General features: G+C 40.8%; 4 protein-coding genes, 1 long non-coding RNA gene and 1 pseudogene across 8 annotated transcripts; 4 read left to right on the plus strand and 2 right to left on the minus strand.

The window, feature by feature from the left end:
- The first annotated feature begins 2515 nt into the window (after positions 1-2515).
- Positions 2516-12032, plus strand: LOC115593821 (uncharacterized). The gene is made up of 5 exons (XM_030437508.1): positions 2516-2538; positions 2637-2777; positions 2940-2981; positions 3090-3170; positions 3894-12032. Exons 2-5 carry the CDS (start codon positions 2712-2714, stop codon positions 12030-12032), a joined length of 8328 nt encoding a protein of 2775 aa, XP_030293368.1. The 5' UTR covers positions 2516-2538; positions 2637-2711.
- Positions 12033-12793: 761 nt separating this feature from the next.
- Positions 12794-13418, plus strand: LOC115594298 (uncharacterized). Its single transcript, XR_003986457.1, has 2 exons — positions 12794-13141; positions 13244-13418. It is a non-coding gene; the product is annotated as an uncharacterized LOC115594298 (long non-coding RNA).
- Positions 13419-27957: 14539 nt separating this feature from the next.
- On the plus strand, positions 27958-34262 carry LOC115594272 (GTPase IMAP family member 8-like). 4 transcript variants are annotated; one of them, XM_030438241.1, is made up of 4 exons: positions 27958-28019; positions 29993-30647; positions 31447-32106; positions 32751-34262. In XM_030438241.1, the coding sequence occupies exons 2-4, from the start codon at positions 30011-30013 to the stop codon at positions 33443-33445; spliced, it is 1992 nt and encodes a 663-aa protein (XP_030294101.1). In that variant the 5' UTR covers positions 27958-28019; positions 29993-30010; the 3' UTR covers positions 33446-34262. The 4 variants fall into 4 exon arrangements, with proteins under 4 accessions (XP_030294101.1, XP_030294100.1, XP_030294103.1 ...); XM_030438240.1 differs by having other exon boundaries at positions 27971-28019; positions 29990-30647; XM_030438243.1 differs by having other exon boundaries at positions 27971-28019; positions 29990-30647; positions 31447-32094.
- Positions 34263-35816: 1554 nt separating this feature from the next.
- On the minus strand, positions 35817-42310 carry LOC115594284 (GTPase IMAP family member 7-like). The gene is made up of 4 exons (XM_030438262.1): positions 42195-42310; positions 40459-40497; positions 39585-39689; positions 35817-37901 (listed from the first exon to the last, which is right to left on the minus strand). The coding sequence occupies exons 1-4, from the start codon at positions 42217-42219 to the stop codon at positions 37129-37131; spliced, it is 942 nt and encodes a 313-aa protein (XP_030294122.1). The 5' UTR covers positions 42220-42310; the 3' UTR covers positions 35817-37128.
- A 6447-nt stretch (positions 42311-48757) lies between these two features.
- On the plus strand, positions 48758-55415 carry LOC115594279 (GTPase IMAP family member 8-like). Its single transcript, XM_030438252.1, has 3 exons — positions 48758-48879; positions 52538-53123; positions 54196-55415. The coding sequence occupies exons 1-3, from the start codon at positions 48763-48765 to the stop codon at positions 54990-54992; spliced, it is 1500 nt and encodes a 499-aa protein (XP_030294112.1). The 5' UTR covers positions 48758-48762; the 3' UTR covers positions 54993-55415.
- Positions 55416-56685: 1270 nt separating this feature from the next.
- The window catches only part of LOC115593822 (arf-GAP with Rho-GAP domain, ANK repeat and PH domain-containing protein 1-like), a 16175-nt pseudogene continuing 970 nt past the window's right edge, over positions 56686-71890 (minus strand).

Here is a 71890-nt window from a genome sequence, read left to right on the forward strand (position 1 = left end):
CTATGACAGTATTAGCATTGCTCTGTAGCAGAAACCTTCGGGCTTTTGTTTTAACCGAGTTAAAAGTGAATGAGTCTTCTCCTGCTGTTATGGTATGTGTCGTCGGTGCTGGCTTATCTGTAACGGTAGTTTTAGGAGAGCTGGTTGGCTGTTAGCATAGGTTATGTTTGGTAGCACATGCCTTTGTTGGCTAAATCAGCTATAAGCTACTAACAGCGGCAGTCTGTAGACAGTGTTCATTTTATTTAACATCAAAATAAATTTCAAGTATCATAACGGCACACTGGTAAAGAATTCCGTTACTACGCTGTGATTTGCGCGAGTATATTTTGAATTTCGCGGTCGCGCTATGCTTGTCGGGATGAACTTTCAAGTGAGAGGCGTCCTGCGCTGTGATTGGTTTGAGGAGGTTTTTGAACTTCGCGGGCGATGTTGCGCTTCACTGACAGAGAAAGAGAAATGTATAGAGTAAAAAGAAAGAAGCAAGTTATTGAGTTCACCATGTACTCTACTCCTAATTTAGCAATATGATGAAAGTGTAAAACCAGCTGTAAACATGTCTTCAGTAAAATCTGTATTCATACAGCTATGTAGTCAAAGCTATGTGTATTCTATGACTAGGAGATTTCATTTCAACCAAAAAGTCAAAATATCAGTAATTATTTTCGATAAATCAACTACATCTTTCCATAATATACAATGTTAATTAGCTAAATGTATGAATTGGAAAGGTTAAGCTCAAATAACTTTTATAATATGTTAATGAAAATAAACATTTGATTCATTATTTTGTCAAGTGTGTTATGGACAAATGTTGTGTAATAAAACATGAAATTCATTGTTTAAATGTTATTAGATGCCACGGGGCAAGTCTTTTCGTCGTTCGGAGGCAGCCAAAAAACGTCTGGCAGAATGGCGAAAGGTTGACGTGGAACCGCAGCAGCCTCCCAATGCCTCTGTCTCACGTATGTAAATCTTTTCCATAGATGTGTACACTATACATATTTTCCTAGTGGCAAGGTGTGTTGTGTTTACATGATTTGCAATGATGATTTGAAAGGCTTCATTAAGTATATGTATCTTGTTGTTGTTTTTTTCTGTTTATCAATAGAGTCTGGCACCGGTAAGCGCCATGCTGTGAAACGATGGTCAAAGTCGCTGACAGGCCGTCAGCACAAGCTGGTCTTGCCGTGCGAATCACCTGACAAGAAGGTAACGTAATAATAAAAGATAACAATAAAAGTATAAAAGGGTTTATTAGTGATTTTCATTCTACAACAAACTAATCTTTTTTTTCCAGTTTGTTCTTGTTGTCGGTGATTCCCATCTACGCGCTATCGTAGATGGCTTCATCCCGATGCCAGAGGGCTCACTCTCCTTTGGCCTTCATGTGCCACAGCCCGGGGCCTGTGCGATGGAGCTGAGGACCGAGTTGCTACATGCTGCTGTTCCTCGGACTCCTGACGCAGTCCTGGTCATTGCACCTAGCAATAACCTGACATCCAGCAGGACCATCGACGAGGCTGGGGCAGACTTTGCTAAGCTCCTGCTCAGTACCTGCTCGCGATGGCCTAACGTAGGTTTATTTTCTTTTGTGTGTGTGTATATATACTGATATATTATCTGTTGCAGAATAATGTATATTTATATCATTAGTTATGGCATTATCAGAACATTTTTATTCTGTTATTAACAACCACTTTACTCTACAGGTGTGTGTCACGGACTTTGCACCCCGTTTGACTGTTGAAGTCGAACAGCAAGAGTTGCTGCGTCAACAGTTCCGCCGTGTGGCAGCACGTATGGGTAAGTTTTAAGAATACCATAGTTTAAATATAGTTCATGTATAATGGATGATATGTTTTTAGGCAGACTGTTTGAATGAATAATATAATTTCCATAATCATTATGGTTGTTATCTAAAACTTTAAATGAAATGCATAGAAATGTTAGTATAATGGATGATATTGTCTTTTTAGGTGTCAGGTTACTTCTCCTTTGCTGAGCATTTCCCCATGGACCGGCTTGAAGCTGTGGAGCAAGAGATGGTGTAAGTAGAAATATAGTCCTCGTCTACACTTTCTCTGTAGTTGAATGATACGTTTATTGCAGATATCGTTTAATCTGTTTCATTTTCATTATTTTTGCAGGTTCACCTCAGTGATAGTGACGGCATGCCCATTTTTGCCGGGCTGCTGTGGAGTGTTGCATACGAATTCCTGCATCCTCCGACACCAAAGCCTCAGCCTGCTCCCAGAGCGTCGCCGCCTCGTAGGCAGGTTCTTCCAAAGGTGGTTGTGAAGGGAGAGGTCACCGTACCTCGTCCATCAAACCCCTTTGAGTGGACCGTCGTTGGCAAGGCCAGGAAGGTAATTGTTTACACACCGTCATCGTGTGGTTGATGTTTATTTTTAACAGCCGACCTCTGTAATGGTTGATTGGTTGTTTAATACAAAGGATCTCATTTTGTCATTACAGAGGAGAGCACCTGAGGAACTTGAGCAGTCCTCTGGTGCAGAGAGGGTGGTTCAGCAGCAGGTATGTTATGATTGATTTTAGCCTAGACTGTTTTGGATATGATTATTGATTTGATGATGGCATTTTGACAATCGTCTTTCTGTATATGTATTTGACAGGTTGACGCGACTTCACTTCTGGAGTCTTTCATCCAGCCCAACCCCGTTTGGTTCAGCAGTTCGGTGTTGGCTGCGATGGATGCTGCTGTTCCATCCCATCTTCCTAGCCCTGATCCTACTGCTGTTCCACGAAGCTCAAAGGTAAACTGCATGCAAGTGGTGTATGTTGGTTGGTTCAACTGTTTTTAGTATCTCCTTCTTTCCGACACACTCACAACAACATGCAAAACTGCACAATATTGTCCACAAGGGCTTTTGCCCAAATATGGCTTGAGAAAGTTTATTTTGTTTTTCTTTCATCAGCGTCCAAAAGTGGAACATCGTCGGACTTCTGCACGCCAGAAGGTTTGTAGCAATTGTATTCAATATTTGACTTATTTGGATTAAAAAATATGTATTTTTTGCATGTCTGCCGTATAACCGCAATAATCGGAACAACAAAATGTTTTCTAGGTCTCGGCGAGAGCTTTGCCCGTGGTGAAACCTGTGCCACCGCCTGCAACTGCTCATCTGAAAGTGGATGCCAGGGGGGAGGTTAGTACAGTTTTGTGCAAACTGTGTGTGTCAGGGTTCGTACGCTGCTTTAAATCATTGAAAGTGCTTGAATTTCAATGTTGTGTTTTCAAGGTCTGAAAAGTGCTTGGATTTTAGTTTAAGTGCTTGAAAGTGCTTGACATTATAACTCTGTCTTGGCAACATTGGGATCAGACTGGATACTTTGCTTATTACAAGGAGAAATAAAATCTCTGTGTATCATCACACATGCAGCCTGTCAGCAATAGAAAATGATGGCTGAGGAGAAGGTGACTTTGATGCAATTTGGACTGATGACACGTTCAATATTAAACTTTGATGAATAAGCGAACAGCTTATAAAAGTTTTTGTCAAAAACGAAAATAACAGGGTGCGCTCAGGTCTCTCTTGGTGCAGATATACCTGAAGAACGCCAAGTGGCTTCTCTTTTTTGGGATAAAACATTAGAACTTAAAGGAGAACACAAAGTTTTTGCTAGTATGAAACATAATTTTAGATGTTGACATCGTAATACAATGTACATAATTGTGATAAAAAGTGAAAAAAATAATCATGAGTATATTCCTGTAGACATGTATTTTACCCCAGCGATAAGGTGCTGGAAAGTTTGGAAAATTTGACCTTGAAAAATGTGTACGAACCCTGGTGTGTAATCCATTTTTATAATAATAGTAGCATAGTTAAATTATTCAAATCATTTAATGTTTTTTTTCTTTCATCTAGGTTGCCACCACCGCCGTCGCAGCGCCGGGGGGGGACCTTCCGCCTGTCGTCGATCTTGGTGTCCGGCCGACACCAAGATCCAACACAGGTAAGTGTGACGCTAACCCGCTTTCTTGCAGGTGTGCGGAGGCCCCGCTGAGGGCTTTTGTTCCTGGTCTTTGTGTCAGAGCTGCACCACTCAGTTCTGACACACTGACATCCATAGCATGTGGTGTTGCAGCAGTTATGAAACATGTCATCTCACCAGTGTGTACATGGAAAGGGAAAGATATCGACAGCATAGGCATAGAAGGTGGCAAACTGGCCAGTGACATAGTTGAAGCTAGGCAGAACGGTAGCGCTAAATGGTTGTGTGAGTTGATTGAGGAGCAGAAGGTGTTTGGCAGGCAGTGGCAGGTAGCTATTCCTCCTCCAGCACGTAGTGACTTTAAGTTACTGGAGGGGGACACCATGATGTTTGAGAAGCTGCAAGAGCATTTGTTGACGCATGGCGCGTGTCTGTTGGACCTCGGTGGTGCAGTAAGTGCCATTATTGATCATAATGAGCATCTTGTGGTTGTTGATTGCGGCGTGCGCGATGCATCTGGGATGGCATCTAGCATTGGCACATCTGTGGTTGTGTTCAACACATCCCTTGCTGACTTGATGCTTCACATCCGTCAGCTGAAGGAGACTTTAGATGCGAAGTGGTATGCCGTCCATGGCATTTCCGTCATGCCATATCCACTAGATGATGACAGTGAGAGTGCTACGTTGTTTGCAGGCGGGAGTGTTGACGTCGGTGTTGCAGCTACGCTCAAGGATAGCGTGTCAGTCAGGCCAGAGATCGAGGTAAGTTCCATCAGGGGAACTTTTCACCAAGGGAACGATCGGTTCCTACACGGAGGGCGTCAGTGTATGGCTGTAAGTTTGGTTGCTTTGGCCAAACACAGCATTGATAGTGTGTTTTCTTGGCAGTCCGACGATCTGGATAAGGTTGTAGAGTTGGGGGACAAGCTCTACACATCATTGTGGGAAAGTAAGTCCATCAGTGGGAGGTCTGAACTGCTGTGTGTTCCAGATTTGCCCAAAGAGTCCATCATTGATGGACAGGAATTTGAGTTTGAGTATGGTGACTATGTTTCTGGTGATGTTGATGTGGTTGAGGGACAGTTTGTTGATGAAGGTGTGTACACCACTCTCAGGAATGGTTTGGGAGAGATGTGTAGCAAATATGACACATGCTTTCTGACTGTGAGTGGCAGCACATGTGCTATCATTGGTCGAGATGGGCAGTATGCAGTTGTTGACTCCCACGCACGCGGTGCAGATGGCATGGTAGATGAGCTCGGGTTTAGTGTTGTTGTGTATTTTAGTTGCCTTGACCGTGTGTTTGATCACATATGCAAATTTGCCACCGCAATGAACTCTCCAAAGCCGTTTGAGATTGCCGGTGTTTGTGTCACTCACAAAAGTCAAAGTGCAACTGTTGAAAGCAGAGAGGTTGAGTTTGGTTGTAGCTTACCTCTTCAGCCAGCACTTGAAGTGTCGGCTGAACAGGTAACACTTGACAGCAGCAACAGTCAGACAGGTGTGAAACGCAAGATTTCGGTGGGTGATCGTGCATCCAAAAAGTTGAAAAGCAGGGATGTTAATCTGGTTAATTCAGACGTTGTATTTGTCAGTGATGTGAGAAGGAAAAGACTTGAGTTTAATCCGCTGCGCAGCGACGTTGCACAAGCTTTGTGCAAACAGTTGAACGTGGAGTCGGAGAAACTTGATCTGGTGTCGACAGAGGTTGGTGCGTTAGGGGCTCCTTGTAGGAACGAGCAAATAGTTGGTGATGGTAATTGTTTCTTTAGAGCGGTTAGTCAAGCTGTGTGTGGCACACAGAAGAATCATAGAAAAATGAGATTAGCTGTGTTTAAGCAGTTACGGGCCAATCCTCTAGCATATACTTTGCGTCGCGAGTATTCGTCAATGGCAGATTATGTGAGTAGATCGGGAATGCAACGTGTTGGTACTTGGGCCACTGAGGTAGAGATTCAAGCAGCAGCAGATTGTTTAGGAGTGAATATTTTCACGTATTGTGGTGATCGCTGGCTTGAATACAGTTGCAAGAATAGGCAGTTGTGCAATCAGGCAGTGTATTTAGAGAATTGTAACGGTAACCATTATGAAAATGTTGTTTGTGTTATGCAGCCTGAGATGCAGAGCTGTTATGGGTACTGCAAAGTGAATGCGTCTTGTTCCGGAGGGTACAATCTTAGACGGCAAAGTAGACAGAGTAGTGTTTGTGCTGAGAGTTTAAGTCCGGTTGTTGCTTCAGGTTGTGTAGCTGAAGAAGTTATCGATATTGAAGTTATAGAACAGCAGGATAGTACTGTGTCTATGCAAGAGCAGTCTTCATTTACATTTAAGCCAACTAATGTTAATACTTCTAAGTATTTGATAAGGAAAAGGAGCTCAAAAATAAAAAGGAAATACCAGCTAAATGATTTGTATAGGGAGAAAAAGAAGGACAATGCTAAACAGAAATATAACACAAATGGTATGCATAAGACGAAAGTTATTGAAAGAAATAAAAGACAATATAGGAAAAATGAAGTGTATAAGGATAAAGTTAAGGAAATGAGTGTAAAGAAATATAGCGAAAATGAAGTATTTAAGGATAAAGTTAAGAAAAGGAGTCAAGAGAAATATAGCGAAAATGAAGTATTTAAGGATAAAGTTAAGAAAAGGAGTCAAGAGAAATATAGGGACAATGACGTATACAGAGAGTATGTAATAGCCGAGATTAAACGCAAATATCATGACAGTATTGAATATAAGGAGCGTGTTATAGCAGGAGCCATATTAAAGAGGGAAAAGCATAAACAAAAGTCAGAGGAGTTTGATTATGTTAGAGAACAGTTTTGGGACAAAGTTAAAGATGGGCCAGATTTTGTGTGCTGTGTATGCTACAGAGGGTTGTTTAAAAATCAGGTTTTGAAGTGTAAAAGAGAAAATTATACTAAAACCAAAGAAAGCATGTTAATAGCTGATAAATGTATTAGTGACAAATATTTACATAAATGTAATGAAGACTGCATATTGCCGTGTAAATGGTTGGGTACAGCTAGAAGTGTGCTGTGGATTTGTAGCAAGTGTCATTCTTGCATTATAGATGGTGTAATGCCACCTGAATGTGCACTGAACAATTTGGCGCTTTGTCCCATTCCACCGGTACTGGCGTGTTTGAAAAGGTTAGAGGAACATTTGATAGCGTTGCATATTCCGTTCATGAAGATGTTGGCGTTGCCTAAAGGTGGGCAAAATGGAGTACATGGACCTGTAACATGTGTTCCTGCAAATATTGTGCAGACGAGCAATTTGCTGCCACATACAGACATGGAAGGATCTTTGTTGCCAGTAAAGTTGAAGCGGAAGCTTACTTATAAAGGACATTATGACTATGAGTTTGTTGACAGTATGCGCATAAGGCAGGCTTTGCAGTATTTAAAAGAGATAAATGTCCATTATAAAGATGTTGAGTTTAACGAAGCTTGGATAAATACGTTTTGTAGCGAATCGGATAGTAATTGTGATGCGGGTGGTGAAGTATCTGCAGATGTTGGCGAAGATGAGCTTCTGCATGATAGACAAAACCATTGTATGTTTCAGGACACTTGTCTTATGCCTGTGGATATTGGTCAGGAAACACTGGATCAATATTTTGATAATATATTGAATTTGGCTCCAGCAGAAGGGAACTCTCCTGTTAGGTTGTTGTCTGATCATACAAATGAAGCTAAATGCTTCCCAGTGTTGTTTCCGACTGGACATGGTACATATCATGACAGTAGACCGCATCGTTTGACCTTGTCGCGTTATTTTAATAACAGGATTCTGCATGCTGATGGTAGATTTGCACAAAATGTTGAATACATCTTTTTTGCTCAGTACTTATCTGAGGTAGAACAGGTTGTGTCAAATGTATCAATAGCACTGCGAAAGGGTAAAGGAGGTGCCATATCAAAGGTCAGTAGAAATGTATTAAATGATGAGGAATCTTTGAAAAAGTTGTTGCAGTTTGATGATGGGTTTCGTTTTCTTAAACCTATCAGAGGTACCCCATCTTTTTGGCAAGGAGCCCAGCGTGATTTGTTGGCTTGTGTTCGTCAGCTGGGTGTCCCGACGTGGTTTTGTTCGTTTTCTTCAGCTGATATGCGGTGGAAAAGTCTCCTCAATAGTATTTTGAAGCAGGCAGGTAGAACAGAGACAGCTGAGCAGTTGGATTATGCAGAGAGGTGTCAACTTTTGCGTGGCAGTCCGGCCACTGCGGCCAGAATGTTTGATTTTCGCTGGCATTGTTTTTTGAGAGAGGTGCTTATGTCTCCATCTAATCCTATTGGCAAAATAAAGGATTATTTTTATAGGGTGGAATTCCAGCAGCGTGGATCACCACATGTTCACTGCCTCTTTTGGATAGAGAATGCCCCAATAATTGATAAAAACACAGATGAAGAGGTAGTTGACTTTATTGATCATTATGTGACATGTGAATTACCAGCACCGGATGAAACATTATTGGAGATTGTTACATCTGTGCAACAGCATTCAAAACGACATTCAAAATCTTGTAAAAAGAATAAAACTGTTTGTCGTTTCAATTTTCCCAAGCCACCATCCGCAAAAACTTTCATTTCACGTCCAGTGAGTGAAGAGGATGACAAAAAGTCTTGTAAATGTAAGGTAGGCCTAGATGAAGCACATAAATTGGACTGTTGTGCATGCAAGAATGAGGGGCAGAAAAAACCAGCAATCATGAAAAAAGAGATTGCAGTTAACATTATGACAAAGATTAAGGAGGCTCTTTCAGATGACAATGCCAGTTTTGATAGTGTGGAAGAGTTGTTTGGACATTTAGGATTAAACCAAAGTCGTTTTGAGGCTGCTTACAACCGAGTAGCCAGGAAGATGCACGTTGTTTTGAAGAGGCAGGCGAACGAAGTTTGGATCAATCAATATAGCAAACCGCTTTTAAAATGCTGGAATGCTAATATTGACATCCAATATGTCGTTGATGCCTATGCTTGTGTGGTGTACATTATTTCTTACATCTCCAAGGCAGAAAAGGAGATGGGGTTGTTGTTAGGAAATGCTCGGAGAGAAGCGGCTAAAGAGGGTAATAGTAGTGCTAAAGATGCATTGAAAAATTTAGGAAGTGTGTATTTACACAATAGGGATGTTTGTGCACAAGAAGCGGTGTATAGATTGACAAACATGCATCTTAAGGAGTGCTCTAGGAAAGTTGTGTTTGTGCCGGTAGGGGAGAATACAGTTAGAATGAGTTTGCCTTTAAGTGTGTTAAAACAAAAGGCATCATCACATGATCTTACCGATGAAGATATGTGGATGAGGAGTTCTGTAGACAGGTACAAGAATAGGCCGAAAAATGGTACTTTTAATGATATGTGTTTGGCAACATTTGCGTCAGAGTATCGTGTTTTGAGTAAAAACGAAACGGCTGGCCATCGGGTTAAATTGGATGATGATTGTGGTTTCATTGTGAAAAGAACACGTTCGCAACCTGCTGTTGTTCGCTACGTGCGCTTTTCCGAGACTAAGAATCCGGAATTGTTCTATCAGAGCATTTTGCAGTTGTTCCTGCCGTATCGTATAGATGGGCAGCTCAAACCGGCAGGGTTTGAGATGTTTGAGCAGTTTTATAGACACGGTCGTGTGAAATTAGGTGATAAATTGATGCATTCGGTTAAAGCGGTTGTTGATTCGAACAGATGCAAATTTGAAAGAGATGCAGACGAGTTGGATGATATCCAAAATTCAATTGATACGGACGGTGTGTTTGAAGATGCCTGGTGCGAGCTGTGCCCAGAGCAGGAGTTGGAGCGTTTAGAGTGTATCGAGGAACGTAGAGGGACAGAGCAGATAGTGGAGGAACATGTAGATGGCATTCCAGATTTGGCTGTGAACAGTAAAGATGTTGCACATTTGGAAAAGAGGAACAATCTCCTCAACAGAGAAGACGGTTTGGCTTTAGTTAGGTCTCTGAATGAGACACAGATGTGTATTTTTTATCAGATTAGGCAGTGGTGCTTAGATAGGGTAAATGGAGCAAAGCCAGATCCGATACATGTATTTATAACAGGTGGGGCAGGGACAGGTAAGAGTCATTTGATCAGGGCCATACAATACGAGGCAAATAGGTTGTTGCAGAGAGGGTGTCACGATCCGGACGACATTTGCGTTCTACTAACGGCTCCTACGGGGATAGCTGCACACAATTTAAATGCAGCTACAATTCACAATGCTTTTAGCATAGGTAAAGACGTACGCTTGCCTTACACTCCATTGGGTGAGGAGAAGCTGAATTCTTTACGTGCTAAATATAGTAGCTTGCAACTTTTGATAATAGATGAAATCTCCATGGTTGATCACAAACTATTGGCTTATATCCATGGAAGATTAAGACAAATTAAGCAATCTGGTGACTATTCCCCGTTTGGAAACGTTAGTGTAATTGCAGTTGGAGATTTTTATCAGTTGCCTCCAGTGAAAGGGAGACCTCTGTATTTAGATGACCTGGAAGGTGGTGATTTGTGGTCTCGGTTGTTTAAGGTTGCAGAATTGAAAACCGTTGTGCGTCAGAAAGATCCCGTATTTGCAGAGTTGTTGAACAGAGTTCGAACTCGTTCAAAAGGTACCCCGATGTTGGATAGCGACATTGAAATATTGAAACATTGTGAAACCGGCGAAGTCAGCTCAGCTTTGCACATATTTCCAACAAATCGACAAGTAAATGAGCATAATGTAAAGCAGTTGTTTAAGAGTTGTCCTGATCATGTTGAGATAGAGGCACAGGATTATGTCAATAGTAAGAAAACAGGCAAGCTCGAGTTGATAAGCGGACATCATTCCAGAGCATATGACACATGTCTGGATGAGACACTGCTTTTAGGGAAAGATGCCCGTGTAATGCTGTTTAAAAACTTAGATGTGGCGGATGGTCTAGTAAATGGGGCGTGTGGTACTGTGACACACATAGTTTATCCGGAGAATGATGGAACACGGTTTCCTCAGACGGTGTACGTGAAATTTGATGATGATAGGGTAGGCATACAGAAGAGGAAACGCTGTGCATTTGCCTCTGCAGTAGAAATGGGTTCCACGGGCATTCAACCCGAAGAGGATAGGGTGACTAAAAAGGGTGGAATGCGTCGGCAATTTCCACTGAAGCTCGCCTGGGCCTGTACAGTACATAAAGTACAAGGCATTACAGTAGATCAAGCGGTCGTGTCGCTTGAAAGGATTTTTGCAGCTGGACAGGCGTATGTAGCTTTAAGTCGGGTTAGAAATTTGTCAGGGTTGGTGATTAGGGACTTTAAGGAGAAAGCCATCTATTGTAAGGACACAATCAAAGATGCAATTGAAAACATGCCTCCCTTCATGGTCGAGAATATTTCAAGGCACAAATTCAATACACAGACCTTTACTGTGTTTTTGATGAATGTGCAGAATTTGACCTCACATGTGTCTGATTTGGCACTTCGCACACAGCATTTGCAGCCTAACTGCATTGCTGTTACAGAAACATGGCTGCCTGCAGTTTCCTCATTTGAAACTGTAAAGATGGATGGTTATGCTTATCATAATCAGCCAAGGAATTTATCCTACAATAGCAGCGACCCAATATTGACAGAAATTCAAGGCCAACAACGTGGTGGAGTTGGCCTGTATAGTGCAGACAATTTGGCATGCAATTTTCTCCAGGTACCAAATGTCAATTTAGAATGTTTGGTTTACCACTGCACTACATACAGCATTTTGATAGCAGTAATCTATCGACCACCATCTTATCCCATGACTTTGTTTAAAGTAAATTTAGGCAAATTACTTGATTGGCTTAATCCACAAAGTCACACAATTGCTGTCATGGGAGATTTCAATGACGATATTTTGAAATCATCGTCAATGGCCAAATTTATGACAAACAAAGGGTTTGTTCAATTTGTGAAACAACCCACAACAATAAACGGCACACTGATTGATCACGTGTACGTGAAAACAACGCATTATATTGTTGAATCGTTAGTGTTGCCAACTTATTTCAGTGACCATGAGGGGATCATGTGTTCTTTTACATCCAGCACAGAGTAGTTGGGGAGAAGAGCATAGTAGTAGTAATTTTTTGTATAAGTATTTTATACATTTTATATTGTTGTTTTATATATGCATGTTTCCTTTTCAGGAGTTTTGTGTAATTCTATATTGTGTGTTGAAAATATAAAAAAACAAAAAAAAAGTGTTTGATAAAGTTTATATTGTTTATATATGCATGTTTCCTTTTCAGGAGTTTGGTGTAATTCTATATTATATGTTCAATATATAAAAACAAAAACAAAAAAAAAATTTGTTACATATATGGGTTTCGTTTCCTGTATTACAACAGCATTTCTAAACTAAAATAAACAGTACAAACCATTTTTAACAATAATTTCAATGATACACATTTGGAGTTTTATATGTAAAACATTTTGTTGAAAAAATTTAGCTGATATATAACAATTGGTATACTGCAGTAATTGCATAATATGAATTGCTGCCAGTCATATGCTGTTGCAAATGCAGGTTTTGCTTTACCTTTCATGTTGCCTCAAAAAGCAAAAGACACTGGTAATGGTACTCCTGGTTTACCGGGATGGGGTTCAATTCCCTGCGGTGTCATGCTGATTCTTTGGCATTTACATGAAAGGCCATATTTTACTCAATTATATGTACAATTGTGACTAAACTCCAGAAAAGAAAATCCACATCAAATTAACCCATGTATTATGTTTGTTTCTCCCCCATAATATGGTGTTCCTGGTCAAATTTGACAGGTCTGGTTTAAGTGCTCTTATACTACCACAAAAAACATCATTCAAACATAATGAAAAGGCCATTTTATTGAACACTTTTAATACATTGTAGTAAGTGTTTCTAACTAGTGGTGTACATGCATAATAGCAATGAACATACAAAGAATATTCTATGTTGATATAAAGAATAGTCCTCTTGTCATGATCTATGGCTGCAGTGTCTGTGTTGTGGTTTTTGTGCTTGTGTGTTCTGTTTACTTGCAGCGTTGCACTGGAAGGCTGGGCGGATTTGTTGTTTCGGGAGGGATCACACTCACATGCACCTGCTGCAGGCTGACAATCAATGCCTGCTTAAAAGACTTGATCGACACACTATCTGCTGACAGATGATTACATCAACCACATGCGGTATATGGCTCTGTCAATAGTATAATCTAGACTTACTCTAGTTCACCTGTGTGTTATACTGGAAACAGATTAACAACTAATTTCGCCATTCTTTGTCTACAGCTGTGTTCCTCCAAGTGGCCAAACGCCACGCATTTCCTCAGCCTGGCTGCAACACTCCACCTGCCATGCGCTCCTCCAAACAGCTAGACACCACGCAGCTCTCCAGCAGCCTCAACCTCAAACCATCATCAGCTGTGAATTCAGTTGTGTTGAAATAAAGAAGCTTTTCATACTGCTCCAGCTGTGTGTCCGCTGTTGACTTCAACCAGATATCAGTGTAACATGTCTGTGTGTGTCTGCGTGCGTGTTTTGGACACACAGGAGTGCCATTATACAATCAGGTTGGAGTGTGTCTTGCAAACAAAGGCATCACATTTGTAGCATGTCAGTGTTGTTGCTGTCGTTGGGGGGCTTAGCCTGGGGCAGCAGCCAAAAACCCTAAATATATGGTAAATCATAAAAGTGTAAATTGACAGTAAAAATGGTCATGATGGTGAATATTGACTCACTGTCAGTTCAACTGATGAACTGCACCACCTGATGAACTGAGAAAATAGACAGCAGTCACCCCATATTATATATAACATTATTGTTGTCAGAAACTGGCTCAATTCATGCGACAAAGATGAGACAAGTCATGCTAAAGTGCAACAACCTTAATGTTTGGTGTGAAAAGTAACTGCATCAGTTGTGAATGTGATGTGTGGATGAGTGAGAAATGTGTATGCTACTGTTGAATGCACCGAACATGTCATGATAACCCCACCGCCCCACACACAAAAAATATGTATATATTACTATAAAGATATGTATTATGATTATGTCTATCAGGGTTCTCCCCAGACGGTGGAACAGCGGCGCTGCGCCGCTCTACCGCTCGGTCAGCGCCGCTATACTCCGCGCGTGACAGTGTCGAGCGTCCGTCCGTCCGTCCGTCCGCCGTCCCCCGGTTGACGGCTAGGAGCTCCCGGCTGACGGCGATGAGCGTCCGTACGGAGTTGATGACCGGCTGTCCGTACGTCCGTGTCTCCCCCCCCCCCCCGGACTGACGTTGACGAGCGGTTGACGAGCGGTCCCCCCCCGGACTGACATTGACGAGCGGTCGCGCAGGAGAGAAGGTGGGTGGTTTTGCTCCGCTGCCTTATAAGCAGAACAATGTTGACAATTGGTAGTAACATATTAAACCTGTGAAGAAACTGTTCAGGTGTTTTCAGTTGTACTTTTTATACATACATTTAGCACTTTTCTTCTTGAAAGATGCAAATTTCTCAGTGATTTTGTGGTTTAAGTTGTGGATGTCTTTGATAAGTTTCTTCTCCATACAGAGCATGGCAACTGCATTAAGAAGATATCTTCCTGAGGAAGGTCTTGATTCTCTTCAGTGTTGAGAAGCACCGCTCAGATTCAGCTGTAGTCATAGAAGTTGTGATGAGGATGTTTAGCAGAGCCACAGTCTCTGAAAAGGTTTCCTGACGATTGCACTCTGTGACCAGCTGGTACAGAGCCACAGCTCCACTACGGTTTTTGAACTCATCATTGCTGTGGATGTGAGACAGTTCAGTTTTCAGCTTGTTCTTGATAAGGAGTGGGTAAGCCTCCATGGTGGTGTTCAGTACTGTTTCAGGGAACTGACTTTTGTACTGTTTGAATTCGTCTCCTTGCAGCAGTGTCACAAACCACAAACAGCCAAAAGTGTAAGTCCTACATCTGAAATAAGACCATCAGCTGAAAGCCAACAAGATTTCCTACATTTCCCTGTATATATTGTCTATGTGAAGTAAAAGACGTGGGATCCAAATCAAGCTGAAGAGAACTTTTTCTCCAGTTCTTCCATCTGCTCTCCACTGTAGCTATGATGTCACACACTCTAGCTCACCCAATACACACCCATTATAAAATCAGAAGACGGCCTAAAAATCCTTAAAACTAAAACTGTGATGATTTGAAAACCGTAAAAGTTTGAGGTCTTCTGACTCTCTTAAAGTTGGAATGGAGTGTTTAGCTCAAAGTATGAGGGACAAGAAAAGGATGAAGGTCAATGAGTTTTGAAGAGGACTTTAAGATCCCATTGACACTGATTAGACTGCAACCAGAGCGCCATCTATTGGCCGATTTGCACCAAATTTTACACATAGCCTCATCATGCCATACCACACAATGGAGAGTACTTATGTGATACTCAGACAGTATTTTTTAAAGATATGCAAGATTGTCTGTTTTCAACACAATATGCAGGAATTTGTCATTTTATATTTCGGGCAGTTTATGGACTATCAAAATTCTTTTGATAACTTTTTGTCAGGAGGGTCTACAGATGCTACATGCAAAGTTTGGTGCAAATTGGTCAAATTCTCTAGGAGGAGTTCGAAAAAGTACGTTTTTCATTTGTCGCGATTTTGCGAACGGAAAGTTACTGCAAAAGTGGGCGTGGCCTACACCAAACAATTCAGCTAAATTCAGTGAATCCAAATATATGTGGATTTATAATGTGGAACATATTAAGTGGGAGTTATGAGCCAAAAACGCTTTTAAATTGAAAATAGCGCCACCTGGTGGTCATTTTCGGTGAGTGAGTCACAGGGGCCATTCTATAGCACCTCTATGAATTTCATTTCCATAAGTGTTATGGTGTGGGCACAGGGCCAATTATGCAATTAAAGTGACGCCAGAGCGCCACCTAGTGGTGGATCGGTAAACCCTTTGTCAGATGTCCTCAGGAGGGCACTGACAATAAATGTACCAAGTTTCGTCTTATTCCGATGCACCGTTGTGGAGATATAAAATACATCAATTTAAAGAGCGCCACCTTGTGGTCATCGCCTAAAATTTTGCACAAGGCCTCAGGGGCTCATGGGGAAGTAGTATCCTGAGTTTCATGTCATTTGATCTGACTACTGTGGAAATATCCAACACTTCCTGTTTTGAGCCAAATCTGCAGGAATTTGTTATTTAATAACTTCAAAATTATTTATTTTAATTAGAATCCTTTAATAACTTTTTGTCAGGAGGGTCCAGAGATGCTGTGTGCCAAGTTTCGTGCAAATCGGTGAAATCGCCTGGGAGGAGTTCGAAAAAGTAGGTTTTCGACATTTTGCGACGTAGCGAAAAAAAACGGTAGGCGGAAATGGGCGTGGCCTATACCACGAGATTCAGCACAATCCACTGAACGCGTCGATGTAAGGTTTTTACATGTGCAACAAAGTTTATGGGAGTTATTAGCCAAAACGCGCTTTCCTTAATAACAGCGCCACCTAGTGGTGGAAATTCAGGACGACAATAGATTATAAAATTTTTCGCCAGGTATGACTTATATTCCAAGTTTGGTGAGTTTTGGGGTATGTTCAGGCAGTGAAAAATGCGATCCTTTTGTGAGAAGAAAAATAATAATAAAAAACATTTCAATTACAATAGGGACCTTGCAGGTTCCCTGCTCGGGCCCTAATTAAAGCTGCAAGCAGCGATGAACGGGCCCTCGCAGTCCACGCGCGTCGGGGCGTGCTGCCGTCGATGCATGCTGCCGTCGGGGCTCGCTGCCTTCGGGGCATGCTCAAGCAACACCTTCCGCTGAGGAAGTCGTTGCTTCATAATTCGATGGACTGCTATTGCCGGTTTGAAATGATGTACGCTGAAGTCAGAAAAACTGTGTGAACTGCTGCATGATTCCCCGGACAAAGACTGAGTCGATCCTCCGCCTCTGGAGCTGGCTGAAGAGAATGTGCACACTAGGCATGATGCAATGAAATAGTTTCAGGAACATCAGGAACATGTCTATGTATATGTTGTCTATGTGAAGTAAAAGATGTGGGATCCAAATAAAGCTGAAGAGAACTTTTTCTACAGTTCTTCCAGCTGCTCTCCACTGTAGCTATGATGTCACGCATTCTATTTCAAGCAACACCAGTGTTGGGAATAACGGCGTTAGAATAAACGGCGTTACTCACAGCGTAACTTTTTTTCAGTAACAGGTAATCTCACCAATATTACTATTTCCATCGTTACAATGCCGTCACCGTTACGGACTATTAAATGTGGCGCGTGACAAACTGAAGCTGATCACTGAAGCTGTTGTCATCCATCTCTGCTCTCAGCCACCGGAGCTGCAGAGCTGTATTGTTTTTCCTCCGGTGAGGGAGGAGGGAGGAGGGAGGAGCGAGACAACCGCATAAGTGGTGATGATTGGCTCCCTAACGTTGAGTGAGAGTTCTTAAGCCAATCAGTGGCAATGTTCGGTTTACACACAAGCCACACACGCACACAGCAGCCTCACACACTCAAACTAGCAGAAGGGAACTGTGGCAATGGCGAGTCCGGAGGGAAAGTAAATGTTTGCAAATTGGAAGTACAGACACTGCTTTAATCTCCTTTGTCCATGTCCGTTGTAAGCAACTCTGATCTAATGAGGCCTCTCTCAATGGCACACGCTTTTACAAAACTAACACTGGACAAAACTCTGTTGCTGACGCTGTTGATGATGATAGCAGGCCATTTTCTAAATACATATGTAGATGCCAAGTAGCTAAAATGACTGCTGAGCTCAAAAGGGGGTAGAAATAAAAGTAGCGCAATAGTTAATTTCCTGGTAACTAACTACTTGTATAGTGGACTAATTCTATTACTAACTCAGTTACTTTTTGGGAGAAGTAACTAGTAACTATAACTAATTACTTTTTTAAAGTAACATGCCCAACACTGCGCAATACACACCCATTATAAAATGAGAAGACGGCCTAAAAATCTTTAAAACTAAAACTGTGATGATTTGAAAACTGTAAAAGATTTTCAAAAACTGATTACATGCCCAATAGTTTGAGGTCTTCTGACTCTTTAAAAGTTGGAATGGAGTGTCTAGCTCAAAGTATGAGGGACAAGAAAAGGATGAAGGTCAATGAGTTTTGAAGAGGACTTGAAGATCCCATTGACACTGATTAGACTGCGACCAGAGCGCCATCTATTGGCCGATATGCACCAAATTTTACACAAAGCCTCATCATGCCATACCACACAATGAAGAGTATTCATGTGATAATCAGACAGTATTTTGTAAAGATATGCAAGATTGTCTGTTTTCAACACAATATGCAGGAATTTGTCATTTTATTTTTCGGGCAGTTTATGGACTATCAAAATTCTTTTGATAACTTTTTGTCAGGAGGGTCTACAGATGCTACATGCAAAGTTTGGTGCAAATTGGTCAAATTCTCTAGGAGGAGTTCGAAAAAGTTCGTTTTTCATTTGTCGCGATTTTGCGAACGGAAAGTTACTGCAAAAGTGGGCGTGGCCTACACCAAACAATTCATCTGAATGGAGGGAACACATCGGCATGAGGTTTAATAATATGCAACATATTAAGTGGGAGTTATGAGCCAAAAACGCTTTTAAATTGAAAATAGCGCCACCTGGTGGTCATTTTCGGTGAGTGAGTCACAGGGGCCATTCTATAGCACCTCTATGAATTTCATTTCCATAAGTGTTATGGTGTGGGCACAGGGCCAATTATACAATTAAAGTGACGCCAGAGCGCCACCTAGTGGTGGATCGGTAAACCCTTTGTCAGATGTCCTCAGGAGGGCACTGACAATAAATGTACCAAGTTTCGTCTTATTCCGATGCACCGTTATGGAGATATAAAATACATCAATTTAAAGAGCGCCACCTTGTGGTCATCGCCTAAAATTTTGCACAGGGCCTCAGGGGCTCATGGGGAAGTAGTATCCTGAGTTTCATGTCATTAGACCACACCAATGTGGAGATATGCAACACTTCCTGTTTTGAGCCAAATCTGCAGGAATTTGTTATTTAATAACTTCAAAATTATTTATTTTAATTAGAATCCTTTAATAACTTTTTGTCAGGAGGGTCCACAGATGCTGTGTGCCAAGTTTCGTGCAAATCGGTGAAATCGCCTGGGAGGAGTTCGAAAAAGTAGGTTTTCGACATTTTGCGACGTAGCGAAAAAAAACGGTAGGCGGAAATGGGCGTGGCCTATACCACGAGATTCAGCACAATCCACTGAACGCGTGGATGTAAGGTTTTTGAATGTGCGACAAAGTTTATGGGAGTTATTAGCCAAAACGCGCTTTCCTTAATAACAGCGCCACCTAGTGGTGGAAATTCAGGACGACAATAGATTATAAAATTTTTCGCCAGGTGTGACTTATATTCCAAGTTTGGTGAGTTTTGGGGTATGTTCAGGCAGTGAAAATGCGATCATTTTGGACAAAGGAAAAAAAAAAGAAGAATAATAATAATCATTACGATTACAATAGGGACCTCGCAGGTTCCCTGCTCGGGCCCTAATAATAATCATTACAATTTCAATAGGGACCTCGCAGGTTCCCTGCTCGGGCCCTAATTAAAGCTGCAAGCAGCGTTGAACGGGCCCTCGCAGTCCACGCGCGTCGGGGCGTGCTGCCGTCGATGCGTGCTGCCGTCGATGCATGCTGCCGTCGATGCGTGCTGCCGTCGGGGCTTGCTGCCGTCGATGCATGCTGCCGTCGGGGCTTGCTGCCGTCGGGGCATGCTCGAGCAACACCTTCCGCTGAGGAAGTCGTTGCTTCATAATTCGATGGACTGCTATTGCCGGTCTGAAATGATGTACGCTGAAGTCAGAAAAACTGTGTGAACTACTGCATGATTGCCCGGACAAAGACTGAGTCGATGCCAGGTCAGAGAAGAACTGATTAACTGATGGGATGTGAGATGTCACCTGCTGCATGATGAAATCTGAAGAAGAGGATGAAATTGCAGCTCAAGGGGGGGTTTCACGAGTACAGTGTTCGACCCTATAGACGGCTAAACAGCATGATAGCTTTATATACTGACTGTTAACCACAGTACATATTTCGACCTTTAAACTGTAATGAGCATGGTCACAATCCCAAGAAACAGACTGAGTTGAAAAATCGGCATTAAAAACGAAATATTCATCATTAAGTCCTCACAATCCAAATGTAGCTGCAGTGCAAGCAAAGTGCAGCTAACTACTACTGAGACACAGGCTATGTGTAAACTGCAATAGTGATCAAATTATCCATAACTACAAGCAGAAACCACGTACATTTCCTCAAGAATGCACACATCATTAGGGAAACCCACAGAAAGTCCATGCAGCTCCACACGGTCTGCTCACTGACTGGTCTGCTGCATTTTAGTGTGACTGAGCATGTCCTGACTCTTTGCACCAGTAGAGGGAGCTGTTGGACCTTTACCTGTAGAGCTTTCTTACAGTTTCTGTGACTGAGCATGTCCTGACTCTTTGCACCAGTAGAGGGAGCTGTTGGACCTTTACCTGTAGAGCTATCTTACAGTTTCTGTGGCTGCACATATGCTGGAGCACTAGCAGAGGCAAAGTAGGAAATGTCCACACAAGAAGAAATGGGAAAACGCCTCCCAAACTCCATTATTACTATAAAGATATGTATTATGATTATATCTATATATCACATAAAATGTCAAAACAAATCTCCAAACATTTATCATTAGTAATATTATCTTTTTAACACTTACAGATCAAGTAAAATGAATACTGTTACAAACATTGTATTGACATGTAGTGGTCAGATGAAAACAACAGCACTGCACATTAAACTTCCAATGTTATATGGTTCTTAAGGTTTCATGAAACTGAAAAGAATACAGGAGAAAAGGTGGGTTGTTTTGCTCCGCTGCCTTATAAGCAGAACAATGTTGACAATTAGTAGTAACATATTAAACCTGTGAAGAAACTGTTCAGGTGTTTTCAGTTGTACTTTTTATACATACATTTAGCACTTTTCTTCTTGAAAGATGCAAATTTCTCAGTGACTTTGTGGTTTAAGTTGTGGATGTCTTTGATAAGTTTCTTCTCCATACAGAGCATGGCAACTGCATTAAGAAGATATTATCTTCCTGAGGAAGGTCTTGATTCTCTTCAGTGTTGAGAAGCACCGCTCAGATTCAGCTGTAGTCATAGAAGTTGTGATGAGAATGTTTAGCAGAGCCAGAGTCTCTGAAAAGATTAATTTACACACCCATTATTAAATCAGAAGACGGCCTAAAAATCCTTAAAACTAAAAATGTGATGATTTGAAAACCGTAAAAGATTTTCAAAAACTGATTACATGACCAATAGTTTGAGGTCTTCTGACTCTTTAAAAGTTGGAATGGAGTGTCTAGCTCAAAGTATGAGGGTCAAGAAAAGGATGAAGGTCAATGAGTTTTGAAGAGGACTTGAAGATCCCATTGACACTGATTAGACTGCGACCAGAGTGCCATCTATTGGCCGATTTGCACCAAATTTTACACAAAGCCTCATCATGCCATACCACACAATGAAGAGAATTTATGTGATAATCAGACAGTATTTTGTAAAGATATGCAAGATTGTCTGTTTTCAACACAATATGCAGGAATTTGTCATTTTATATTTCTGGCAGTTTATGGACTATCGAAATTCTTTTGATAACTTTTTGTCAGGAGGGTCTACAGATGCTACATGCAAAGTTTGGTGCAAATTGGTCAAATTCTCTAGGAGGAGTTCGAAAAAGTACGTTTTTCATTTGTCGCGATTTTGCGAATGGAAAGTTACTGCAAAAGTGGGCGTGGCCTACACCAAACAATTCAGCTAAATTCAGGGAATACACAAATATGAGGATTAATAATGTGCAACATATTAGGTGGGAGTTATGAGCCAAAAACGCTTTTGCATTGAAAATAGCGCCACCTGGTGGTCATTTTCGGTGAGTGAGTCACAGGGGCCATTCTATAGCACCTCTATGAATTTCATTTCCATAAGTGTTATGATGTGGGCACAGGGCCAATTATGCAATTAAAGTGACGCCAGAGCGCCACCTAGTGGTGGATCGGTAAACCCTTTGTCAGATGTCCTCAGGAGGGCACTGACAATAACTGTACCAAGTTTCGTCTTATTCCGATGCACCGTTGTGGAGATATAAAATACATCAATTTAAAGAGCGCCACCTTGTGGTCATCGCCTGAAATTTAGCACAGGGCCTCAGGGGCTCATGGGGAAGTAGTATCCTGAGTTTCATGTCATTAGACCACTCCAATGTGGAGATATGCAACACTTCCTGTTTGTAACCAAATCTGCAGGAAGTTGTTATTTAATAACTTGAGTATCGTGTGGTCTATCAAAATTCCTTTAATAACTTTTTGTCAGGAGGGTCCACAGATGCTGTGTGCCAAGTTTCGTGCAAATCGGTGAAATCGCCTGGGAGGAGTTCGAAAAAGTAGGTTTTCGACATTTTGCGATGTAGCGAAAAAAAACGGGAGGCGGAAATGGGCGTGGCCTATACCACGAGATTCAGCAGAATTCACTGAACGCGTGGATATATGACGTTTGAACGTGCGACAAAGTATATGGGACTTATTAGCCAAAACGCGTTTCCCTTAATAACAGCGCCACCTAGTGGTGGAAATTCAGGACGACAATAGATTATAAAATTTTTCGCCAGGTGTGACTTATATTCCAAGTTTGGTGAGTTTTGGGGTATGTTCAGGCAGTGAAAAATGTGATCATTTTGGACAAAGGAAAAAAAAAAGAAGAATAATAATAATAATCATTACGATTACAATAGGGACCTCGCAGGTTCCCTGCTCGGGCCCTAATAATTAAAGCTGCAAGCAGCGTTGAACGGGCCCTCGCAGTCCACGCGCGTCGGGGCGTGCTGCCGTCGATGCATGCTGCCGTCGGGGCTTGCTGCCGTCGGGGCTTGCTGCCGTCGGTGCATGCTGCCGTCGGGGCTTGCTGCCGTCGGGGCATGCTCGAGCAACACCTTCCGCTGACGAAGTCGTTGCTTTATAATTCGGTGGCCTGCTATTGTCGGCGTGAATAATGTACGCTGAAGTCAGAAAAATTGTGTGAACTGCTGCATAATTCCCCAGACAAAGACTGAGTCGATGGTCTGAATTTTTTTTTCCTCCGGTGAGGGAGGAGGGAGGAGCGAGACAACCGCATAAGTGATGATGATTGGCTCCCTAACATTGAGTGAGAGTTCTTAAGCCAATCAGTGGCAATGTTCGGTTTACACACAAGCCACACACGCATACAGCAGCCTCACACACTCAAACTAGCAGAGGGGAACTGCGGCTATGGCGAGTCCGGAGGGAAAGTTGATGTTTTCAAAATGGAAGTACAGACACTGTTTTAATCTCATTTGTCCACGTCCATTGTAAGCAACTCTGATCTAATGAAGCATCTCTAAAAGGCACACGCTTCTACAAAACTAACACTGGACAAAACTCTGTTGCTGACGCTGTTGATGATGATAGCAGGCCAGGTGTGGCTAACGTGTGCTTTAAAAACTGAATACATGCCCAATAGTTTGAGGTCTTCTGACTCTTTAAAAGTTAGAATGGTGTGTCTAGCTCAAAGTATGAGGGATAAGGAGAGGTTGAAGGTCGATGAGTTTTGAAGAGGACTTGAAGATTTCCCCATTTACTTTCCATTCAAAATGATTAGACTGCGACCAGAGCGCCATCTAAGGGCCGATTTGCACCAAATTTTACACAGACCATCAATAGGCGATACCACACAATTATGAACATTTATGTGATAATCGGATACTATTTTGTAAAAATATGCAAGATTGACTGTTTTCAACACAATATGCAGGAATTTGTCATTTTATATTTCAGGCATTTTAAGGCCTATCAAAATTCTTTTGATAACTTTTTGTCAGGAGGGTCCACAGATGCTTCACGCAAAGTTTGGTGCAAATCACTCAAATTACCTAGGAGGAGTTCGAAAAAGTAGGTTTTTCATTTGTCGCGATTTTGCAAATGGAAAGTTAGCGCGAAAGTGGGCGTGGCCTACACCAAACAATTCAGCTGAATGCAGGGAACTCATAGGGATGAGGTTTAATAATATGCAACATATTAAGTGGGAGTTATGAGCCAAAAACGCTTTTGCATCGAAAATAGCGCCACCTGGTGGTCATTTTCGGTGAGTGAGTCACAGGGGCCATTCTATAGCACCTTTATGAATTTCATTTCCATAAGTGTTATGGTGTGGGCACAGGGCCAATTATACAATTAAAGTGACGCCAGAGCGCCACCTAGTGGCGGATCGGTAAACCCTTTGTCAGATGTCCTCAGGAGGGCACTGACAATAAATGTACCAAGTTTCGTCTTATTCCGATGCACCGTTGTGGAGATATAAAATACATCAATTTAAAGAGCGCCACCTTGTGGTCATCGCCTAAAATTTTGCACAGGGCCTCAGGGGCTCATGGGGAAGTAGTATCCTGAGTTTCATGTCATTTGATCTGACTACTGTGGAAATATCCAAAACTTCCTGTTTTGAGCCAAATCTGCAGGAAGTAGTTATTTAATAACTTGAGTATTGTGTGGCCTATCGAAATTCCTTTAATAACTTTTTGTCAGGAGGGTCCAGAGATGCTGTGTGCCAAGTTTCGTGCAAATCGGTGAAATCGCCTGGGAGGAGTTCGAAAAAGTAGGTTTTCGACATTTTGCGATGTAGCGAAAAAAAACGGTAGGCGGAAATGGGCGTGGCCTATACCACGAGATTCAGCAGAATCCACTGAACGCGACGATGTAAGGTTTTTGAATGTGCGACAAAGTATATGGGAGTTATTAGCCAAAACGCGCTTTCCTTAATAACAGCGCCACCTAGTGGTGGAAATTCAGGACGACAATAGATTATAAAATTTTTCGCCAGGTGTGACTTATATTCCAAGTTTGGTGAGTTTTGGGGTATGTTCAGGCAGTGAAAAATGCGATCCTTTTGTGAGAAGAAAAATAATAATAATAATAATAATAAAAATCATTTCAAAAACAATAGGGTCCTTGCAGGTTCCCTGCTCGGGCCCTAATAATAAAAATCATTTCAAAAACAATAGGGTCCTTGCAGGTTCCCTGCTCGGGCCCTAATAATCATTACGATTACAATAGGGACCTCGCAGGTTCCCTGCTCGGGCCCTAATTAAAACTGCAAGCAGTGATGAACGGGCCCTCGCAGTCCGCCCGCGTCGGGGCTTGTTGCCGTCGACGCATGCTGCCGTCGTGCTTACCCGCACAACACCTTCCATTTCAGTTTTTCCTATGATTTGGAGGGCTGTTCCTCCTGTCGGTATAAAGAATGTCTGAAAAGGCTGGAAAGCTGAATGCCGTATATTATCAGTGTTGGAATAAGCAGAACAATGTCCAACATAACATTAGCAGAGGCAAAGCATGCTAAACAGCATGATGATTTTACATACTGACTGTTGACCATAGCTCTGTTCTATGTTATTTAACCAAAGAAATCACTCAGAAAAGTTGGTCAGAATCACAACTACACACATCTTGTCATTCTTAGCAAATTGGCTTATTTAAAAATTGTGTGCTGTGACTTACTACCACTGACTTATCCATTATGTGGCTCTAAACATTACCCTTCAATTATGCCATGTTGTAATGTGCAATTTAGACAAAACTGCCTGCAAATGCCATGTACATCTGACATTGTTTGTCATCACTGCACATAAATGAGTGTAAAATAATGCTTCACTTGCCTCCTTGCCAAAATGTATGTATGGCTGTCTATGAATGTCAAGCTTTTGATCTAATTTCTGCTTTGTTTGCTAGTTTTTATTCCATAAAGTGCGTGCAGCCACATTTTGAAGCTTCAATAAAATCTGATAAATATGAGGCTGACTTCCTGCAATGGAATGGAATTATTCAGAGGTTATCCAGAGGTTCCTAAGCAAAAAGGATACATGTGACTTGAAAGACAACAATGCCATCTAGTGGCGACTTGTATCACTCACTACATGTAGGAAGCCCAAATTGACTGAGATAAAACGTACTTCATTTGTCCAGTGGGTGGTGCTATGGATATGACACAGTATTGATGCACAGATCTATTCATGGCAACTCCCTCTAGATTCCTGAGAGATTTGGCAGAGATAGGAAATAGTATGAAGAAGTTATTAGGACTCGATGCTTCATGACGAAGGATTTTAATGGCGGGCACCGCAACTGGCAGCAGGTATGACGTAGGATAAAGATTTTCCTAGCGTGTCTTTGGCATGGTCCGAGGAGTATACTGACTGACTGTGAAGTCTGTGGTGTCCAATCTGTAGGAGGAAGACGTGAAAGTATGATGTCGGGCAATATTTCATAAAGGCCGCCAAATTCAAAATGGCCAACTTTGAATGAATGTCTAGATGTATTCAGGGCATGACTGTCTACATTTATGAGGAATTTTGTGGAGATGGGGCATTGCATGTGGAAGTTATAAGGATTTGATGCTTGACCGCAAAGGGGAAAAATGGCGTCCGCCGTCACGCCCACCAGGTTTGACACAGCTGAATGATTTCCATAACTTTTGTTCTTCAAGGCATGAAGATGACACTGCGTGAATGTGAAGACTGTGGTGTTCAAGCTCTAGGACAAGATAGTTTTCAAAGTAGGCATGAATTTGTCAAAAACGCCGCCACACATCAAAATGGCTGACTTCCTGTTGGACTGAGAGTATGCATCCAAATGGGTTTTTTGTGCGTCTGGTCATGATGAATGTGCGTACCAATTTTCGTCCTTCTATGTACAAGTAGGAGGCGGGGAATCTCAATAGGGGGCGCTACAGAGCCCACACGTCACGACCACGCCCCATGACAACACAGATCTCATCAGGGCGACTCACTCTGCATTCCTGAGAGATTTGGTTGAGATAGGAAATTGTATGAAGAAGTTATGACGACATGATGGTTTACGGCGAAGGATTCGAATTGACCGCTCCACTGCGGCCAGCAGGTATGACGTAGGATAAAGATTTCCTTAACTTTTCATCTTCAAGGTCAGAGGATGATACTGAGTAACTTTGAAGTTGGTGGTGTTACATCTGTAGGAGGAGATCATTTAAGTACAAAGATTGGCAATATTTCAAAATGGCGGCCGAAAGCAAAATGGCCGACTTATTATTGATGCTAAGATTTGTTCGGGGAGACAGACTCTACACTTATGAGCAGTTTGGTGTGGATAGAAAATTGTATGTTGAAGTTATAAAGCCTTGATGTTTGACCGCGAGGGGAAAAAATGGTTTCCATCGCCCCGCCCACTAAAGTATGTTGCAGCTGAATGATTTCCATAACTTTTGTTCTTCAAGGCATGAAGAAGATAACTGAGTTGATTTGAAGACTGTGGTGTTTAAGCTCTAGGACAAGATAGTTTTCAAAGTAGGCATGAATTTGGGAAAAATGCCGCCACACATCAAAATGGCTGACTTCCTGTTGGAGTGACAGTATGGCCCCCCCCCCCCAGACTTTTTTGTGCGTCTGGTCATGAGGAATCTGCGTACCGAATTTCATTTGTCTACGCGCATGTGGAAGGCAGGGAATAACATTAGGGGGCGCTACAGAGCCCGCACGCCCAGTGACAATGCAGGATCGTAATTTTCGCCGGATGTGACGTATATTCCAAATTTGGTGAGTTTTTGGGTATGTTCAGGCATCCAAAACTGCAGTCAAACTTGGAGAAGAAAATTTATTTCCCTCCAATTACAATAGGGACCTCGCAGGTCTACCTGCTCGGGCCAATAATCAAAGCCTCTTCATTTTCGTAACTGAACTAACTGAATAAACAAACTGACCTTGAAAGACAACAGAGAGAGAGAGAGAGAGAGAGGGAGGGAGAGGGAAGAGAGGGGAGTAGGTGGGTGTACAGTAGCCGTTAAAATAGCTGTACCTATTCAGATATGAGTATTAATAATACTAAAAGTATAATAATTATCATTTTAATAGTACTAATAATCTTTATTTCGTGCTTTTATTTTGAAAGGTACGTCTGGACGGAAGCGAAGCAGAAGGGGATGAAATGTCGCCGAGACTGATGTTTTTAGGTGAGTTGCCTTCTATTCACTTGTTTTTCAATGTGTCTAGGTGAACCTTTTGCACATGAGGAGGTAAGTCTTTCTCTTTAAAACAATACGAATGCTTCATCAATGTCTTATTATCACTTGGAGAGACATTTTCCTTATTTCCTGGGAAGAGACAGCATTGTTCAACTGTCATGTCAGCCGTTGAAGTTTGGTACCCGTGTATTCGTGCAGTTACGATAGTGTGCTGAGCGGGTCAAAAGTACAAAGACATTTTATATAATGTATATGAAATCATATTACAGGTTCAAGTATCAGCCTATATAACTCTTGTTGAATATAGGTTTTGTCTTTAAAGAAGTCCTAATGGATCGAACTACTGTAGGAGCAGTTTTGTTTAGAAGCGCAATGGATTTCTGCGGACTGACCAAATACAATTCTGAAGTAGTTTGTATTATGACTGTGCAGGGTCAGTCACCTTAAAGGACAGTATAACACATTGACAATTTCCTTATATTTCATCTCTTGTGTTTAAAAAAAAAGTTTTCCCCATGAGGGTTGTTGACAGTTTCAGATGAAAGTGAAAGTAAAATAATATGATTCTGCTTGTATACGGTAGTCCGTACAAAATACATATATTTGTGCCAATGTTCCCTTTTTTTATAACCGTAAACTTTGAGCAGAAATGTAGCTTCTCAACAAAACTATTATTGAAAGTGTTTGATCATATCGAGCTTCTTAACGTTCAAGAAGACTTAACTTTTTTAATATGATATGTAATATGATTATGTCTAAGTCAGGTAGCCTATATAATTTGTGAGAACATGCGCTAAAATGTTCTTGGTAAAGGTTTTATCTTCTGAGAGAGAATATAGTGATAAACAGAATGTTTCGTAGCAGAACTGATGATAATCTTTCAGTGAGAGGAAACAGGTTCAGATCCCACATGAGGCCATTATCAATAAGAGTCACACAGAGAAACCAAGATTTTAGAAAAGTAAGCTCTACTACTGACCAGTTGATAAGCAGCAGTGCTGGGAAAGAAGTAGGCTATTGCCCTTGGGTCAAAGATGCATTATGTACATTTTCTGTCCTGGGCTGTTGATTTTTTGTTAAAAATATAAGTAGGGCTGCAGAATTGATACAAATTTAATCGAAATTGCATCATGACCATGTGCAGTAAATCCAAATTGTGGAAAATACTTTGTTTTGATAAAGGTAAAATATGTGACAAGCAGCCTTTTAATGAAGTGCAGTACTGCAGATAATTTCTGACCTATAACTCTTGTCCTCCAGATGTAAGGGCACATGTTTGTTTGGCAAAGACCCTCACAAATGTCACATCAACAAGATTTCATAGTTTTTTTTGTTAAAAAAAAAAAAAAATAATGCAAAAATGATCATTCCCAAAAATCAAGAATCATGTTGAAATCCCAATTTGTGTCAAAATATTAAACTTATTTGTCATATCATGCGGGATAGATAAATAAAATAAATCAAAGCAATCATTTGCACATATGTTGATAAAGTAATGTTTTACAGATAACCAGTATAAATTATGGGATTTTTGGAACTATAAAGTGTGAAAGTGTCCTTAAGTATAACTTTCACAAGCAAGTCTCAAAATAAAAAAAACTTTGTCAACAACATATAAAAGCATTTTTATGATATTGTTTTGAATAAATATTGCAATATGTGATACACTGGATCTTTCTTCCTATGTCATCGTTATTTTTTTTGAAACAATACAGCAAATACTTATCCAACAATTCACTGTTTTCACACTATTTGTAAAATGTAATTACTGGCCCACAGGGATTCATGTTGTAGCCTAAAGTAATAAGCATCGGACATAATCTGATCTAACAATGTTGAAATTGCGAGACTACCACCAATTAATCTGTGTGTCTCCAGACAGGTGGATAACCAGTGTAGAAGATTTCCATAAATACATTAAAGCCTTTGTAATTTCTGAACATATTTCTTTTCTCCAGCAGGTTTTCTGATCCTTGTACATGAACCCAGATCCAGATCCAGATCTCACCATCGTCCTACTTGGAAAAGCAGGGGTTGGTAAAAGTGCTTCAGGAAACACCATCCTGGGACGAACAGCGTTTGAGTCAGAGTTGTCTTTTGAACCAGTAACCAAACAAATCTGTGAAAAGAGAGGAAATGTGTTTGGGAAGCTGATCTCAGTGGTCGACACTCCAGGAATATTAGACTACAAGGACACTGAGGAGAAAATAAAAACATTCTGTCAGGATCTCTTGCAGTCCTCCAGATGTTGTCTGTTTCTGGTGGTGCTCAGAGTTGGACGATTCACCAGGGAGGACCAGAAGGCTGTGAGGGGAGCTATGAGAGTCCTCGGGCCTCAGGGGATGAAGAACAGTTACCTGCTCTTCACTGGTGGTGATGCTCTGAAGAGCATGTCACTGGATGCATTTCTACACAAATATAAGAACAAGGGAGAGAAGCAGGATGAAAATCTGGGAGATGATTACAAAGTAAAAAAAGTCACACTTCCAAATGTTGTATGCATGTTTGCGGGGGCGTATCACCTCTTTAACAATGAGATGGACGATGAAGAACAAGTCAGAGAGCTGCTGCTAAAGTCAGGCCACCTCAGAACCCAGAAACATCCTGATTCTCCAGGTACTGTGTGATGTCAGTATTACATATAATTATGAGTGAAACCATGACTTTGTTATGTACATTATTAATATGTGGGCGTGAATTATATCGCATTCCCTCCATGGCACAAAGGTGTAGTGTCCTCACTGTCAGACTTTAAAATAAATCCTCACAGCTGGTCTTAGTCAGGGCCACGGTTCCTTTGAAGGCCCTGACACACAAGGCCTCCGTCTCTTCACAAGGGGCATTTGCAACTTTTTATCAGACATATTTTTGATCATAAGTGACTGTATTAACGAGAATGGTATGAAAATACTTAATCATAACAACAGTTGGTATATCCCCTGAGTTTATGGTGTCCCTTTTCAATGACAAATGCAGACTACTGCCTTATGGTGGTATGGAGAGTTATTTCCTCTCATGCAGGTGCAGAACGTACAAACTAGTTGGCCGTCAGTACTAGGACTTTGATATCTGTGTGGCCCTGATTGCCTGAAGCAATGCAGTAACTTAAACAAAGGTAGACAAAGCGTAAAAGCAAACTATACTGATTATTTTCCATGATGAAAGCAAAGGCTGCTGTAAATTACAAAATCTACGACTGACATGTACAACTGTGAACCCTGCTTGTCCTCTGGATGTATCTCCATCCCTCATATGTAGTTTAAAAATCCACTGAAGTGTTTTCAGATCATCAGCAGTCTATTATTCAGCTGACACATTTCTCTATTGATTAAAGCTGTTTCACTGACATTTAAACAGTTTCAGACAGTTATGAGAAGGTTGACTGATGTGTTTTTATTTGCTTTGTGTCTTTCAGCTGATGTTTCCAGAGACAGGAGGATTGTGCTGCTCGGTCTTCCTGGAGCTGGGAAAAGTTCTTCTGGGAACACCATCTTAGGATCTAAAAAGTTCAGACCAGGCTGTGACTTTCATTCAGTCACTCCAGAGACTGTCTCTGAATCAGCCACAGTGGAGGGTCGTAGGGTCACAGTGGTGGACACTCCAGGATTCACTGATGAAGTTCTGACTCCTGAGCAGCTGTTTAAAGAGATCATGAAGTCGATAGTAGAGGCCAGTCCAGGACCACATGCCTTTGTTGTTGTGGTCAGGATAGGCAGAATCACTGAAAGAGACATCAAACTGTTTGAGCTACTTCCAAAACTGTTTGACAGTGATGTTTGTGATGCTCATCAGTACTCCATGGTCCTTTTCACTCATGGAGATGAGCTAGAGGGCAGGTCCATTGATGATTTGATCCAGTCCAACAGACATGTGTCAGCACTGGTCTCCATGTGTGGAGGTAGATACTGTGTGTTTGACAACAAAGCCAAAAGAAACAGAGAGCAGGTCAGACACTTCCTGGATAAGATAGATGAGATGGTCACAGCTAATGTTGGACAACACTTCACCAGTGACCTGTTCAGGATGGCTGATACATTTATTAAAGAAGAAAGGAGCCGGTCAGGTGAGACAACAGGTGCATCAGCTAAGTCTAGCTGCATTGTGGCATAGGTATATGGAAAATAATTTCATGGAGTTTTTTGTTTTTGTCTTAAGATTCATAAGTGTAAAATCATTATTAATTTTCGAGAATGGTATGAAAATTATTAATGATAACAACAGTTGGTATATCCCCGGAGTTTATGGTTTCCCTTTTCAATGACAAATGCAGACTACTGCCTTATGGTGGTATGGAGAGTTATTTCCTCTCATGCAGGTGCAGAATGTACAAACTAGTTCTATGAGCTATTTGATGTCCGTGTGATCCTGATTGCCTGTAGCAGTGAAGTAACTTAAATGAAGGTTGACAAACTGTAAAAGCAAACTATACTGATGTTATTTTCCATGATGAAAGCAAAGGTCAGTAGATTTTTACATGAACAAGGCTGCTGTAAATTACAAAATCTACAACAGATGTGTAAAACTGTGAACCCTGCTTGTCCTCTGGATGTATCTCCATGTAGTTTAAAAGTCCACTAAAGTGTTTTCAGATCATCAGCAGTCTATTATTCAGCTGACACATTTCTCTATTGATTAAAGCTGTTTCACTGACACTTAAACAGTTTCAGACAGTTATGAGAAGGTTGACTGATGTGTTTTTATTTGCTTTGTGTCTTTCAGCTGATGATTCCAGAGACAGGAGGATTGTGCTGCTCGGTCTTCCTGGAGCTGGGAAAAGTTCTTCTGGGAACACCATCTTAGGATCTAAAAAGTTCAGACCAGGCTGTGACTTTCATTCAGTCACTCCAGAGACTGTCTCTGAATCAGCCACAGTGGAGGGTCGTAGGGTCACAGTGATGGACACTCCAGGATTCACTGATGAAGTTCTGACTCCTGAGCAGCTGTTTAAAGAGATCATGAAGTCGATAGTAGAGGCCAGTCCAGGACCACATGCCTTTGTTGTTGTGGTCAGGATAGGCAGAATCACTGAAAGAGACATCAAACTGTTTGAGCTACTTCCAAAACTGTTTGACAGTGATGTTTGTGATGCTCATCAATACTCCATGGTCCTTTTGACTCATGGAGATGAGCTAGAGGGCAGGTCCATTGATGATTTGATCAAGTCCAACAGACATGTGTCAGCACTGGTCTCCATGTGTGGAGGTAGATACTGTGTGTTAAACAACAAAGCCAAAAGAAGCAGAGAGCAGGTTAGACACTTCCTGGATAAGATAGATGAGATGGTCACAGCTAATGTTGGACAACACTTCACCAGTGAACTGTTCAGGATGGCTGAGACATTAATTAAAGAAGAAAGGAACCGGTCAGGTGAGACAACAGGTGCATCAGCTAAGTTTAGCTGCATTGTGGCATAGGTATATGGAAAATAATTTTGTGGAGTTTTTGTCTTAAGATTCATAAGTGTAAAATCATTTTTAATTTTCTCACTGAGCCGGACTGCAATAACAGGTATAAGAGTCATGAATAAATACATTAAAAATATAAAAACTGATCTTTAGATCAATCTGCCACAAAAAAATATTTTTTTAAAAGGCTCAGTAGGTCTCAGGGGTAAAACATAATCAGTGTTCCCAATGTAAACATGGATTTTGGACCTCTTCATATCTGCCTCTGGACATTTTTTGGCCTTGAACAATGATCGGACAGCTATGTTGAATTAACAACATGAATTCAAGCAAGTAACACCAGTAAGCCTGCAAGCCATGATTGTAACGGGATGTGGATTTTGGACATGATCTTTCGGCCTTGGACTTTGGACACACAACACTAGTGACCCAAATTAGCCTTGGATTGGATCTTGTGCTATTGGAGACAGCAACTGTTGAATCTCTATCCTCGGACTTTCAGACTCAGACTCAGCTGGCGTCCACATAACAATCAAGAAAAATGCAACCTAAGAGGTCTTGTACCCTTTCGGGAGGGGAAGTCGAGGACATAAAGAAATCACTCATCTTTATGTTTGGAGAGACACAATTGGTTTCTAATTCTTGAGTTATCCATATGTATTGAATGGACAAAGCTAAATTACTGGGGACATGCACTGGGTCAAATTCCTAAATTATTTATTTTGTACCACCTGGACTGCTGTAAGGTCTAGTGTCATTTTTTAAACATTGGTTGCCATATTAATGGTTGCATATTATAAAAATAAAAATGATATTTAACCTTGCAGTATTGTTATTCATTATAATCATGATTACTTGCAAGAGATGACTGAAAATGTATTTATCTTCACAAGCTCTGTTCTTACAGTCTTATCTTCATCTGATAAATACAGTACAGCCCTGAGCTGTGTCTGCAGGCTACATTCAGCATCATCAACCTTCATCAGTAAGCTAGGGCAGTTTATTCTACTCTACGAAGCCAACATGAAGTAACTACAGTTTTGGTTAAAAACTGAGTTATGACTGAAATCAAACTTTTAAATTTCAGTTTTTATGTCGTGGCAACATTAGTAAGTTCTTATGTTACTATATCTCAGACAAGAAGTGATGTTAAGATTGCAGTGACTTAAAAAAAAAAGTGTAGTAACTGCACTGATGATGATTTTTCTGAGCTTTGGCTGAAGTTAGTGCAGTCTATAACAGCTGTCTAATAAGACAGGAACTCGATTATATTGTTTGACAGCATATGATTCTATATGTTTGCATCAATTCTACAATGACACTGTATATATATATATATATATATATATATATATATACACAGTATTTAGTCATCTTGATAGGTTACACCAAATATTACTTTATTGCCTGATTTTTTTCTGAATAACTCATCTATTTAAAGTTTTTAAACATGCAAACAATAAAACAAATATACAGTGTTTCCTCTACATTCATTTAGGAGTGGCGGCCTGCTCTTTGGAGTAGATTCCCCCCGCCCTCCCCCAATAACTTACCGGTGCCATCGACGTTAATTACTTTTTTTTTTTTTTTTTTTTTTTATTTATTGAACAATTTAAGTATACAAAACCAAGAGGTATACAGTAACAATTAGCACATTGGAGACATAAATGATAATTAAATCAAAGATAGAAAACAAATTAAATAATACAAAAAAAAAATAAGTTCATAAGTAAAATACAATGATAATAGACACAAATAAATAGTTCATACAGAGGTTTCAGGGAAAAACTTTTCATAATGATTCAATAAGGCATTGCTTTTTTTGATCGACGTTAATTACTCGCGAGAGCGCGGCCTTGAAAGTGACATCACGTCAAGTACCGAGGCACCAGGTCGGAGAGTCAGGGTAGTGTCATCTTGAAAATAGGGCAACGACTCACCGGAGAAAAGGTAGATTTATCAGCTTAAGAAAACTTATAATAGATTTTATTAGTTCAATAGACATTCGCAAAATATTGATGGCCAGCTAAGGTTACGTAACATATCGGTAGCTTAATTAATTGGGCCCGGTGCCAACTCAACTCAGTGTCGCTAAGGTGAGTAAACTAATTGATAGCATTAAGCGAATATATAAACGCCATGATGTCACTGCTGACTGAATTTTCAGATGAGCTTGTTCAAATATTTCTCAAAACCCAGAAAAATTAATTGTTCTGAGCCTGGGTGCAAACTTTGTCTCTTTGATTCTACAGCCCCATCAAGAAATTATTTACTGTTTTATTTTTTTATTTCATTTTATTGTTCTATTTTTGTTAGCCATTCAATAAAAAATCTGCAGTCAAGTGTCATTTGTTTACATCGCCACGGCTCCCCGGAGAGCCTGCCCCCGCTGCTAAAAAAAATCCTAGAGGAAACACTGATATGGATAAAACATAACAAAGGAAGAAAATAAGAAGAAAAGAGTTACTACACTTTGCACTATATACAGTATCTTTTAAATAGTTCTGAATCTGCATTTTTACGTTAAATTAGAAGAAAATTCTTACAAACATTGATAATGCATGTTGAAAATGAGCTGAGTAGCTACCCCACAACAGCAGAAACGCCTTGCACAGGGTATATAAGCCTGGAGACATTTCCAGCCATTTTTGTGGCAACCAAAACAGGCTATTTCTCACGTGACATCTGACCATCTCCATCTATCCATGGTGACCAAAACAGGTATTTAAGACACATCGTGATGTTTTCTAACCCTAACCAAGTGGTTTTTGTGCATAAACCTAATCAGAGCATTAACACAGCATTGTTTCAGAAAATTCAACCTAAACAAACGTAATGTTGCAACATAAAAAAACGTTCAGTTTAACTTGTCTTGTTTTAACTTAGCTAACTTTCATTCTGGCGGTTGGCTTGGAATTATTTCTATCCTGTTGGGAGCGATCTCCCCCAGGATGACTGTGTCCCCATCCAAAGTGGAAGAGGGCTCACTGAGTGATACGATGAGTGACAGCACCCTCCATTACAATTACAAAGCACCACATTAATGAACATCTTATGGATTAACGGTGTTCACACATTTGTAGAGTAAATGCCAAGACACAGGTTACACATCTGTAGATATAGTGTTGTCCTGCATATATAACAGCTATATGATTTCAGTTTGATTTGTTTAATGTTCTGTATTCTACTAACTATGGTCCACCAGCACCACCAGCACCATGCTGAGAGAAGCTCCACAGAGACAGGTGTGAGAGGTGCAGGTTGATGGGCAGCGGACCAAACCACTATGAGGCATAAGGAAGGGTTGGGGTGGGGTTAGGGTTAGGGAACCAATCTTTATGAAATAAAAAAAAACATTGCAGTGTTTTCGTTGCATATTATTGTGTACTTTCAATTTCTATGCCTGTATCATCCTGTACATTTGTCCTATGCACTGTCTTTGTACACTGATGTCTAACATCAAATCTCATAGCAGTGATCTCAGTGTTGATGTTTCATGTTTCTGCCACAATGTGTCGCCGCATTACCTTTGCAGAGAGCAGAGCTTAACCAGGCCTGCACAGATCAGGAAGTTTCAACCATTATAACAACATGTCTACCAAATTGGTGTAAAATCACAATGTCCACAGTAAAAAACTCTAACTTTTATAGAAAACTTGTTGATGTCACAGCCATCGAGGGTCCATCAGAGTTTATGAGGTGAATTTAAGTTTCAGCGCCTCATGAAACTTAAGGATGTCTTCCATGGAGTCAGTTGGCACTGTCTGCTCTACAACATGACGGACTCCGCTCTCTAAAGCACAATAGTACCGCTTCACTTCCTGCTGCTCAGACCGAAGTCGTTTCTCCACCTTTTCATGCTCCTGCTGAACTTCACTCAGCATCTTCTTGTACTTTGACTCCACAGCTAGAATTTTCTCCTCCATTTGTTTCTGGTAGAACTCTCTGAGCGCTGACTCTCTCTTATTCAACATCTCCACCACCTGCAGGTAGTTGTAGTTGGAGTAAAACTGGCCCTCATTGTTGGTCACCATCTCCTCCACCTTCTCCAGGAGGTCCAGGGCCTGTCCTCGATCGTTGGTCTTGTCATTGTTGAGGACATGATATAGGTTTCCTGCCTTCCTCAGGATGGACTGAAGCTCAGGTCCAGCCTCCTCCAGCTGTCGCTCAATGTCTGGTCCAGTTTGTTCATCCTGGGTGAAGAGGATGATGGTGTATTTCCAGGCATCCTCTCCGAAGATCTCCTCCACCTGCCTGACAGCGTCTTGCTCCTCGTTGGTGAAAGGCCCCACCTTGATGACCAGCAGGATGGCGTGGGGCCCCGGGGCCGACATGTTGATGCATTTTGCGATTTCTCTCTTCACTGTTTGCTGAGGTAACGAGGTGTCAAAGAGGCCAGGAGTGTCGATGATTGTGACCTGTCTGTCGTAGACCACATCGCTCTGCTTACAGCACTCTCTGGTCACTGAGGAGAAAAAACACATGACTTTTAATCTGACCCACAAGCAGTGCGTTTATATGACACTCAAGAAAACCGAATTACTGGGTTAGTCCGATTATGATCAGATTTCTGAGATACATGTATACACCTTAGTCTGACTAAAATCGGACCGGATCGGATTTCTCATAGTGGAATTAAAACACCAAGATTATTCAATTGATAGTCGCATTACTCCTGCATGTATACATTGCATCGGATCGGATCGGTTTTTGCGTTCTGCGCAGGCGCGAGATTTCTTTCCCGGGCCCGTGAGCCAGAAGTAGAAAGATGGCGGAGGCGTCTTTCTTCTGAAATAACCGCAAGAAAGAGCGCCATTGTGCATCTAGTTCGTGTAATTATCATGTACACCGTATACGAAATGTAAAAAGATGTAGCCTCGTTTCACTCTTCGTACACCATCTTTCTCGAATGCCGAGGCAGCTGGTGACGTAAAGAGGTCAGCCGGAGGTGGCTCTGTCACCACTAGTTGAAATGGGTACAGTGCCACCTATCGCACCGGGGTATGACATGCTCCGGCCAATAATCCGATTTTCTCACCGGCCTGCATACTCGGACAATTGCAGTTGTCTGATTGAGTAGCATAGTCGAACTATGGCTGTAATCCGACTAAGCTGTGCATGTAAACGTAATGAAATTCACAATTACAGGATGAAGGAGATGATCACACAGATACACGACTGTTCAAATAACATGCAAGAGGACTGATCACTGTGTGAGCATCCACATTGATGAACGATAACATTCTGCAAATAGTGGTGCCAGGCACAAGGAAAATGTTTTGGAATAAGGATGTTTACAACCTGTTACTGCTGTACATCACACAAAGAAACAGACAGAATGACAATTTTACAAATTCTTTAGAAATTAGAGGAGTTTAATAACTCTTTGTTAATGTTAGTTGTCATCTTTTGAGAAATATTTTTTATTTATGCGTCACCATCAGTTCTCCTGGCGATCGTCAAAGAGTACATCAGTGAGGACAAATTCCGTTTATTAGGAAGTAACTGATAACCAAGACTGTGTAATCAGAGTTGACCATCTATAAGGTGTTTCCTATAAGCAGTTAATTAGCTTACATAAAAGAGGTTGGCTACAGTTAGAAACCAATATTATAAGCACTCCTTCAGCATTATTTTTTTTTTCATTTTATAAAAATGTCCCCAAAATCAAGCCAATTGATGAACCAGTAAATTTAGAAGGATTTTCATTGGCTGTCAGTTTTCCTGTCATTCATCAAATCACTCTGAAGGTGATGCCAAAGATACCACTGTGATTGTGTTTATGGTTGTGTGGTGTACTTTAGCATTCACTTGAGTAAGAACGATATTTAGAATGATCTATCTATATTGAGCGTTTTAGTCATCGTTGTGGTGTGGACGGCCATTAATCTGGTGTGTTTTAGCAGCATGACTCTGTGATCACACAGAACAGAGTTTCATAGTTTAAAATTTCAATACTAGGATAATTCTGCAGAACACAATTCACATCCAACACCATCATTCAGTGCCCAAGGAGGAAATATTACACCCACGACATGCACCTGATGTTGCTTTAATCCACCGACTGTAACCTCATCACACAGCTATAATAGAGGAAACTGTTAGCAGTTTGACACATTAACTAATAACCAGTGCGTATAAGTGTTACCTGAGGACTGACTGACAGCAGCACCGAAGGCGTCTCTTCCCAGTATGTTGTTTCCACTGGAGCTCTTTCCAGCACCAGTTTTTCCAACAAGAACCAGCCTGAAGTCTGACGCACAACAGAAAACAAGGTGTGACACACTGATATTGTAAGAGATAACACACCACAAGATGAAATGTCAAGATACGATGCAAAACAAACTCCCATATGTCATTAGAAACAACATTAAAGTTAGTTAATTTAGTAAAAAACTCCTTTTTGATGTCGTTTTTTGTTACAAATATAATAATTGTTTAGTTCCTTTAGTTCCTCCTATTCACTAAACTTTTGCTAATACTGTCTTAGCTGAAACATAAAGAGAAATTTCATACTGGAAACTATGTTTGAAAGTGTTTTTTTCTAATTATATTCAAAGGACTGTAGAATTATGTGTTTGCAGTGTCAGATACAACACGATGACAATAAATTAGTCTGTGAGCAGTGACGAGGGGGCCACAACTGCACTTCATTGTGCAATGCCGTATTTTATAGTGACAAGGAAGCTGAATCTTGAACCTAAAATTTAAGATAAGGAAATAACTAGCAAAGCACCATGACACACCTGTTGTGATGTTTTAACCCCTACTCCGCAAAACTAAGCCAACTACAGATGGAGGTAGTTCCCTTCCACTGGACCATCAGAGTTCAGATATCTCTACTCAGAGTCCAACCCTCCCTTTTGGCACTTTTTCATTAAACCAGTCAGCGGCAGCCAGTGTCCAATCTATTCCCTTGTCTCCATGCTAAGCAAACATTATAACCTTGAAATTGTGATTTTTGTGAAAGAAAAGTTGGTTTAAATTGTAAAACTCCTTCGAAGTAATGGAAGGTTTCTCACCTAGAGGTATAACCATGGAATTTCTTCTTCTCTGTCGTGCTGTTCAGAGAAAGAGAAGAAAGAACTTATTATTTCACACCATGAGGATCACTTATGAAACAGCCAAGTTACTGCAATTAAACACTGTAAGCAGCAATATACTTAATAGAGTCATAACAGATGCAGTTGATGTTAATGTGTGTTGTCCTGGATCAATGACGAGTCAAATACAGGTGGATCTTGAAGTACTTGTGTTTACATTAATCTATTTTATCGGCAATCAGACACAAAAAAACACCAAAAGCGCAAATTAAAGACATGATGAACAGCTGCCTGTGTCCTATTAGTCACAGAAGCAGACTATAATAAACATCATTTTGTCTGATATTATGATATAACTTTTATCAGAGGATATATAACATTGAAGTCATTCAGTATCATTTTGAGATTTAAGACTCTCAGCAACCTATTAAAATGATATTTTTCTTTAAAGAGATGTCTACATGCCAAAATCCCTGATAAGGTTGTTGCACTTAATGTATGGACAGAAGAGGGATGCTGAATCAGAGCCAGCATAGCTCATTTTAAAATAATGTAATTTATCAGTACTCAAACACAAAAATAACAATTATAAAAATGCTGATTATCTGTCCAGGCCTATAATCAGTTTATTCATAATTGCTGACACTCAAATGAAGATCTTTGAATCTGTCTGCAGGGTTCGTACACATTCTTCAAGGTCAAATTCAAGCACTTTTAAGGGTAATTTTCAAGATTTTCCAGCACCTTTTTGCAGGGGTAAAATACGTATCTACAGGAATATATATACTCGTGATTTTTTCTTATCACAATTATGTACATTGTATTATGCTGTAAACATCTAAAATTATGTTTCATAATAGCAAAAACTTCAGAAATTAATTATCCAGTCTGATCCCAATTTTGTGAAAGACAGAGTTATAATGTCAAGCACTTTCAAGCACTTAAACTAAAATCCAAGCACTTTTCAGGCCTTGAAAACACAACATTGAAATTCAAGCACTTTCAAGGATTTCAAGCACGCGTACGAACCCTGTGTCTGTGTCTTATTAGTCACAACCAGCAGATTATACTTAACATCATTTTGTCTGATATGATGTGATGATAAAACTGTGGCATCATATTTAGTATCTGAAGAGACTTGCTGCAGATTTAAACCTCCAACAACAAATCCTGAACAAAAACTTTAAATAATAATTGTACTTTTGTGAATTAAGACTCTCAACAACCTGACTCTAATATATATATATTTTAAATGTTTCATTGTTTTTGATATCACTCGTTTTCATTGTTTGACTCTTTTTTTCCTCTATATAACGAATATAGAATATATAATAATTCCTATACACTTTAATTATTCATATGTAGGCCACAGAATAGGCTAACTGATAACAATGAAAGACTGAGCTGTTACATTTGAATTTGAACACGAAAGATTAGCTTTCCGCCATTTTGTTAAGAACTAAAAAGTGAAAGTAAAGCACGAACAGATAAATAAATAAATAAATAAATACACATTAACCGCTTCAAACTGATGAAACATGTTAGTAACGTTTGCTCGACGACTCTTAGTAAAAAGAAAGAAAACGATCGACCTGATAAAAGTCTTAACAACAGACTAATGTGATGACAGACGGAGTAAATCTTCAAAACAGTCCTGACGGTCAGATTCTCAGTCAGACTTTCAAAGTGTGAAATCAGACATGAATCAAACTTACTTGATCTCTCGCTCTCTGCCATCATTTCTTTACCAACTCTTTATCTGACATATGACAGAACAGAGTGGCTGTGTCTCAATTCAGGGGCAGCATCCTTCGGAGTGCGTATTTGAAGTGCAATTACGTCACTAAGCCGCGCGAAGCCTGACCCAATTCAAAGTGTGCTCCAAATGCTCCCCACAAATGCCTCCTTCTTTTGCCTGTTCCTGGAGGACACAACGCTACTATCCTTCGCGGGTACAAATTGCCCAAGAGTCATTGCGCGCCCTAAAGAAAAGAAAGAAATGAATAAATAATGGCGACCTCAAGTGGCGCAGATCTCACATTTAAATGTAAGTATTGGGTCTATACTCGGTATTTACTCATTTGAGCGTCAAAAGCCAGATATGTTAAACTTCAGGGGACCTTAAAACCTCAAAATATACAGGTATATTAGTTAAAATACGTTGGTAATGCTCAACTTGATGCCTTTTACTTTCAAACATTAGACGTTCAGAGGTTGACTTATATCTTATTGTGACTGTGGAGATGTTAGAGACTATTTTTACTTCATGTACATAAATGGACCAAGATGAACAGATTCAGATCATGCTGTGATCCGTGTAAAGTCTAGCTAAACGTTGGAATAAAGAGCTAAGTTTATGATTATCCTTATGATGATCATATTTTTTTGCTGTATTAGAACTCTTTTGTCTGTTGACGTAACACAAACATATTTTACATTTCATTGTGTTTTAGGGAGCAAACAGAGAGCTTCATCACTGTCCGAGGTCAGAACAACATTAGTTCACAGGGCGAAACATTCCGCCGACTGGATGGAAGTAAGGCAATAATAAATAATACATAATAAATTGTGAATAGCCGATTTGTCAGTCCTGATGTCACTTTTTGTAAATCTTTGCATTGCTGTGTTAATGTGATCTTGTGTTGACCTTTTCTCTTGTTTCGAGGTGGAGGGAGTATGAAGGACATGAGGCTGCAGAGAGGATGGAGAGGCTCTTCTCTGCTCCAATCCTGGCATCATTTCTGTTGTTAGTAATTTAATTTATGAGTTCTTTTTAAATTTGTTCATAATTGTTCATTTCATATAATTCATGAAATAAAATATTGTTTAATTGTTACATGGTGTCTATTCCATTCAGTATTTACAACTTAAGTACAATTTATAACAGCAAACAGCATCAAGTGCTACTTTTCAGGGACAACAAGGGATTGAATGTTTTCTTTTATTATTAAGGTCTTAGCATTTACAACTATTTACAAAATTACAGCATAAATAAGTATTTACAGATTATTATTATAACTATTAACAAAAACAATTATGATTAAAAACAATATTAAAACCGTTACAGATGATGTACACTAACAGGCTGAGCAGGAGTCCCTGCAGTGCTGCTGGGCTGGATACAGAGGCGCAGCTTGTGAACAGGCAAGGCAGGCAACTGCTTGGGGCCCCCGGCCGATAGGGGGCCCCCGAGGTCTGACAAACTGTACCCCACAACAATGTCTCACGTTGTAGCCGCCCCGGGCTCAGGCCGTAATTTACGGGGCCCCGAAGTCTGACAAGCTGTACTCCACAACAATATATATACAATGATAAATAATACAGTCTATGGTTGTCGACTGGGGCCCCCAATCCATTCCCAAAACACGATTTACAATGACATGTCAGTAGGAAACCTCTCTAAAGGAGCCCCACGTCATCCCCGTCTAATTTGGATGACACGCGTACGTTGACATTAACGTCAGTAATCGAAGTTGGCGTCCACGAAGAAAGATGAAGGGGAGTTATCTCCTCCTAGAAAGAGAAACAAGGAGAAAGAAGAAAAAAGAAAGCAAGACAGTGGTAAGTGTGGAGCAGATAATAACGATTAAGTGTCAGTATCGTTAAATAACTGAATGCTGGTAACTTCAGCCAAAGTAGCGTTAGACTAAATGATAATGGCGTTTATTCGTTTACTACCTAGCTAATGTTAGCGGACATGGACGCGGTCACGGCCAGCCGACTGTCCGCTGGCCGTGACCGCATCCATGTCCGACGGCGGACAGTGAATGACCAGCGCCAGCGGCCGTTACCGAGCTCGACTTTGTCAGCCTGTTCCAACATGTCAGTTAACGTTAGTTAACTAACAAACTTTCTGAGTCACTTGCTAGCTAAACCTAGCTAAGCTATGTAGCAAGCAGAAATGTAAACTTGTACCGCACATACATTTGCTTATCTATGGTATTGAATTCTACCAATTCTATTAGTTTTATCAAATTAAAAATGTAACCAGACAGAGAAAAATGGTTTCAAGTTGTCTATCAGGACATATTTTGTGTGTTTAACGAAAAAAACCCTTATGTTTTCATTCCTTAAAGGGTCACTGTAACTGATAATAACAATAGTATATCTCTGCAGCCTCCGGGTCTGCAGAGATATGCTCCTCGATAATAATGATAATAAAAATTGTGTAATACCATATACCGTGATTTCTTTCTGAGAGGGTTAACCTTATTGTACTGTGAACATCTCACACCATTGCAACCCTAGCTATGAATACTATACTAAAACTATAACTAATTCTATAATATGAAATCATTTTAATTGACTTTATTAAAATGCTCCTATAACAAGGATCATATACTATATCACTTTGTTATCTCTCCTCAGGATCATTATTTAAGTTTTTGACAGGAGCAAAAGAGAAGGATGAAGAGCCTCCTCCAAATGCTGATAATGAAAACTGTAAGTACAGAATTCCACTTTAATTGTTAACCTTTCTTTATGCCATGCCCTCTAAAGATTCTTTATCACAATATCTACCCTGCTTTTTTGTTTTTTGTTGGTTTTTTTTTGTCATATCAGTTCCGTCAACGTCCACCTCCAGTGGGATAGCAGCCACCCCACCGCCTGCCTATCATGAGCCGGAGGAAGACACACCAACATTGTTATTTATATGTATATTTTGAAAATTCTAGTAAAAATAAAATGTTGAGATTTCATAAAAATGTTTTGATGTCAGATTATTTATAAAATAATGGTGATGAATGCTGGTTGAAGGGCCCCGGGTTTTTATTTTTGCCTAGGGCCCCAGCAGACTCTCGCAGCGCCACTGGCTGGATGGTGTCAGTGGGACATCATCTTGGTCGGTACTCAGGGTGTTTGGGTGTCCAGTCTCCTCTGTCCACCACATCGTCTATCAACTGGGTCTGCAGTTCTGACTCCATCGACGGCTGCAATGTTACTAAGAATGTTTTAAGAAAGAGGCAAGAATTATAATTTCATAACAATAATAATAATAATAATAATAAAATAATAATAATATTATTATTTTATTATTATTATATTTATAAATCATTACAACAAACAAAACTATTTACCAAACATTTTAAATACAATGCCTTTAAAATTAAAATAAAACCGTATGTGGCGATCAGCAGTTTATGTCAGTATTACCGTAATGTATCGGTATGTTAATGACCCCAAACTGTTAGCTGGCTAATAATGATAATATTGATAACATTACTGTGGGTTCAATAACAGGTTTACCTCTCCACGGTCCTCTCAGTCGGAGATAAACCAGAGCCGCTTCTCCTCTTCCTCCACAAGCAGGAGGATTAAGAAGGAAATCAGGAATTCCTGTAGCTCAAACAGATCTGACAATCAAACTTTACTCTTCTTGTCACTTTCACGGACCTGGGCTGCAGAAATAGTGACGTATGGGTATGGGTGGTATTGTGACGCAACCAGGAAATGCTCCGAAGGGTAGACCAGAGACGTTCTACTATTGCCTAGAAGGACTTTGGGTAGACTGTCCCGTTTAATAACAGGCTGACACTGCCTGCAGGTCTCTCTGAAGGACCCTGCCTTTGCTGGCGGCGAAGGATGGGTCCTTGAAGGATGCTGCCCCTGAATTGAGACATATGCTGTGTCCCAATTCAGGGTCTGCACACTTCAAGGACCCGCCCTTTGCGGTCTCACCGAATGAGTGTACTTCGGTGCGCCCTGCAGGCCGCGTCAACTTTTGTTAAATGGGACAGTCTACCCTTCGCAGCATTTCCTGGTTGCGTCACCAGATGTTCCCGCCTCTACTCGTACGTCACTGTTTCTGCAGCCCAGAGGCCTGTACTGCGAAGGGGGCTCAACATAGCCAGGCTTTGTGCTCATGATGCAGCTCAACAAAGCCCCAAGTCCCCAAACAGAGTTAAACGGTACTGCGACGGTGGTTATCAACTTACTTTGTCAAGTCCGGTTCTCTGCTTTGTGCTCTGCGCGCGTACATGTAAAAGGGGGCGTTTGACGTCATATTATTCTACTTCCGTGCGAAAATGGATCGATCCCGGGCCACATATTTTACTCAAGATGAGCAGATTCTTATTATGCAGGACTATGAAGAATTCAAGGACACAATCACGGCAAAAAGTAACACTGTCGCCGCCAGTAGAGCGAGGGAGGGCTGCTGGCAGAAAATAGCTGACCGTGTAAATGCGTAAGTTAACAATGATTAATATTAAGATAAATATTATATTAAGCCCTTAGTGTTTTAATTTCTGAAAGCTCAACATTGTGCAACTTTTACATATTAACCCTCATCCATTTAAAAAATAAATACACTGAAGTAACAACTATCTTTTTTCATTTTTGAATGATGTCTATATTGTTTTCACATTTTACTGATCTCAGTTATAGAATGCGCGTGTGTGTTTTATTGAAAGCGAGGCTGAGTGTGCGTAGGCTCGGTGTTTTTTTTTTTTTTTATTACTGTGTCGGGATGAACAAGCAAATGTAGCGACTGTCCCTGTACAATGACAATAAAGAGCTTCCTGACAGTGAAAATCGCTCAAGCCTGTAAGATTTGTGTTTGGGTGTACACTGCCCTACAACGGGTGAAACATTGATCAGTTCATCAGTTTATTCAAGCCACATCAAAGAAATAATTAACTTTGCTCATTATCTGTGACAAATAAATACTAGGTTGGCCTAATTAATATTTCATATTGCATTTTATTAAGATGTGGAAGCAGCAGTCGGACATGGCAGCAAGTTAGAGCCAAATACAAACACATCATTCAAAGTGGTATGTAGCCAAGCTGCCCCATCATTTTGTCAGTGTGGATAACATACTGTTTCCCATTTTATTTTAATATATCACTATCTTAAGCCAACAGGAAGAAGAATGAAAAGGGGAAGATTTCATTATGCAAGCAAGTAATACTGATGATGTAGAGGGGTATGAAAGTAGCCTACATTACCAGATATTTTATAGAATCCTTCCTTAACAAGCATTGTGCTCAAATGACTTGGGAACACTACAAACACGCAACACGCAGTGTTCTTGCTCAGATTTGCTGCATCACCAACTGAATGTAAAAAGGTTCCCGTGGCAAAAAAAAATGAAGGGCTACACAAACAGTTTGCCTTACAGTGAGCGCACAGCTTCTTCGAGTGGCATTCCTGACACTCGGCTCAATAAGTGAGCAAATGTTCCGTATTCCCTCGGCTGAAAATCTATATCGCTCATAGAGAATTTCATCAGGAAATGCCAGCGGATCAGCGCGATCTCGAAGAAGCCGCTCACATCGTAGTGCTGCCAGAATTATTCTTGCTCCCAGGTCCACCGGGTTCTCAATGAATGGTGACGCCATCTCCGAATGATTTACACAGTGAAACAGCGGCGCTTTTATAGCCGATTTTAAGCTGAAACTCTGAACATAACCTGGTCGGGACCAGGTTATGAGCTAAGCATAAGTTACCATGGTGATCTAGCCGGGTTAAAAGAGAGCCACCTTTGTAGTACAGGGAAGCCTGGCTTTAGACTCAACATACCTCGCTAACCCACTAAACTGGCTTCGCAGTACAGGCCTCAGGTCCGTGAAAGTGACGAGAAGAGTAAAGTTTGACGGTCAGATCTGTTTGAGCTACAGGAATTCCTGATTTCCTTTTTAATCCTCCTGCTTGTGGAGGAAGAGGAGAAGCGGTTCTGGTTTAGGACCGTGGAGAGGTAAACCTGTTATTGAACCCACAGTAATGTTATACTACTGGGTTGTTGACATCCGTGTCAGCTAGCTAATAATGATAATATTGATAACATTACTGTGGGTTCAATAACAGGTTTACCTCTCCACGGTCCTAAACCAGAACCGCTTCTCCTCTTCCTCCACAAGCAGGAGGATTAAAAAGGAAATCAGGAATTCCTGTAGCTCAAACAGATCTGACGGTCCGTGTACGTTGCGGCCATCCGACTTTAGTTTTGAAGTCGACAAGCGGAAAACGAATAACGGGATACGAGTAATTTTCCGTTTTTCGTTCTTTTATTTTGAAGCGAAAAACGGGAAACGACTCGTTATCCGTTTTCCGCTTGTCGACTTCAAAACGAAAGTCGGATGGTCGCAAAGTACACGGACCCTGCTTGCCCAGACACACTGTTTTAACTACTTTTTTTTATTCATTTTGAGTCATACACGCTACAGTGCTGTGTGCTAAGGTGTCTGCTGATGTTGCATAACTTTTTTAAAGTTCTGACCCCATGCTGTTAGCTGTCAATGTTAAATCTCCGTTCACGGAGCTCTGTAATGGTTGGACCAAATGTGCTCGCGTCTTCGGTACTGGCAAGTCAACGGTAGCTTGAGCAATGAAGCTGCATGTTTAAATCGACCGAAGTTCTCCTTTAAGGAAATAGTTTATTTTCATTCGACTGCTGAGGTAAGTTGTTTTTGCACTTTCTTCCCTCCTGACACAAACATTTTATTCTGTTTGCAGCATAAATAAGATTTCAAGTATTATCCAGTTTTCAGTTTTAGTTTCTTTTTATTGATCTTTCATTCAAGTCATTTGATGTATATTGTTAGTAGAAGCCATTTTTATTTCATGAGAGAGACGATCTGTCAGTGTTGCAGATAAATGTGGAGACATTGCCTACCTGTATCTGTACCTGACCATGGCACCATGTTGATCTTGACACACACACACACACACACACACACACACACACACACACACAGGTAGCCTACATGATACCAGTCATCGTGAAACAACCAGGCAGAACACAATGTAAACATCTGCCCATAGGTGGAAACCACAGGGGTCTGGACCATTCAGTACAGAATGATAGGATTTATTTTATTATTTCATATGGAGCTGTTCAAGTTATCTGGCGAAAATACCATTTATCATTTGTCATATCTCAATATATATAGCAGATAATCAAAACGACAGTTCTCTTCTGCATTCTGTGTTACCATCACGAGGCGTCCCAACTTCTTTGGAATATGGATTGAAAATCATATTGCTCATCCACTCCAACTTTTTTTTTTTTAATTGGTGAAATTATGTGACAGACAGAGTGACATGAGGGACAAATACATTACACCACGTGGACTACGAATATTGACAGTGAACATACAGCACAGATAACAGCAGAAAACAACGTAAAGTTATGATGATATGTATATAGGTAGTATAGGTGTGTGTGTGTGTGTGTGTGTGTGTTTGTGTGTGTGTGTATATGTGAGCGTGCGTGCGTGCAAGTGGCTGAGAGGCAGATAGTATGTTATTATATGTAATATGGCATAGATAGATGATAGAATAAAAATAAATGAGTAAATAAAGTAAAGAGTGTAAATATGAAACGAGTAGTAGTAATAGTAATAATCTGTATAGTGCCATATCATTTAACCTAATATAGTGTAGCTAGATAATTTAAGATCAGATAAGACAATATAGGGCAATACGAGACATTATAGATAGATAGATAGAATTACTTTAATGATCCCGGACAGGGAAATCATTTTGTTACAGCAGTAGTGGGTCCGCAAATAAAACACTTTGTACATAACATAAATAGAAGGCAATATATACATAGTGTATATATACAATGCACAGTGTGCTATAAACAATAAACAATAACAATATATACAACAAAACAAAATATGCCAAATATATTATAAACAATAATAATAAATACAAACAGTAGAGAGACCAGAGTTTTCTTTCAGGCAGAGGTGAGAGAGTTGTTGTATAAATTGATGGCTTGTGGCAGGAAAGATTTCCTGTATCTGTTGCTACGACAGCGAAGCTGAAGCAGCCTTCCAGAGAAGGCGCTCCGTTGTTTGACCAGTGTGAGTTGGAGAGGGTGGAGAGGATTATCCATGATGGATAACAGTTTTAACAGTACACTGGCCACCACAGACTGATAAAAGATCTCCAACATCTTGCTGCACACGTTGAAGGATCTCAGCTTCCTCAGGAAGTAAAGTCTGCTCATCCCCTTCTTGTAAACAGCTTCAGTGTTAGATCTCCAGTCCAGTCTGTGGTTGATGGTAACACCCAGGTACTTGTAATCCTCCACCGCCTCCACATCCTTTCCCAGAATGCACAGAGGTTGGGAAGCCGTCTTCCTCTTCTTCCTGAAATCTGTCACCATCTCTCTGGTCTTGCTGATGTTCAGCCGCAGGTGATTCTGTCCAGTCCACTCCACAAAGTTGTCCACCAGTGCCCTGTACTCCTCCTCCTGTCCCTCACTTATACACTCAACAACAGCCGAGTCGTCAGAAAACTTCTGCAGGTGAAACGACCCGGTGTTGTACTGAAAGTCAGTGGTGTATAAAGTGAACAGGAAAGGAGACAGTACAGTCCCCTGTGGAGCTCCTGTATCACTAACCACCGCATCAGACAGAACACTGCCCATACGGACAAACTGTGGCCTGCCTGTCAGGTAGTCAGTAATCCAGGAGATCATTGTGTCGTCTACACCCATCACCCGCAGCTTCTCCCCCAGTAGCAGTGGCTGAATGGTGTTAAAAGCACTAGAGAAATCAAAGAATGTGATTCTCACAGTGCCTCCTCCACCATCCAGGTGTGAATGGGCTCGTTGCAGCAGGAAGATGACAGCGTCATGAACTGCCAAGTGCGGCTGGTAGGCAAATTGCAGAGGGTCTAGCAGGGCTCTCACCTGCGGCCTCAGGTTGGCCAAGACCAGTCTCTCCAGCACCTTCATGACGTAAGATGTGAGGGCCACTGGTCGATAGTCATTGAGGCCTGATGGTGTCAACTTCTTTGGAACAGGAACCAGGCAGGACGTCTTCCAAAGCACCGGCATTCTCTCCTGACTCAGGCTCAGGTTGTAGAGGTGTTGTAGGACAGGAGACAGGCTGGCACATGTCTTCAGGATCCTGGGGCTGATACCGTCAGGGCCTGCAGCCTTCTGCTGGTGGAGTCTCTCCAGCTGTCCCCTAACCTGGCCTGCAGTCACAGTCATGCAGGGAAGGGTACTGGTGTCTTCAGTGGAAGACGAGGAGGTGAAGGAGGAGGTGAAGGTGGAGGAGGTGGAGGAGGAGGAGGAGGAGGAGAGGTGCTGCACAGGAGAGCTCACAGCAGGGGAGTGAGGGGGGAGGGGAGGAAGCATTTGGGGAAGTGAGGGTGTGAGGGGGTCTGGAGGTGTCAGGGAGACGACAGAAGGCTGTGAACTGAACCTACTGAAGGAACTGTTCAGCTCGTTTGCCCTCTCCAGGCTGCCCGATGACTGTCTGCCGCTCACCTTACACCCAGTGATCTGCTTCATACCAGTCCACACATCCCTCACATTGTTCTGCTGGAGTTTGGCCTCCAGCTTCCTCCTGTAGGCGTCTTTACAGGCCCTCAGCATATCCCTGAGTTCATGCTGCACTCTCGTCAGTTCTTCCCTGTCTCCAGACCTGAACGCCCTCTTCTTCTTGTAAGAAGAGCCTCAGGTCATTGGTGATCCACGGCTTATATGATTTAAACTAATATAGTGTGAAGAGATAATGTGAGATATGATAATGTAATATAGGGCTCAAGAAGACATTATAATATAATATATCATATATATATATCACTCCAATTTCTTCTGAGCTGTTCCTTGAACTTCTTCTTCTTGCTCAGATTTGCATGAACTATTTCCCACTCCTTTTATGCAGGCCATTTCACGCATCAGCTGTATTCTTGGATCTTCTTTTCCAGCATGCTGTGTCTGGATGTGTTCCAGGTTCTCAGATGTTGGGGATGAATTAACTTCCTGTACAACCAGCATTTTGATGTTCGGCAGTTTGATAAACATTTTATTTATTTATTTATTTATTTGGATAACAAACTGAAAGTGAAGATACCTGAATCAATCCTTCAATGCCCGATGTTAGGTTACAGTAAGTACAGCCGGTCGCTTCATTTCTGTCCTGTCAGACTTCTTATAGTGATGTCACCACATTCACAGATATTGAATATTAATTCAGTCAGTAAAAGTTATTTTTTTCGATATAAATGACCAGTTTATAAAACATCTTTATCCTTTCTATCAATTTTCAGTTTTTTCTAGAAATTCCTTCCAGTCTGTTTTCACTTGCAGGTTTTGTGTCGCTCAAACATGGATCCTGATCCTGAACCTGATCCAGATCCGGGTCTCACCATTGTCCTTCTGGGTCACTCCGGAGTTGGTAAAAGTGCCTCAGGAAACACCATCCTGGGACAACCAGCGTTTGAGTCAAGACTTTCCTTCAGATCAGTGACAACAGATATCTCAACAATTACTGAACCTGTTTTTGGGAAGCAGATCTCAGTAGTGGACACTCCAGGAATATTAGGATCTGAGGAGAAGATTCGGACCCGCTGTCAGGAGGTCCTGCAGTCCTCCACACCTTGTTTGTTCCTGGTGGTGGTTAAAATAGATCGATTCACCAAGGAGCAGGAAAAGGCTGTTGATACAGCTATCAGAGTCATCGGAGATGATGGACTCAAGAAGGGTTACCTGCTCTTCACAGCTGGAGACTACTTAAATAACATGCAGTTGGATGATTACATCAATGAAAAGCCAGATGCTCCACTAAGACCTCTTGTTGAAAGATTTGAAGGGAGGCGTCATGTGTTCAACAATAAAACTCCTTCAGAAGAACAAGTCAAAGAGCTGCTGGAGAAGTCAGGCCACCTCAGAAAAGGTGAGTCATGATCTCATTCAGGATCATTTTAAACCAGCAAACAGGAAACACTCTCCGCAGGAAAAGTAGTCTGAGTGGTTATTGTCAGCTGAGGACTTTACATCAGTTGATCAGCTTATCAGCCTGAGTTCTACTGAGGTCTACTGTGCATATTTATCCAACTACTGTTGGAGCAAATATTAAAGGTAAAAGTAGACAAACGTTCATTTCTTGGGACAGCTTGCATTCAAACGCACAGATATTAGGGGGGATGGCACTGCAGGAGTGGCAACTTGTCTAATTCCACTTCTTCTCTGGATTCGTGCATAGAGGGCTGTTGTGACATCACTTCCTGTCCAGCCTCTCCTCCATCAGCTTTATAACTCAACACAAGATTATTCAATGTTTCTTAGAACTGAAGACACATGAACTAAACACTCACTAAAGACAGGTGAATATTATGCCATTTAACTGGACATAGTCAGCAGGGTTTTTAGAATTTCTGTTTTTAAAAACAAAAAACAGCGCGCAGGTAGTCGAGTGGTTAGAGCGCATGCCACATACGCAGCGGACCCTGGTTCGAATCCCAGCCAGCGGACCTTTGCTGCATGTCATACCCCCTCTCTCTCCCATTTCACAAATCTATCCACTATCTGAATAAAGGTGTCTATGCCTAAAAAAAATCTTTAAACAAAAAAACATACATTTTGAATACACGGATATATTTGATGGTTTTTCAAGTTACCCATGTCTTGACATATGAAGCCCGATGACTCTGTTCTGTGGCTGCATCTTTAGTTACTAGTGTTGATACAAACATTAATAAAATCAATCATATAAATATAATTGAAAGTCAGTTTATAAATGCACCTATACACCTTTGATTGACATTTCACTGATCTATATGTAAAAGAATCAAACGTTTAATATAGATGTGACCCCAGGATTCAGTCAAAGCAATCTGAAATAATCTACAGGAGATTTGGCAACATGTGCTGTATAATTTTGCCAACAAAACATCTGAAGTGTTTTATGGCAGTCAGAAGTGATAAAATCATTTTCTTAATGTCTCTCTGTGTTTGATGTCCTTCAGCTCGTCCCACGACAACAAGGAGGATCGTGCTGCTCGGTCTGCCTGGAGGAGGGAAAAGTTCATCAGGAAACACAATCCTGGGATCAGGGCAGTTTAAATCAGACTGGGACCTTACCTCAGTCAGTACTGTGAGCATGTCTAAATCAGCAGAGGTGGCAGGTCACTGGGTCACAGTGGTTGAAACTCCAGGATTCACTGATGAAGAGCAGCTACAGAGTCAGAAGTACCAGGAGATCATTACAGAATCTATAGCCAAGGCCAAGCCAGGACCACACGCCTTTGTAATTGTGATGAAGCTTTGCAGGATGTCTGGTGCAGACTCTGCCCTGCTTAATAATCTTACAAAACTGTTGAGCAGTGATGCTCCAAACTACACAATGGTGGTTTTTACTCATGGAGATGTTCTTGGAAGTCAGTCCATTGATCAGAAGATCAAGCCTGGAACCCCTGTGTCTGAGTGTGGTGGTAGATACTGTGTGTTTGAGAACAAGGGAAGAAGAAGAAGCAGAGAGCAGGTTAACAACTTCATGAAAACAATCAATGACATGGTCGCAGCTAACAATGACGAGTGCTACACCTCTGAAAGATTCAACTTGGCTGTAAGAACCCGACAACCTCAGGCGACTGGGACTAATGAGGTACCAAGACATACTGAACCAAGACAATCACAGACTGTTGATTCAGGGTGTTGGGAAGCAGTTTGTAGGCGTTTCTGTTGTTGTCAACGATCAGATGATACCAGTTCAGATAATGAAAGGCAGCCACTTCTCCATCAGAATGATCAGGATACCAGATAAACTGACTCAGTGGTTTCTTTGCTTGAACATCCACATGGAAATCATACTGTGACGTGATCAAGTCCAGAACAGTGACATCATCAATGAAGACAAACAGGAGAGTGGACATGGTCTGACAGTTTTTCACATTTGCAAAGTCACATCCAAGTTCACTTTTTCAAAACTCTTCACACAGTTCTCTTTACAAACATGACGCTCAGCACAACAGTTAGACACACGACCAAAATACACTAAAGCAAGGACACCAGGTGTGTAAAAATGTTCAGGCTCTCATAAACTGACAATGTGAGCGGCAGATGTTAGCGAACACACTGTGTGTTTCAACTGATACAAACACTGAATTAAGTAATGTTACTGTACTCATACTCTAGTAGAGATCTTCAGTACTCGAGTAGCGATCACTACTGTGCGGCTGGTGTTATGCCATCATGGTGTCTTGTTTGTTTGTTTGTTTATTTATTGTAATTGCATGGATTGTGCTACTTTGCATCATGCTGCAACAGAATACTGTTTTAGTAGTACTAACGTCTACTAAAGTAATTACACTGACACTAAAAACCGCCACACATTAGGAATACATCATGTTTAGAAAAGCTGTGGCCAGACCCTCTGTTGTCTTCTGAAACTGTTTAATGCCTGATTCATCCTGACAGTCTTCTGCAGACATGTCCTGACGTCCAGCACTCACTGTGTCAGAGAGGAACATGTCATTACAAACTTTCCACCTCCATGAGGAGAAGAATTTCTGACAAAACCCTCTGAATTCTGTCTCAGGGTTTTGAAAAGGTGAACTAAGTATTGACAAAAGTGTGTAAGCAATTGTAAAATAAGATTATTATTTTTTTTAAATTTAAGTTAAACTTATGTTGACTTTCTTGGTACAACATTCCCGAAGGGCTTTGTCCACTCATTTACAGTTTTGTTTACATTTGCATTTCAGCATTTTTATACATAAATACCAATGAAAAACAATATTATATATATTATTATATTATTATATTATACAATATAATAATACAACTCTTGCTTGAGGCTGTAACATTTGAACAAAGGTCAAGCTAATTAATGTATAATTATTTAACATTGTCTCAACATTAAAATATAAATCAGAAAACACTTTTTGCTTTTTCTCTTCTACATTTTTCCTCACGTATCTGACAGCTGAAGTCACTGGTTACTGAGGAGTATTTGTATCATCATCAACATCATCAAGTGTGAGAGAAAAGCATGATTCTCCCTGGTCATTCTGTCCTCATACGATAGGAGGTTGTATGTATCCTGTACAGACAAGTCTGGATAAGGATCGTTGTTAAGTTTGTATAAACTACTTCAACTTAAGTCATTTGTGTTCCTGAGTCTTCGTCATATCTCCTGAATGGTCAAGCGAGCCAAAATTCCACAACAATAAGCAAAAACTTTGTTTTGTGTTTAAAGGTGGAATGGTAAAATTTAAGTCATGATTAATTATGTGATTTTTTCTCTACATCGTTCAAATCTTATTTCATAAATGTTATTCTTTATATTTTATGGGCTTCTAGACACAATGTCAGCATGAGAAGGATCTTTCTTTCATTCGATTTCAAAGCAAACCATGATCATGATGTTTAATGACACAAGGTGGTGATGGTGTTCACACAGCGTTTGTCATCAGGGAGCGCCAGAATCAACAACAATTAACATTCCTTGCAGCTTCTTTCATGTTTAGAAAAAGATTTTATTCATAAAATGTTTCCTCACAAGCAGACAGGATAATTTTACAGATCAGTCTATAACACCAGTAAATGTGTATGTGGTTTTCTACATAACCTGAGAGTTCTGGTTTTCTGATTGGCTCCAGGTCTAGACTCAGTAACTGCACGCTGTAACCAGAGTTCTCTGATTCAGGTGTTCACTGAAAGTGTCAGCAGTTAAGACACCAAGAGAGAGCAAGATTAAAGGGACAATTCACCACAAACTCAAAAATACTAATTTTCCCCTCACCTGTGGGAAAACCCTGTTTGCTTAAACAATTTCTACAACCTGAAGTGATGTTACAGACTATTTAACAAACACTTTCCACCTATTAAATTACAGTAAACTCACTGCACAAATGTAGAGGCTGCTATAACTGACAAAGGAGGGAGATATACTGCATACTGATATTTGGTTTCACTTAAGACTTTATATCATAAATATTTCTTTATGTGTATAAAAGATTTGTTCATGAGTAAAACACTGATTTTACATGACAGGGATTAAAAGTGTGAGAAACAAAACTTCATTAGTAAACTTCATATATACTTCACCTGAATTTATTTATAAAAGTGTTGAAAATATTCATCTGATGTCCAAACTTGGATCATCTTTAACCATTTAGAACCCATGTTGACACGCTTGTAACAAACACCTAAAATCTTTAAATGTCCACTTTTAAATGAGTCTGGGTTCTTATGGGTTAAGGACAGAAAGGTATGAGTCCAACTTTCTTCTTCTTCCTCCTCAGAAGACAGTGATCTGTTCTTCCCCCTCTTCTCTCTTCTCTGCCTCAGGTGTCTATAGAGAAACAATTCAGTTACTGTTTAACTCTTTCAATGTCAAATATCTGCAGTTCGAACAGACTTTGCTGTTATCTTTATAACCTTAATTGAAATTTTGTCAGAAAGAGCATCAGAAACAGAGAAAAAACAATATAACACTGTAGCAGGATTACAGGTGAATATGTATTAAATGCATTTGTATTGAGTGACATGTTTACCAGAAACAACAGTGTGTGATGGATGATGAACTCTCTGGTGAGTCTGAGCAGATCCTGGTTCAGAGTCTGAAACAGAGTCGGGACCAGAACCACAGCCAGATTGTGAGCCGACATCTTGTTCACCTGAGAAAACATCTGGACCCTGAGGGGGAAACACATCAGGTGAGAGAAACACACCTGGAGTCGGATCTACCACAGTCTGGTTTAAGTCTTCACTCTGAGGTTGTCAAGTGGACAACTGTGATACGACTATATCCTTTTTCACACAGAGATTTCACTGTCATCGTAACGAAAGCTTGACTCTTCACCACCCTTGTTTGTTCACATTGAACCAAGCAGCGGCAATAAAAAATTGCTCCAGTGTGTCATTACATACAGCAAGACGGCTTTGTGGAACCCAAAGATGCGTGACGGCACACGGCATACTATTGAGATCTGTGTGGTTTTTATTGCATGTCACTTAAAACTATCTTCAGAGCTTCCTTTTCAAATGCCAAGTCAACAGCTTTCATCCATAACACATCAGCTTACACTTTAACTGCTTGATCTGTTATCTAGTCAACCCACACCTCGCTACCTTCATCCCTGTCTCTTCAGCTGACACCTCATGTCCTTTTAGTATCAGGGAAAAACTGCCTCATTTTACTTTGACTTCTCGTTGTGCATTTGAGTTTTGTTTAAAAAAAGACTTTGAAAATGTGAAATCATCTTTTAAATTCAAATGTATCAAAGACCCTCTGAGATCCCCAGTACTCCACCCACCAAAAACATCTTTTACAGGTCACCAACCAAACTCTGGTCGGTTTAAGGTGTATAATTTTGTTTTAAATAACATTGTTTTTCATGTTTCATGCCACATTTTCAACATATTTGAACTAAAACACTGACGAATCAGCCTGAAAAACATGTTTCATGTGTGTGATTGCAGAATGTAAAAACAACGTACTAAAACGTCCCAAAATCCCACAAATATGACTGACGACACCACCTCAGTGTTTAACATACAGTCACTGACACCACCTACTGACCGAAGACCAGTACTACAAGCGCAACACTGAGTTTACGAGGTCTGGTACAGTCTTACGTGTAGAAGTGTCCAAACAGTGCATTGAGTGTTGCTCGGTTGTCGTCAGGAAGTTGTCGTAGCAAACGTCGGTAGGCTGAAAACCTGGGTCTTTCATCTGAAATCACTGAGAGTGAAAAGTGCTGTTAGAGTAAGTAAAACAGTAATACTACCGTTAATACTGCAGTTTCCTCCACTACTGCTCCGACGTAACTTTTACTGTTACACAGATACTACTGCAGTAGTACTGCAACAATTTACAGCTTATGTGATTCAGTCTGACATATAGATATTACTAATTTGGGTACTTTTACTTCAGGTTAAAGATCTGCAAAGAGTAGTATTGTATTAACAACAGTACAACCATTCCCTTTCGGTTTGGCGGTACTTGTGTTACACATACTTTTACTGAACTGCAGCCAATAGTACAACATATTCATGTACCACATGTATTTGTACTAACCTGCGGCATGCAGCCACTGCTGTTGGTCTCTGCCTGGGATCAAACTCTCCTGCTGGCGGACATATTGTTTGAGGGCAGAGCACACGTCCAACACACCCTGCTCATCGCTCTCCAGGGGGGCAGAGCTAGGTGATGTCATCAGAGTCTGCACCAATCGGGTGACTTTGGGAGCGATTCCACAGCGCCGGTACAAGCCCTCAATCTTTAGACCTGCTGACATGCACACCAACAGTCAGACTGTCATACAACTCTTTGCAGTATGTTCAGTTTTTGTGTGAATATAAACTGACCGTGGGTTGTGATGTGGGAGATGCAGCGTTCGATGGCCGGTGGTACCGAACCTCTCGACCCCACATCCATCACCGGGTACAGAGACTGACGAGCTAATGCGGGTTTGGGTGGAGGAGGACGCTTTGGACGTGGTTTCTGACTGGTCAAAGCTCTCTGCAGGTGGTTGAACCAGGACTGACAGCTGTGCTGCTCCTCAAAACGGAACGACACACTCCTGATGAGAAAAACAACAAAAAGCCGCCTGTGATGTCACACATACCTTTGGTAAATTGAGCCAATCAAAAGTCAGGAAATATAAATGTAAAAGTAAAAATCTTTGTTTGTACAGCTGATTAAACATCTTTCATCTTTCATTTTGAATTTTGATACATCTTTATTTCTCAGGAGGGAAACAATTGTATGTATTGCACACCTGTCTGCAGTCACCATGGTGATGATGTTTTCAGATGGATCCATGTCTGAGAGAGAAAATAGCAAGATGTGCTGTTTAGAGACCTCATACGAAGCTTAAGCATCAGATTTTAAATCAAACTGATTCTCAAGGTTCTTAATTTTGTCTTTATTTCTTTTTTCTTTCCAAACAAAAGTTCAGCTTCCTCAGGAGATCAGAGAAAATCAGAACTTTACACGGTTAATTAAAAATTACCGTTGCTACTGAGCGTGCACAGCTCAATACTCAGAGGTTGCTGTGTGTTTCTGTGGATGGGATGAACACTGATTCCGTCCTCCCATAGTAACAACCAGGCATCAGAATGACTTGAGGTTCCACCCGCTTCCACGACACACACTTTACTGACAGCAGAGGCTCCACCCACCTCTGCATAGGACACGCCACCTGGGAGAATAACCTGAAAACATGAACTCAGGTTATAATCATACCTTAAAGTCAGGTTGACGTTAGTGTTCACCCAGAAACCAGACCTGAACCTTTAAACATCTGAAGGTGAACACCAGACATGTCCTCACTCCTTCTTTAATGTCTGAAAACTCAAACTAGTCCTAACAGAGATTGTTAAGCGCACACACACACACACACACACACACACACACACACATACACACACACACTCAGGTTTACCTTCAGTATGTGAACCAGGTGACTCTGCAGTGCGTCCTGGTTGTCAGTAGCACAGATTAGCTGATCGTTTAATGTCACCATCTCAAACGCATGAACTTGTCTGAAAACACATGAACACATGGACACATAAGCCATTAAAAAATGCACTAAAACTCACATGAAAGTAGTAATTTCACACAGCTGTGATCTTTTTTTTTTTATTGTCATACCTGCAGCTACATTGTCAAACATTTAATTAAAAAGATTTAACTGTGATCAACAGATTGGTGGTTCCTAACCTGAGTGCCAGGGCCTCCACAAAATGAATCCAAGATTACTATAAAATATAAACTAAGTTCTGCTGCACAGCATTTTTCAGATGTTTTCAGAATGTAGATGTAGCTCCAAAAAATTAGGGGGCAGCGTATCATCGGAGCAACCAACAACTGCTGCCCTACTTGCTATTCTCTATTATTCTATTGCCCATCAGAGAGATAAATCATTCTGATTGACTGTTCAGCTAAGCAAATCAGTGTACAAGAAAATAAATAAAAAGGAAATTACCTTCAGGCTGTTGCTGTGGAATCCATGATTTGACTCATTTAGTGTGGTTAGAAGTGACTAAATTAGGGAGAGTGTTGTGTGGAAATGATAGGATAATACGTTCAATGAACGATCGTTCATGAACTCGTTCATATTTTGGGCGAATGTGAACTGAACGTACTGTATTCTGCCCGATGAACGTTATTGTGAACGCGTTCATTCTGGCGTTTGTGAACGGCGCGTTCTCAGAGTTTAACTTCGTTCAAGAGAGTGCCAGATTTCCATCGAGCCTTCCAGGCGAAAACCGGCTGAAACACACCGTGAACAGCCTTAATATGTAGAGGGAAAACACCCTGGCTGCTGTGTATAAAAAGGACGCTGGCCGAGAGGTTTGTACACGCAACTCGTTTCACTTTCGATCAAAACGAAACTTAACTATTTCAGACAGAAACAGCTGCATACCAAACATGCAGTGAGGCATTACCAAACGAACACAGATTAATTCGTCCTGAACGGACATAACACTGGAAACACCAGCCTCCACAGAGTCGCACCCCCGCATGCGTCATCAATGTGCTAAGCATGGAGGCAAAAACAAATGAAGGCCACACATCTGTTTTTTTATTGTGATATATCTAAAAAGTTTTGGAGTGATGTTGTCGGATCTGATTTATTTTATGCTGCTAACTCTGTCCATTCTCTAACCCTTACCCTTAAACATGTTATTTGCTATGTTAACCCAGAAGATAATGCTCTTGAACACATGATGAACTTTGTTATCCTATAAATGTTTTATTCACAAACAAAAATTTGCAAAACCACCACCAAAATTTGCTCATTTTCTCTTGGAAATGAGCTCTTTGCTTAAATTTTGTTAAATAACAAAAAAAGTAATGCCTTACTGAGTCATAATGAAACGTTTTTCCCTGAAGCCACTGTCTGAACTATCTATTTATTTATTATTTTATTTTTCCCTTTCTTCTTCTTTTTTAAATTATTTATTTACTTATTTATGTATTATTTTATTTTTAATTTTCAATTTGTACTCTATCCTGTACCACAAACCTGAAACGGCACATTGAACTAAAGCACCCGGCGAGCCTTTCAAGGTATGTGCAAGTGAATAAAAAATCAAAAGACACAGCAACGGCAAGCCAAAACAGATCCTCTACCACCCAAATTGCATTAACGGTGTACAGTAGCGGCTCCGCTGTCTTCATCTCCCAGCCGCAGCTGGACAACCTGGTTTTGCAGAATATTGTGGGAGAGCTGCAGTTTCAGTGTTAAAACTGATAATAATTTTGAAAAATAATAGCTTGCACCAATATATTGAAGAAAACACTATGAACTAGTTCATTTTTGGAACTGTGAACTTAGTTCAAAATTTTGAATTATGAACTATGAACTGAACTAGTTCATTTTAAAGTTTGTGAACTGAACTTTGAACTAGTTCATGTAGAAAGTGAACTTTCCCAACACTGGTCAGCTGTAATCTTTACGGTGTGTTAAAGTTCAGCTTTTTGGCTGGAACACAGGCGACATGAGGTGATGCAACAGTCCGCCTTTGTTGCTGCCTGTTCTTGACATCTGTTTGATAAGCAAGGATGGTGGGAAGTTCACCCCTTTGTGAAACACTTGATTGTATAAAGGAGATTACTACTTGGGGCTCACGAACACCTCAGCAATCAATAAAAACAGTTCTTTCGTGAATGACTGCATTCTGTTTCAATTAATTTTTTACAACTTTTGGGGATTTAGAGTTGTATTAGTTGAATGAGCAGTATCAGAGCCGTCTCTTGCTATATGCGGACTATGCAGGTGCATAGGGCCCCCGCACCACTAGGGGGCCCCCTTAAGTTGTAAGTTCAGTCTCAATATCTGAGGAGTGACCGACAGAAAAGGTGTGAAAATACTTGGCACCTGGCCTGCTGATTGGTCAGATCTGCTCTCTACCGATTGGTCAGATCTGGTGTCTACTGCGCCTGCATTAAGCGAGCAGAGGCGAGGCGAGTTGTGCTGAGCACCAGTACCGTTCATTTAGGGCATGGCATCAAAACAAACCTATTTATCTGGTTCAGAAAAAAGAAAAAAGAAAAACTAGATGAAGAAAAACGCTCACAGGATAAAGGTAAGGTTTGTTTTCATGATGTGGATGGAGGGGGAGCTTTCATGTCAAATTTTTCAGCTAGCTTAAGTGTTTGCTTTAGGAACTGACTGAAGTGACCTGTTCTGGTGAATTATAGCAGGTCCAGCACGTTGGCATTACATTTGGGAGGGAGGGTGTGTTGTTAGGCAGAAGTCTGTCATGTCTGCTGGATCCTCGTCCACTGGAGCTGCTGTTCCCTCATAGACCTCCTCTGCACTTCAATATCTGCCACGTAACATTACTTTTAGGATTATTTTAGTGTGTCCTCAGTTTATAGATCTCTAATGTGAAGCTTTTTAAACACACTAATGCATATTAGACCTATTGTGGATTATTATGGACTATTTTGGCAGTGGATTATTGCTCTGAGTGGATTATTGTTAACTCTCCTGAGTTAGTTGTGTCTTTATCACATTTATTAGAATATTTATTGTGACAATATAATTTGAACAATTGTGCCTACATTCCTACAGTTTAGTTACGTTTTTCATGTATTATTTTGTCAAATTAAAGTAAATTTAAAGTAAACTATACTATATATGACCGTGAGTTAGTTCTGCCCACAGAATATAGGTTAAGACCATATCATCATTTAGGCACAAGTAGTCCACTTTGTAATACCCTGTGAAATATACAAAAAATGTTCCTTCAGTATCACAAAGTGATCATCACTCATTTATCTTTGTTATAGAAGTAAAATGTGTTGAAAACTGCTTAAAGGTGACAACTTTGAAATTGGGTGCATGATTTAAAGGGACACTGTAGAGTATATTTTGAAGTTTAAAATAAAAACAGATTATGAATTTCTGCATTAGTGTAACATAACTCAGTTATATAGTATGAATATTTGCTTAGGATCTATTTTGCTTGGTAACCCGAGGAGTTTTGTTTTCGCAGTAGTAATACCGAAATATTTTGGAGTCCTGGACCAGGAAGCAGCACGACTGCCTTCAGCACCACCAGGACCAGGATGATTAAGTTTATAAATGTTTTACAATTTAAAATAAACATTTTTTGAGGCACATCTGCATCAGTTTTCAGTTATGACCTATAGAAGATCCCCATTGTTTACCTTGTATTATCATTCTATATCAGTTCAACTTGCTTGGGTGGGTCAATTTAAGAAGTGTGATTTTAATTTGAGAGAGGTTTTCAAGACTCTAACCTGTTTTCCTTTTAAAATGTAATAGATTGCTGCACCTTTGTTGATCACCTAAAAGGGTTATGAATCTATCCATCGTAGTTTGACAAAATAGGGCCCCCGAACAGCATCTTGCATTGGGCCCCCAAAAAGACAGAAATGGCCCTGGGCAGTATCAGAATCAGCAGTTGGTATGTGTCAGTGATATTTACCCGTCTTTGACAAAGACAGACAGAACTTCTCGCAGGTCGAGGACGTCACACGCTGCAGAGTCGTTTTCCAATGAGAAGAGAAAACGATCGTCTTCCAGTTTGCCATGAAGTTCCTCCTCTTCCTCATCTGCACACACACACACACAGACACAAGAGGGTTTGTACATTAAAGCAATCTGTTTTCTGGCAATCAACAGTGTTTAAAACAAAAATTTTGAGCAGCAGATTTGAAAAGTTTGTTTCAAACATCAACAAGTTGTTTTGTTTCGACCTCATCTTTTTGTTGATCATTTCTAACAATTACACTTTTTCGTCTGTATTTGTGGTTCTACATGCTCATTATGAATTCATTCAGGTGATTCATCCCACCTGAGGGGGCGGAGTCAGGTCTCCTATTAGCTGATTGCGGCAGGTAAGGCGGGACCACTGAATAAAGGAGAAAACACAGACTTGAGTAAAGAATCACATCCAGGTGAGTTTTTAAACAGAATGTTAATGTCAATGACCACACCCACCAGTGATGTCATAGTGTACTGCAGTACAGCAAGGTGAGAGGCCAAGATGTATGTAACCATTTGTGTGCATTACCTGTGTGTGTTACCTGTGTGCCAATCAGGTGTTACCTGAGTATTTCTGTGTGTGTGTGTGTGTTACCTGTGTGTTTTTCTGTGTGTGTAACCTTTGTATTTTGTGTGTTATCTGCATGTGTGTGTTACCTGTGCATTACCTGTGTACTCGTTGAGTCGGAGCAGCTCGGTCTGCAGAGCCTGACCCGCCCTCTCAGCCAGCAGGATGGCGGAGGGGCTCTCAGGGTCTGACTGACACACCTGCACACAGGTAACATCACTCAATTGCAGGAGAAGAATCTGTTGATGTTTTTGATGCTAACCACCAACTCAGTTTTATACTGGTGCAGTCACCATGACAATGGAAGCTCCTAGATTTACTTGGATCCTGACTGGCTGTGAGCTGTAACTCTACCACAGGAAATATTTCATCATCATTTATTAAGTTGCTCACTACTCATGTAACATTTCTAGTAATTGCTCTCGTACTCTTACTCAAGTAAACATTTTTATGACTACTTTTACTTCCACTCAAGTAACTGTTTATGAAAACAGTACTTTTATCTGAGGACATTTTTTTCATGATACCTTCACTTTGTAGCTTATATGTTACAGAGCAACACTTTAAACTGACAGACATGTAGTGAAGTTTCACTGCAAGTTAGACTTAATATTGCACAATATAATATTTACAGGATAACTAGACATGCAAAATCATCTGCATACAGAAATTATTCTGTTGATTATTTACTTCATATATCCGTGTGTGTTTGTTTGTGTGTGTGTATGTGTGTGTGCTATTAATGATTATTGATCTAAATGACAGTCATAAAAGCCAAAAGAGGAAAACCATCCAACCTTTGCTCCTGAGCAGATGAGAGACATTGTTTCTTCTACGTCATCACCACAAACCACCTGACGCAGCCTCTGAAACACAGACACAGACACAAACATATATTATCATCATCAACAGACACATGTGTACAGGTAATGTCTTATGTTTAAATATAAAAATGCCATAGCTGTATTTCCTCTAATATCCACTAGATGCTGTTATAAAACTTAATTGAAGTCAATTGAAAAAAATAGTAATACAAAAACAATTAACAAGTCACATTAAGAGTCCTGTTATGATCACTGATTGGATATTTTCACAATAAAACTTCAATTGAGTGTATCATTATTCATTTGGATTACAGAAGCATGTGGAGTCGAACACAATTCTATCATAATGCTCTGTTTAAATAGATAAGTGGATGTATTTATATTGTACGCAAGTATTTAAGTGTATTTCTTGAGGTACGTTATTCAGATGTTTTTTTATATGTTATATGATTCATAATTAGTACTGGTATTTATACTTTATATATCAGCATTTACATTTTGTCTATAACCTATTGGTCACGTAGGAAAACTGATTTTTTTTCTAAATTCTGAAATAAATGTGCTGAATATGTACATAAATATGTGATTCATATGTTTTTGGTTGCTGGTAAAAATCTTTACACAATGTATTTCATTTACAAACACGAGTCTATAAAAGTAACTGAGTCAGACCTGATTCATCTGAGAGTGTGAGGAGGTCAGAGTGTGAACTCGTCTGTAGCGTCCCTTGCTGTATTTATCCTGGATGAACTTCAACCTCTCCTCATCAGACGACTCCGGACGCAACTGCTCTGTCGCCGGCACAGCGGGAGCCCACACCTGATTGGCCAGCTGGTTACCGTAGGTAAGAAACAACTGGGAGAGGAGGCGATAAAATGTCACGTATCAATGGTTCAGTCCCCCCTTACTTTTATGACTGGTTCAGTCGGCCATTACCTGTATTAGTGGTTCGGTCCAAATCTTGTTGTCCAGCTTCAGACTGCGTACCTTTGACAGGCTACTGCCCAGAGATCGATGATGACCTGGAAACAGACGCTGTTAGTGTATGCATCAGCATTCCCCACTGACACGCAAATATATTTGTAATATTTGGGACAAAATTTGGTTAAGTTGTGTATCCGTCTTTGGTGGTTTAGATGACTGCTCATCTAAAAAAATCAAATTTATCTTATGAAGTCCTAAAAAGATAAATTCCCAAGTCCTTTTCACTTTTACATTTTATTGCTATGTCATAGCAATAAAAAATAAAATATAAATACAAATAAAATAAAATAAATAAAATGTCAACTACTTTTATAGTGTATTCAGGCGCTAATCAACATTTTCAGCAATAATTTGCAGTTTTATTCACAATGGTAAACCTGGAACAGTTCTGTAATTTATCTTATTTTGTATCAGACAACATGGCTGTAATGTTCTGAACTAACTGTAACTTTCTATTTCTGATCTTGCTCCATACAAATCTGTTTTATGGTTTTGTCTAGACTCTTGCAGGTCTTGGTAAATGTTACAGAAAGATCCTAGTCTGGGTTGATACAGAAAAGTCAGCTTACGACATTTAATTGAAACCACCATCTTTCACGAACATTAACCAAAGTGTTTTTTGTTTTTGAAACCATAGACTGGACAATAAATTAGTAATATCTAAATGTACACATGGGGTGAACACGTTAGCTCGTACTTGCACAGGCCTGACAGATGACCAGCAGCAGGTTGACTGATGCCCACTCAGGATTGGCAGCACCACAGTCACCACACACTTTTGTCGGGGTTTTCCCAGAGACGCAGCGCTACCTGGCTGTTGGATAGAGCACCTTGAATAGATGAGGACAGTTTTCCCAACCAGTTGGACAGATCCTTAGACGAATCAACGGAGAGGCTGCAGGCAGGGGCCAGAGCCAACAAGGGGAAGAGTAAAGAGGAATGAAGAACAAAGAATGAACAAGACTTAATATCTTTAGTAAGGACAGTAACAGGTGGCAGGTATTCAGATGGACAGACAGACAGATAGGTGTGTACTTGAAGGTCTTGTATGGAGTGAGAGAGAAAACGAGTGTTTTCCTGTAGATTTGACCGAGGCAACATTCAGGGGGACAGAGAAGGTGGCGATACCCAGCTGGAAGCCCTCCTTGTTGGGATAAATCCAGAGGTCATGACCCCAGATAGCAGCATAGACACGGCTCCGCGGGTCCTTGATGGTGATTTGTCCATGGATTTCTGGGGGGGGCGGGACTTGGCTGCCCTCGAGACGCCAGCAGAGACGTGACCCAACCTTCGTGAACCTCTGAGAGATGAAAAATACATGATTAAGAATAATCATATACTGGAAACTTAGTTTTGACTCTGTTGTTTTCTGGAATCTGCAAATAATCTCCCTCTTGCATGCTGCGCGCTCTGATCCCAAGTGGACAGCTTTAAGTAGAGGTGTGAATGCACCATAGATCCATTGAGGACATATTTGTGATCACTCAGGCCACATTTGGAGGTGGTCTGGGCTATGTATGACCACATTATTTTTGCAGTGTAACACAGATGTGTCATAGGCCACATTAAAGGCCTACTCAAATGCCGTCCTCTGTGAAACAATAAGAAGCCACAAGAACAGACAGCAATATTACACAGCAGCAGCATTCTTACCATCATTATGAGCCATGAAGTCATAATGTTTCTTCCTGAAGTAACAGAGAATCTGCCCTTATCCTGTTTCTTCACATTGGTGATACTGGAGACATGAAACAGCACCTCACTGAACCGGTCCTGCTCAGCAAAGCAAACACACCCATCACTGTATAGAAAGACTGACAGAGATAGGTATGCTGAGATAGACATACAGGTAGGCAGATGCTGACTTACTGTGCGTTTTTTCCAAAGAGACATCAGCTGTCCATCCAGCGTCGCCCATAAAACATTGTGTCTATCAGAGAAGAGAGAAAACATGTCTGTATGTATGTATCTGTCTGCCTATCATCCATAATCTGTCCTCTGAATCAAGTCTGTTCTGACTGGCAACCTCTGTCCTGATCCGGTGTTCCTCAGGAATCAATCCTCTGACCCCTGATGTTTTACAACAGACTGTTTAAATTCCCAGTGAAACAGCTAATAGAATTCCACTTGCTTCAGCATATAGTGGCGTATTTTCTGTAATAGACAGCAGTCAACACATCCCATCCCACCCCCAAAACCACCAAATCGCAGAAACTGACTCTTCCTGGACTTGCAGCTCCCAGTGACCAGGACGGAAACTGCTTTTGAGAAGATGAAGGCCAGTATGACTGTTATAGAGTACAGAGATGGTCAGAGTGCGCAATGTCCGCTTACTGAGCTAACGACTAACTACAGTTAGCACTTACAAAGCTACTGGTATCTGTCTACCAGGAAATTGTATAAATCACCTTTGTGCTTTACCGGGAAACCCGGAAAACCCGGAAAATTTTTTCTCAAAAGACATTACCTAGTTTCCCCGAAATCAGAGAATTAAGTTATAAAGTTGTATTTTTGTACAGTAATCTCTGAGGTCAGAGCCTTCTTATAGATCCATAGCAGCGCCATAAAGAAAAGCATAAAAAGTCATGGAATAACAAACTCTAAAATAATGTTAAAAATATCTTCAAAACAGCTCTTTGTCACTATTGGGCCTGATAGTGGTGCATAAGTGAGATATGGAGCTGGACATATGCTGAAATAAAATGCTCAAACAGTACGTTTACTTGTGGTAACTCCAATGATCTGTGGATTGACTTACCCTACACTTAGTTTCAGTTCTACTAGGATCTTATTGAGGTTTGTTATAAATGACTGACTCAACAGCAGCAAATCTGAAAAACAGTAATGATGATGGTGATGGTAATGTCACCTGAAGCCCTTCCAGACGTCCAGCCAGCTTGATCGGACCACAGCGCTCTGTGGAGTTTGTGGAGTTGAACTCCCACTGCCCCCCTTCTTCCTGGACACTCGAATAGTGGCCGCTCTGCAACATAATCAACCTTTAAGCGACTGAAGCTCTTTCTCTGTGCAGTATAAAAAAATCAGTCACATTCTTGGGAAATGAACTTGTATTCTTGAATTCTGGAGTAGAAACTCCTGAAAACAGGATGACACAGTACGAGCAAACAAAACAACATTGTTAAACAGTGAATACAACCTGTGAGATGATCGAAAGATACACCTGTACACCAGAAAAGACTCACAAGAACAAACAATGCAGACTGAAAAAGATGTGTGTGTTTGTGTCTGTACATGCCTACCTCGGTTTCTTCTGTTTCAGAGGCTTTTGTGATTGGTTAGGAGGACGAGGAGGGGGCGGGGCTGGCCGACTGGGGGTCAGATGACTTGATGGAAGGCTGCCAAACACAAATATCAAAGATGTGTTAGAAGCAGCACAGATTTGATTAGTAACAGTGCTCATTCTAGTGCTGTATCCATACTTGTTGGTGTTAGCAGGATCTCCTTCCACTGGTCCATCAGCACCAGGGGGGGCAGGGCTAACTCCTGTATCTTCCTCCTCATTGGATGAGTCAGTCTCAATTTCCTCTTGACTGGCCCAAGAAGCCAACAGAGTGACATAAGGGTTTTCTTCTTTGGTGGTGTGAGGACCTGAACCTGGAACCAAAACAAATCGGAATCAGACTGACAGGAGGGTCAGGAGACAGAATGAAATGAGCTGTGGTTTCAGTACCTTCCTCTGTTGGCTCAGCAGCGTCCTCTAATGGAGGTAATGTCACTCCAGAATTCTGGTCCAAAGTTGACATCACCAGCTGTGACAGCGCCCCGACATCTGGATACATAAACGCAGCTTGATTGAAACGTTTGATTGATTGATTGATTGACTGATTGATTGACTGATCGATGTACCTGTGTGAGCATCTCCAAACTTCTGCAGTGAGGGGGGTGGGGCGGAAGGGGTGGCTGGGGTTGTCATGGGGCTAACAGCAGGGTTAGCCACACTGCTAACAAGACCTGCTAAGCCGGGTATGTTAGCAAATGAGCTAACAATGCTGTCTAAGCTAACAGCACCTGTGTTATTAGCAGGTACCGGTGTGTTGGTCGAGGTGGAGTTTAATGAAGCAGTAGCTGGGTTAGCCACAGTGCTAGCAGCCCCTGCTAAGCTGGGTATGTGAGTGGTAATGCTGTTAGCCATGCTGTCAATTGATGGGGGAGCTGAGGGGGCCGTCAGGGCAGGTGCAGTGGGGGCGGAGCCACCGATGGAGGTGGCGAATCCAGCCAAAGATGGTATGTTGGTGGCGATGAGATCAGTGACGCCAGCCAGAGTTGGGAAGACAGGGTCGCGATCAGACCCACCAGAAGGAGGAAAAGGAGGAGCATCTTGACCTGAGGAAAAGGACACAGTGACATCATCGTCAGACATCAGCTGATGGACTGAAAAATCCATCAATCAAACAAGCACATATCAGCGTCCAAGTGCACGTCCTGTAACGTCAAACTTGTAAGTACAATCAGTTGTTAGACTTTCAAAATAAGGGTCTTAGAATGATTCCTGAGAGATACTTTCACGATAAGAGTTCTAGTATGATAACTGAGGGGAAACTTTCACAATAAGACAGTATTTATGATCCCTGAGGGGAGATTTTCACAATAAGAGTCCTGTTCTGGATTCTATCAAAATAAAAGGTTTGTTCAAATGTTCTAGTGCTTTTCTTAAATTTTCTTTTGTCATTAAACATCCTGTTTTCAGATTCAAACCAAAAACATGTTGGCCTGTCTGTCAATATGTTGATTTTAAATCATTTGCATGCATTTTGTGTCCTTCGAGATCCACAACCACTCTGAGACAAAACCA

This window comes from Sparus aurata, chromosome 13, assembly GCF_900880675.1.
Source record: "Sparus aurata chromosome 13, fSpaAur1.1, whole genome shotgun sequence".
Classification (NCBI taxonomy): domain Eukaryota; kingdom Metazoa; phylum Chordata; class Actinopteri; order Spariformes; family Sparidae; genus Sparus; species Sparus aurata.

Coding starts and splice junctions, on each gene's coding strand:
- LOC115594284 (XM_030438262.1), bottom strand. CDS start 42,219: ATGATGGCAGAGAGCGAGAGATCAA. Junction 40,498..42,194: donor GGCAGAGAGCGAGAGATCAA/GTAAGTTTGATT, acceptor TTCTCTGAACAG/CACGACAGAGAAGAAGAAAT. Junction 39,690..40,458: donor TTCCATGGTTATACCTCTAG/GTGAGAAACCTT, acceptor GTTGTGCGTCAG/ACTTCAGGCTGGTTCTTGTT.
- LOC115594279 (XM_030438252.1), top strand. CDS start 48,763: ATGTGCTCGCGTCTTCGGTACTGGCAAGTCAACGGTAGCTTGAGCAAT. Junction 48,880..52,537: donor ATTTTCATTCGACTGCTGAG/GTAAGTTGTTTT, acceptor TTTCACTTGCAG/GTTTTGTGTCGCTCAAACAT. Junction 53,124..54,195: donor GTCAGGCCACCTCAGAAAAG/GTGAGTCATGAT, acceptor GATGTCCTTCAG/CTCGTCCCACGACAACAAGG.
- LOC115593821 (XM_030437508.1), top strand. CDS start 2,712: ATGGATGCTGCTGTTCCATCCCATCTTCCTAGCCCTGATCCTACTGCT. Junction 2,982..3,089: donor GGACTTCTGCACGCCAGAAG/GTTTGTAGCAAT, acceptor AATGTTTTCTAG/GTCTCGGCGAGAGCTTTGCC. Junction 3,171..3,893: donor AAGTGGATGCCAGGGGGGAG/GTTAGTACAGTT, acceptor TCTTTCATCTAG/GTTGCCACCACCGCCGTCGC.
- LOC115594272 (XM_030438241.1), top strand. CDS start 30,011: ATGAACCCAGATCCAGATCCAGATCTCACCATCGTCCTACTTGGAAAA. Junction 30,648..31,446: donor GAAACATCCTGATTCTCCAG/GTACTGTGTGAT, acceptor TGTGTCTTTCAG/CTGATGTTTCCAGAGACAGG. Junction 32,107..32,750: donor CCGGTCAGGTGAGACAACAG/GTGCATCAGCTA, acceptor TGTGTCTTTCAG/CTGATGATTCCAGAGACAGG.